The sequence below is a fragment of the Acipenser ruthenus genome, chromosome 34, assembly GCF_902713425.1.
Source record: "Acipenser ruthenus chromosome 34, fAciRut3.2 maternal haplotype, whole genome shotgun sequence".
In the NCBI taxonomy this organism is placed as follows: domain Eukaryota; kingdom Metazoa; phylum Chordata; class Actinopteri; order Acipenseriformes; family Acipenseridae; genus Acipenser; species Acipenser ruthenus.
The window spans coordinates 10,938,531-11,010,619 of NC_081222.1; the positions used below are offsets into that span (position 1 = coordinate 10,938,531).

General features: G+C 42.7%; 1 long non-coding RNA gene across 1 annotated transcript; it reads right to left on the reverse strand.

Annotated features, from left to right (window-relative positions):
- Positions 1–46,984: 46,984 nt before the first annotated feature.
- On the reverse strand, positions 46,985–52,031 carry LOC117970103 (uncharacterized). The gene is made up of 3 exons (XR_009310144.1): positions 51,889–52,031; positions 51,656–51,729; positions 46,985–48,866 (listed from the first exon to the last, which is right to left on the reverse strand). It is a non-coding gene; the product is annotated as an uncharacterized LOC117970103 (long non-coding RNA).
- Between the last annotated feature and the right edge of the window lie 20,058 nt (positions 52,032–72,089).

A 72,089-nucleotide genomic window follows, 5' to 3' on the forward strand; every position in this document is an offset into this window, starting at 1 on the left:
TGTCCCTTGGAGCACAGTCAAGTTGATTATTAAGAACTGGAAGGTATACGGCATCACCCAGAATCTGCTCAGAGCAGGCCGTCCTCCCAAACTGAGCAGCCGGGTAAGAAGGGCATTGGTCAGAGAAGCCATCAAGAGGCCAATAACAACTCTGAAAGACCTACATGCCTGAGATGGAAGAAACTATCCATGGGTCAACAATAGCTCAGGTACTCCACAAATCTGGCCTGTATGGAAGAGTAGCAAAAAGGAAGCCATTTCTGAAAAAAGCCCATTTAAAATCCTGCTTGGAATTTGAAAAAAGGCATGTTGGAGACTCTGAAAAGATTCTGTGGTCCGATGAAACACAAATTGAACTATTTGGTCTAAATGCAAAGAGTTGTGTCTGGCTCAAACCCAACACAGCACATCACCCAGGTAATACCATCCCTACTGTGAAGCATGGTGGTGGCAGCATCATGCTATGGGGCTGGTTTTCATCGGCAGGGACTGGGAAGCTTGTCAGGGTAGAGGGCAAAATGGAAGGCTCTAAATACAGGCAAATCCTTGAGGAAAATCTGCTTCAGTCTGCGAAAGACCTAAGACTGGGACAGAGAGTCACCTTTCAGCAGGACAATGACCCCAAGCCTATAGCCAAAGTAACACTGGAGTGGCTTAAAAAACAAGAAAGTGAATGTCCTAGAGTGGCCCAGTCAAAGCCTGGACTTGAACCCAACTGAGAATCTGTGGCAAGACTTGAAGATTGCTGTCAACCAACGATCCCCATCCAACTTGACAGAGATTGAACAATTTTGCCAAGAAGAATGGGCAGATATTGCACAATTCAGATGTGCAATCCTGGTAGAGACTTACCCCAAGACTCACAGCTGTAATTGCTGCCAAAGGTGGTTCTACCAAGTATTGACTCAGGGGGGTGAATACTTATCTAATGAAGACCTTTCAGGTTTTTTTATTTTTTATTTTTCATTAACTGTTGTTTCACAATAAAAATTCTCTTGCCTCTTCAAAGTGTTTAGTAGGTTGTGTAAATCAAAGGAAAAAAAATCACATTTAAATGCATCAAGATTTCAGGTTGTAACACAACAAACTGTGAAAACGTCAAAGGGGGGTGAATACTTCCTATAGGCACTGTGTGTGTGTTTGTGTATATATATATATATATATATATATATATATATATATATATATATATATATATATATACATACAGTCAACTCCAAAATTATTGTCACCCTTGATTATTATTATTATTATTATTATTATTATTATTATTATTATTTATTTCTTAGCAGACGCCCTTATCCAGGGCGACTTACAATCGTAAGCAAATACGATGAGCAAAAAAGATGAGCAAAAAAGACTGTATAAAACAAATACCAGTACTGAGCTATATTGTAATTTTCCAACATGTGGAATATATTTGACTTTATTAATGATTCAATGGAATCAACCAAAATTACACATTTCTCAAATTATACATTTATTTAAAAAAAAAGAAGTGTCACAATTATTGGCACCCTTGTTTTCAGTACTTTGTGCATCCTCCCCTCTCAAGGATAACAAGTCTTTTTCTATAATGTTTAATGAGATTGGAGAACACATTGGGAGGGATCTTAGACCATTCCTCCATACAGAATTTTTCCAGATCCTTGATATCCTTCGGTATGTGCTTTTGAACTGCCCTCTTCAATTGAAACCACAGGTTTTCAATGGGGTTCAAGTCCAGCGACTGAAATGGCCATTGCAAAATGTTGATTTTGTGGTCAATTAACCATTTCTTTGTGGATTTTGATGTGTGCTTGGGGTCATTGTCTTGCTGGAAGATCCACTTGTGGCCAAGTTTCAGTCTTCTGGCAGAGGCAACCAGGTTTTTGGCTAAAATGTCCTACTACTGGGTAAAGTTCATGATGCCGTTGACCTTAACAAGGGCCCCAGGACCAGTGGAAGCAAAACAGCCTCCTAACATCAAAGATCCACCACCATATTTTACAGTAGGTATGAGGTTCTTTTCTGCACACGCATCTTTCTTTTGACGCCAAACCCACCGCTGGTGTCCGTGGCCAAAGAGCTCTATTTTCGTCTCATCTGACCATAGCACTCAGTTCCAATCAAAGTGCCAATGCCGTTTAGCAAACTCCAGGCACTTACGTTTGTTGGTTGCTCTCAATAAAGGCTTTTTCTGGCAACCCTTCCAAATAGCCTACCGGCATGGAGGTGGTGTCTAATTGTAGATTTGGAGACTTGGTGACCCCAAGATGCAACCAAGTTCTGTAATTCTCCAACTGTAGCCCTTGGATTTCCCTTTGCCTCCGAACCATCTGCCTCACTGTGCGTGGGGGCAAGATACAATTGCGTCCTTTACCAGGCAAGTTTACCACTGTTCCAGTGGTTTTGAACTTCTTAATTATTTCCCTAATAGTGGTAAGTGGTATATTTAGTTTTTTAGCTATTGTTTTGTACCCATTGCCTGATTTATGAAGGTCAACAACCATTTGTCTCCTTTCATTTGTGAGTTCTTTGCCTTTCCCCATGGTGATGGATGAGAAATGGATTTCTCATCCATCACTTCAATGTTACAATTATATACAAATATATAATTCATTTAATTATCCGTCACAGTCCGCTGTTTTTTTTTTGTCTTTATTGTGCATTTTTGCACAGCGCTTCCTCCAGTTTCACCTGATAAAAATACAACCAAAACAAAGCGAACGAGACCAGTGACTGTAATGTAAAAGTTAATCATTAGTTTTAGATACTGTGATGCATTTTTTTTAATGATCTTTATTTGCTCATGTGCATTTTCATTTACAAGTGAACTGTGACATTAGGGCCTTATCGAGCACTATATTCTGTAATTTTGAATACTAACTTTGGATACTGTTTTAGTTCAGGAAACCGTTTTTCTTTTTTTTTAATCTTTTGCATTGCCTTTTATGTTTTACGTCGTTCTGTGCATGGGTAACATTTTAATTTAATTTTGCTGTTGGGTCGCTAATGGGGAATTTTATATACTGCTACAGTACGTACCGGATTTAAGAGTAGGTACTGTATTACACTCCACGTGTCATCTCTTTTTGGAAAGTTATATTTTTAGAATCATATATTTTTTAATTAAAATACTTCTGTTTAAAATATAGTACTGTACCAACAAAATCAACTACAGTACATCGAAATACTTACTGTATTTTAAAGCAGTCCTTTCAGTTGTGTATTTGACATTGTATCTTTTTTGTGTTCCCTGAAAAAACTGACACGTTTTTGTCTTTTACTGCTGTGTTATTCCCCCAACTCATGCGCTAACAAATTTCAATGACAGAATCAATGAAATACCCCTCCTGATGAAAAATAAAACTAACAGGGGGACAGTTGTCAAATAGTTAACATTCGAGACAGATTGCTGTAAATATCCTGCCTTGACCCTGCTGAATCAAATCTTCCATGAACGGTCTACCATCATCATGAACAATCTCTTGTTATATGTCAGTGTGGCAAAGTGATAATTAGTAGCAGGTGCAGTGCGGGTGCAGTAATTCCAAATAACAAACAGACAACAAAGTACGGCCCCTTTTATGCGTTTATGCATGACCCCTTGGTAAACGATTACAGCTGACTCTATTGCTTGCAGCTGCTACATCGTTTACCTTCCAGGTCAATACGTTCCCGCTTCGGAGTCTCGTCTTTTTCCAGACTGGCTGACCTCCCGACCCAGAAAATAAACAGAGCAACCTGTCCAAAGCCTTTCCCTTTCGTTACTTAGTACCCTCACATGTCGAGAGGGAGATTTACAACCAGAACTCATATTTAACGTCCCAGTCAGATATAAGAAAAAAAATCAGAAAAAGAAAACAGCAACAGTGCCAAAGAAAAGAAGAATACACACTTCAATATTCTGTTTTGTTTTGTTTTTAAGATTCCTATGATGCTGTGGTTGTATTTAGGAAATTAACCCCATATGACAAACCAGACTCCAGTGATCTCTACTCCAGACCCCGGCCCTTGGGGATCCCTAATGAGTTACCCATCGTTACATGCTACTGGTTTGAAAAGTACTGTAAGCAACAACTATGTGACTGTGAGGAAAACGAGAAGTCTGTGAAGAAGCTTGTTCACTTAATAAAAGGAGAGCTGCAAACAGTAAGAAGCTTCAAATATAATTGTCATTCTTTATTGTTTGATTGGTCTGTGTTTAGGAGCTGCTCTGCTGTTCTAGCGATGGGGTGCCATGGGGGGGGGGGGAACTTTTTTTCCCCAGATTTAACTTAAATCTTGTATTTTTTCCCCAGATTTATAAATGATGTGAAAATAAATATATATTTTTAAATGTGTACATTCAGATATCATTTATAAATCTAATTACAACATTTAACATTTAGCTAAATATTTAACTGGCCAGCTAAATCTGGAGTTTGTATGAAAATGAGCTCCATCTGCTTTGTGTTTTCACGCGATTTGATTGGCTCTTGTAATGCTTAAAATTGCATATTTCCTGATTAGCATTACATGAGCCAAGCACAAAGCAGGCAGAGCTCATTTTCATACAAACACCAGATTTAGCTGGCCAGTTAAATATTTAGCTAAATGTTAAATCTTAAGCGATTTAATATTTAGTTATATTTATCCAAATGTTAAATTTTGTTCAGATATAATATTTAGTTAAATATTTAGCTAAATGTTAAATCTTGTAACTAGATTCATAAATTATATCTGAATGTACACATTTAAAAAAAAAATCAATTTATTTTCACAAGATTTATAAATCTGGGGAAAATACAAGATTTAAATTAAATCTGGAAAAAAATTAATGCTTTTTTTTTTTTTTTTACACATGGCACCCCATATCTAGCTGCCTGCAACAGACACTACATTGTCTGATCTGCTTACTCTATCTTTGGTTAGGTGAGTTTAGATAAAAAAGGTAATTGGAAAGGGGCTCAGGAGGCTGAGAAATAAAGAATATATAATATATCCTGTTTAAACGCCAGACAGAAAGCAGAGTGACATTCTTTTATTGACTACTTTCATGTGATCTGGCTGGCTGTTGTACAAGGTAATTTGCACAGATTCGGGCTGCTTTTCTGTAACATGCTAATCAGACACTAGTGCTACAGTATGTAGATCTTCTCTGTAACTGAGCTGCAGTGACTCACTCAATCAAGGTGAGAAATACTGCACTGGAAATAGAACACATCTACTGTAGAATATCAAGTAATATAATTGTAATTCTCAAGATGAAATGTATAATATGTTTCTGTGAAAACTTCTGTAAGTTAGTGGGCGTTATCCTGTATAGTTAAGGATCAGCAGGCTAAAAGAAGGGTCCGGATGGTGTTGAAGACTGAAGAGAAGTTCTCACACAAGGAAAGTCCAAAAACAGTTTTTATTTATTTGAAAAAAATCTTCACAAAACAGAGGGAGCTCCTCAGGACCACAGCTGGTGTGGTTTAAAAACAAGGGACAGTCAAAACTATTTACAGGCAAAACAGAAGACGACAAACAAAACCAAAAAATAAAATTAATAAATGACTAAATAAATAAATGCATAGAGCATGCATTCAAACTGGCCTGTAAGAGAGAAAAAAAACTCTAGTAGTCACAGCACCCTTACAGCAGCAATAGCTCCCAGTCCTATTCCTGTTCATCAATGGGCACACACCCCTGCAAGTCTAAATACCAGGGCGGACACACGCGTGCACACGTTCTTTCTCATGATCGCACTCAGCCCTCAGCCATGCAGCCAACAATACGAGAAGCTGCCACTCAAAAGAAAATGAAACTTAACTTTTAAAACACTGCAGAAAACATTGGACAGTCTTTACCAAAATAGAGCTCTAGCATTTCATATCAATGCTACCCTTTTCCCATGCAATATCCCATGGTCTTCATTTTTGTTAAAACACTCAACTTTTTCCCTTTTTTGTTTCCTTTACAAGGACACGGCCAGCAGGTTCCCCGGCCTCTTCTCAGGGTAAGTACTATTAGGTTTCACTTGAGCTTTACTAATACTGCTCCAAGTAGAGTCACAGCACCCTACAGCAGCAATAGTGCCCAGTCCTTTACGGTAAGAATATTATACCCAACACACCAAATAATATAGTTTTATAATTTTGTAAGTGAATGTCAGCATTTACATTCCAATGGTAAGTTTTTGTAGGATATTTATAAGTCAGTATATTGCCAATTTGTTGCATGTGGTAAGTGCAGACCGGTTTGGGAAAGATGCTTTTCCGAGGATTCCTCAGGGAAGTATGAAGTAGAGGGGTGTGACGTACTGGAGTTTAATGGCACATTTGAGGGAGTATGTGCCAAGGTCTGGGTGCAATCCATCTGCTCCATGTCATACAGAAGCTGATGAATTCAGAACCTTGCCAGGGTTTCTTGCAAAAGATTCATCCTTGTTTTTTTCTTTTGATGTATCTATATATTTTTAGCCTGTCTAACAAAGCTTCTTCCACAGGATCTAAACTCTTTCTCTTCTTCCTAGCTGGTTGCCCAACCTGGGATTCAGAGACTTCTGGAACAGGTGAGTAATCTAGCTGACCTACAGATGCACTTTCTGTGTTGCTGCAAATACTTTCACTCTCTTCAGCATTGTCTGGTGGTGCTGGGTTCTGAAATAATAATCCTAACTTCACAGCATAGGCTACTTGTAATAAAATAATAATCATAAGAAAAAACATTGGAAACAAAGGTTTCAAACTTCATTGTTATGTCATAAACTACAGTGTATTATTACTTTTAACTCAAACTGAATAATACTGAATAAGACATTAACATGATTGTATCTATCAAAACACATATAACAATAAGTTACCTTCAAGTTCATCTGTGAATGCGTAATTATATATAGCCTATATATACAAACTTATAATATGGCAAACAGCATTATCAAAGATTCACGTGCCACAGCATCATATTCCAAGTTAAGTAATATTACTACGGAAATAAACATGTCTGTTTTTTTTTTTTATTTTGTGACAAAGAAATGAAAGCTAGATGGAGTAAAGATTCTATCAAACTAGAATTATTTTCTGTTCATGAATATTTAACGTACTTGTTTATTTCTTATTACTCCTACTCCTTAATTCCTTATGGCAAGCCTGCATATACTGTACTTGTTTGATTTATTTATTTCAATACATACCTCATCATCCTGCTCTGGCACATTTAAATCTGTGTCAGTGTGTTTGATAAATTCGGATAGCCAGCTCAAAAGTTCAATATATTTCGGTGTTCTCTTTCACCAGTGTCCCCACTCTTTCCCCTCATGTTTTTCTTATTTTTAACATATCTGTCGTGTATATACTTCCATTTCTCCCTACAGAAATGGAAGTAAAAAGTTAAAAAAATTCAACTTAATGATTTAATGCACGCGTCTATGCCGTGCACCTCACACATCAAGATGCGCACCAATTATTTTTCGATTGTTCTGCGAGTAGGTTGCACATCCTGGACTATGAATAGCCCTTAATGCTGCTGCTGCTCTGCTGACCTGGATGAAACACGAAACCTCTCTGGTTGTCTTTTTAGAGTTTTATTAAGAAGAAACGGCATACAAAAGTTTACGAACACAAAGTCTAGTTTCAGAGTTGTGATGCTCTGAACATAACAGTTCACGTGGATTACAGACAGCGTGTACGGGTTCAAGATGGATGGTAAAAAAAAACACACAACTGTATAAATGGGTAATAATGTGTAAAAAATAATGAGATATATTGTAACAATTGTAATTCGCCCTGGATAAGGGCGTCTACTAAGAAATAAATAATAATAATAATAAATAATAATAATAATGGTAGATTCTGAACAAACTACAGACAAAGAAACCCCCTTTTTATACAGATCCTATAGAAACCCCCCATGCACATGAGACTCTGGAGACTGACCAGTCATTCTAGAACATCTGGTTCACCTTAAGAGGTGTAGTAGGTAAATTCCTGTTTAATATGAAATGACTGATAACTGCACCCGGCAGCAGTTCAAGCAGCTTTATTACACTGCGCTCAAGGGAAGAGCAGCAGCTGTCACATGAATACGCTCGCTCTTGATTATTGACAAGACAGCACAATATTTATACAGGATTAGCATAGCAACAATAAGCAAATTAACATGTCAGCATGATTATAGAACTTTCTACAACTTTCTCAAAGATGAAGACTCCCTTATAAGGGGTTGTTTTCAATTAAGCAGTTTCGCCTAAAAGTAGACATAACAGTGTCCTAACTATATCCCTTTTATCAATTGAGAAACACATTTTCAAGCAGTTCTCACTAGAACGTACTGTGCTTAGAACACGACACAGTCATCCTTAACCCTTTAGATATCATATCACATATTTGCTGCCTCTTCAGTCCCTCCTTTGGACCTTTGAACAATCCAGACCGAGATGATCCAAGTGTCTAGACAGAGGTTGCTACCACATGTCTCTACACAGTCACATCATCCTGGGGAAGTGATTAGTAGCAGGTTGTCAGTCCCATTAAATGGGCAGGCAAACAAATGGATTCAGTCATTAGTCTGTGGAGGAGGCATCTTTGCTTCTTCATCACACATTTCAAATAACACAACAGCAGTACAGAAATCAATAATGCAAGCACAGATAATACTGAGGACGCATGTCCTGCCATATTCCACCAATCAGCCCAGTCTACACCAGCTGATTCCCCTGTTAAACCCACAGAATATCCCACCCGCAAGAGTGGGCATTAGCTAATATGAGTTAACCGGTGTTGCCAACCAAGGACACCTGTATCTTGGCCACAATCACTCAGGAGCTAGTATCTGCTGACAGAGCCTCAACTCGCCCCAATGCCAGAAGTACACCTGTATGGTTGATCGTCTTCATCCAGTCCTCTACCTCCTGTAGAGTTGCAGAGATTTATTGGAGGGGTTGGGTGCAGGCTCAGGTGGCCCACATTCACCATCCCACGTGGGTCAAAACACACGGTAGAGGGCATTGGGCATACCTGGCCGTCACCGCCCACTGTCATACTTGCCACTGAGGTTCTAACACACAATGTTCCATTCTGCATCTGTGCACCGTGCATCTGTCCGCCGTACGTACTGGGCTCAGAACACCACACAATCATCCTTAACTCTTTTGATACCACATCACATATTTCCTGCCTCTTCAGAGGGTACTTGTTTTTCTCCTGCTTTGTCCTGTCAATCCTCTCACCTTAGCTGCTCCCAGATAAGTATGTCCAATCCTATCTGTTAAACATATCTACCCTATCCGATACTGGTGTTCCAGGGGACCACAGTCATACAGATCCCTATTCTATATGTGCACCACTGGAGATTTGTGCTCCAGGGGACCATAAGCTTAGTGAGCTGAAAGGCCCTGGCCTTGTAGGAAAGCAGACTGTCCTGTATCTGCAGCCCCTACAATTTGCACCAGGAATACAGACAAAAGAAGAAGCTGCTTCCAACCTTAAACCCCTGTCTTCTCCTGACCCCTCCCTCTGGCTAGCCCATTTTTACAGGTATTCTTTTTCACGTAATTAAAAACAACACATAACATTGTTATTTATTTAAATATATATGTAGCCAAAAGCCACAGGTCAAAGTAGTTAAAAGGTTTAATGGTGAGACTTGGTGAAGTAGTAATAGCAATATAGTTATTTATAAAAAGCACACCAAGCAAAAAAGGTCTGGTCATGTAGAAAAGTTCAATTTGGCTACCAATACAAAAAGGATGAATTGCATTCACAAGGTGAAATAATAAAGATAAGTCTTGCACATAATTAAACCCATTCCATCAGAGTGAGAGAGAAAGAGAGCAAACAGTGAAAATAAAACAGTAAATCAAATAAACAAAATAGTATCAACAAAAATATAGTGTAAACAAAAATAGTGGTGTAACCACTGTATTATAGCAGTTAACCATTTTTCTTCTAGATTCAGAAATAGACTGGCGGAATACTATAGATTTAATTATTACTAATTCAACTGCAACACACAAGTGGGATTCCTTCTGGTAACTATTTTTATTACCGTAAATAAAATAAAATCTATATTCTCATGTGCAGTGTGATGGACTGCTCGGGTGGTGACGTCAGACCAGGAACTAGACAGACAACTGAATGGTGATTGAATGCGCCAATGCATGGATTTAATTATAAATGAACAAATAAAACCGTTGAACAAAACAATAACGCTAAAAATAAATGGCACAATGGCCAAACGCACAGACACACAACGTGGGCGGCAATGTTCCCCATACCAATGCTGTCAGCGGAAAGGCTGACAGCTTCCAGTCTGGCTCCACCAGCAGAGTTAATTCCTGCAGCGGAAATGCTGCCGGTGGCAGTGCTGTCACTGGAAAAGTCTACGGCTCCATGACTGGCTCCATTAGCTGGGACAATTCCGGCAGTGGAAATGCTGCCATTGGCAACGTTGGCTGCAGTAATGCTGACAACGGCACTCCTGTCAGCAGCCGTGCTGATGGAGGTGTGGCAGACTCCAGCAGAGGCCACAGCAAATCCCCGGGGGTCAGCTGCAAACGACCTCCAGGCGATGACGATCAGACCTTTCCGGGGGATGGTGAACAGGCCTCCCCGGCAGATGGCGATGGCGCTGGCAGAAGTAAGGCCGCCCTCAACGTGGGATACTCTGGCAGTGGCAGCGGTGCTGTGTACTCTGGCAGTGTAACTATCGTAGGTTGAGGTGGTCTCCTCACCTCTCCCCCTTCTCTGTATCCCAACTCAAGACTCAACCAGATTCCCAGCTTTGCTTGATATGTCCTAGGATATTTAGAATTCAATAGTCTTACCCGGGTTGAGTCTAGACCATAGCACACAGAAACAAAAATTGTAGATCTCCAGTTCAAATGTCCTTTCGGGTTCTCTGCTTGAAATTCTAAACCAACACAGCCAGATTCCTGGCTCACCATCTCAGAATTCAATTGTAAAAAATACAACTGGAGTTCCAAATAAGATGGGAAAAAAACTCAAATGTCTACAAAAAATATGCCTCTTCTTTTAAATGGAGTAGGTTTTCTTTTTCTTTATCAATTATCATCGTCTTTTTATATTTTGTTTTTATCTTCTCCTTTTTCTTATTTCTCCATATTTTGGCCAATCATAATTATTGCAAGCTGCATAATATATTTAACCCTTTACTGGTGTAAATTTCTATGGGGTTACAGTGGCAATTCTTCAAAAATAAGAGACAATTAATACACAGCATCAAATAAGTGGCATTCCTTAACAGTTAAAGCAAAACATTTTCATCCTATTTGCATTATAAACACTTACTCCAAGCCTGCACACAAACTTTACAGCATACATGTAATACCAAGTGCAAATACCCACGCATTAATAGCTAGAAGGTTTCTTTAACATTTTACATAGACACAGAGCAATCAGTTTATTGTGCATTAAAACATTGTGCAATAATTCTCTTTATAAAAGATTGTGACAGGCTGGCGTATGTGGTGACGTCAGGCCAGAAGCTGGAAAGAAAACACAGACAGTACTGCAGGACAAAAAGACGCTGCGCGCCGGTTAATAAAATACAAAAAAAATAAAATAAAAAGTTTAAATACTAAAAACACTGCTCACAAAGCAAAATAAATATTTTAAATAAAACAAATCTCGAACACAAAATGAACAGCCAATACAGGTCAGGCTTGGCCAATGCCTTCACTGATCATGTATATGTTTTGTTTTTTTTTAATTCTCACTCTCACTCTCGCTCCTCCTCTGAACATCCAACCCCCTCTGAGCCGAGAGTGGGTCTTTTATATTCGTGGCTGGAGCCTTAATTACCTATTAATAAATTACCTTATTAAGGTTCCAGCCACATTCCCACGAGAGTTCTAGGGAAGGGGTTTTAACCCCATGCCTACCTACTACACATTACAAGACCAACTCTCTCGCCAGTCTCAAACAGCAAATAATAAAAGACGGACGGTGCTCGACCGCCCGCACATAAACACAACACATACAAATACAATAATAATAATAATAATAACACAAAACATACAAATAATACAGGGACGGGGTGTACCCCTTCACATATCCCCCCATTTGTGTGCAAAAACTCCAAAAGTTCAAGTCCACATTCTGGGGTGAGAGCGGAGGTTTCCTGTTGCCTCCAAGTGGCAACTCGGCATACTGGCAACTCGGCATACTGGCAACCTTGGCGAGGAGCATGCAGGCAGCATCCCCCAGCGGAGGCATGCCAATGTTCCCAGGCGACGACGAGCAGGCAACGCGGAGCACCAGGCAGCCCCGGGTGACGCGGAGCACCAGGCAGCCCCGGGCGACGCGGAGCATCAGGCAGCCCCGGGCGACGCAGAGCACCAGGCAGCCCCGGGTGACGCGGAGGAGCACCAGGCATCCTTGGGTGACGCGGAGCACCAGGCATCCTTGGGTGACGCGGAGCACCAGGCATCCTTGGGCGAAGCGAGGCAGGCATCCTTGGGCGGTGACAAACACAGCTGCAGCTCCTCTGGTGGTGGAAGTGGGAGCGACAAGCAATCTTCCCACAGCGGTGAAGGCGGAACCATCAGGCATTCACCCTCTGCTGGTGGAGGAGGCGGAGGCAGAGGAAGCTTATGCTGCTCTGCTCCTATTGGTGGAAGCGGTGGAGGTGGGAGCAGCTCGTAGTCTCCTGGCGACGAAGGTGGGAGAAGCGTGTAGTCTCCCTCACTTGCAGGGGACTGGTGCGGCTCTCCTTCACTTGCAGGGGACTGGTGCGGCTCTCCCTCACTTGCAGGGGACTGGTGCGGCTCTCCCTCACTTGCAGGGGACTGGTGCGGTTCCCCCGTCTGGGCGCTTGACGCTCGCGGTTCCCCCGTCTGGGTGCTGGATGCTCGCGGTCCCCCCGTCTGGGCGCTGGACGCTCGCGGTCCCCCCGTCTGGCCGCTGGACGCTCGCGGTCCCCCCGTCTGGGAGCTGGACACTCGCGGTCCCCCTGTCTGGGCGCTTGACACTCGCGGTTCCCCCGTCTGGGCACTGGACGCTCACGGTCCCCCCGTCTGGGCGCTGGACGCTCGCGGTCCCCCCGTCTGGCCGCTGGACGCTCGCGGTCCCCCCGTCTGGGAGCTGGACACTCGCGGTCCCCCTGTCTGGGCGCTTGACACTCGCGGTTCCCCCGTCTGGGCGCTGGACGCTCGCGGTCCCCCCGTCTGGGCGCTGGACGCTCGCGGTCCCCCCGTCTGGCCGCTGGACGCTCGCGGTCCCCCCGTCTGGGAGCTGGACACTCGCGGTCCCCTTGTCTGGGCGCTTGACACTCGCGGTTCCCCTGTCTGGGCGCTGGACGCTCGCGGTCCCCCTGTCTGGGCGCTGGACACTCGCGGTCCCCCCGTCTGGCCGCTGGACGCTCGCGGTCCCCCCGTCTGGCCGCTGGACGCTCGCGGTCCCCCCGTCTGGGCGCTGGATGCTCGCGGTTCCCCTGTCTGGGCGCTGGACACTCGCGGTCCCCCCGTCTGGGCGCTGGATGCTCGCGGTTCCCCTGTCTGGGCGCTGGACACTCGCGGTCCCCCCGTCTGGGCGCTGGACGCTCGCGGTCCCCCCGTCTGGGCGCTGGACGCTCGCGGTCCCCCCGTCTGGGCGCTGGACGCTCGCGGTCCCCCCGTCTGGGCGCTGGACGCTCGCGGTCCCCCCGACTGGCCGCTGGACTCTCGCGGTTCCCCCGTCTGGCCGCTGGACTCTCGCGGTTCCCCCGTCTGGGTGCTGGTTCCTCCTCCTTCTCCTCCTCCTCGTCCTGGACAGCGGGGCAGCCAACCACCCAGTGGCCCCGTTTCCCGCAGGCAGGGCACAGGTCAATCATGCTGAGGCAAGCCTTCCAGTTTTCCTGGCCAGGAGCAATTGAGGAGCGAATGGCCTGTCTCCTCACAAAGCGGGCACCAACTCACCATCTCCACCAGGTGGCAGTACTCATCCCAGTGGCCCTCCCTGGGTGCTGGACGTTGGGGAGATTGTTGGTGCCTTCTGCCCATCTTCCTCTTTCCTCTCAGTCCTTCACCTCCTGGTCCTCCATTCAAAATTAATTAAAAAAAAAAAAATCCTGCAGTACCTTTTCTGTTGGAGGCTGTTGGAGTTGGAGGCTGTGGTGGATCCCATGAAGACACCACGTGTGACAGGCTGGTGTGTGTGGTGACGTCCGGCTAGAAGCAGGAAAGGAAACACAGGCAGTACTGCAGGGCAAAAAGACGCGGTGTGCTGTTTAATTAAATACAAAAAATAAAATAAAATGTTTAAACACAAAAATCACTGCTCACAGAGCAAAATAAATATTTTAAATAAAACAAATCACAAACACAAAATGAACAGCCAATACAGGTCAGGCTGGGCAAATGCCTTCACTGATCTTGTATATGTTTTGTTTTTTTAAAATTTATTTTATTATTTACTTTATTAAGGCTCCAGCCACATTCCCACGAGAGTTCTAGGGAAGGGGTTTTAACCCCATCCCCACCTACTACACATTACAAGACCGGCTCTCTCGCCGGTCTCAAACAGCAAATAATAAAAGACAGACTGTGCCTGACCACCCGCACATAAACACAGTAATGATTAGGACGGACGGCTTTGTCCGCCTGCATACAAATGCAATAATAATAATAATAATAATAATAATAATAATAATAATAATACAAAACATACAAAGGCAGGATGTGCCCCGTCACAAAGACATACTTTAAAAACAAACAATTGCAATCATTTGACCAAGTTTATGCTCGCATTGAAGTGCTTAATCATCAACATACCTGTATAATGTGCAGCTGTTTTAGTCAAAACTTTATCTTTAGGGGTCCCCGAGTGGCTCATCTGATAAAAACACTGCAGTGCACCTTGCAGGGTGAGTTGTACAGAGCAGCTTCGAGTCCTGCCTGTGCGCAGTTAGACAGTCTGCGTTGGGGACTCCAAGGGGGCGTTGCATTGGCTCTGACGCTCCCAGCGGGTTAGGTCTCTTCTCATCAAACCACAGTGAACTCTACAGGCCAGACAACAATACAAGAAACTGCCACTCAAAGAAAAAGAAAATAAAATGTAACTTTTAAAATACTATAGAAAACATCGGCTGAATTTAGCTGAGAAGGTAGCGCGTTCAACTTAATTAAGAGATGACCAGTGTGTAATCTAATCTGTTTGCTTTAACATGTTTAAACATTTTCTGTCCAACTATGTCCTAGAAATCTTATAACCTTATGCTATCAGATGACCCCAAAATAGTATCAAGCCTTTAGTTTTATTGTCTGAATTTATCAATGTTTTTTTATGCAATCTGTCAACTTTCAACCTACCCAAACCACCCAATAAGTATAAGAAGATAAAGTGTGCCCTACCTTCTCTTGCTCCTCTCTGCAACTGGAAATACTGGATTCTGGTGACAATATATTGTGTGTTCACAGCATCAGATCCTACATATGGCAAACAGTCTGTTCAGACACAGTCATTTACTAGAAGAATCTTACCATGCCCCTCCCATTTAACAAAATATAGACTGGATTTTAATTTTCTTTCATCGGGGGGGGGGGTGGTCACCTCATCTCCCATGCCTTAAGATCTCCTGAAATGGGAGGAGAGTCATCTGCTCCGGCAAGAAGTAAATCATATTAAAATCCTGATCTTTATCACAGACCCGAGCCGAGACCCGAACCGAAACCCGAGCCGAGCCGAGAATGGACGCCCGAGCCGAGCCGAGAATGGACGCCCGAGCCGAGCCGAGAATGGACGCCCGAGCCGAGCCGAGAATGGTTGTCCGAGACGAGCCGAGAATGGACGCCCGAGACGAGCCGAGAATGGACGCCCGAGCCGAGCCGAGAATGGACGCCCGAGCCGAGCCGAGAATGGACGCCCGATCCGAGCCGAGAATGGACGCCCGAGCCGAGCCGAGAATGGACGCCCGAGCCGAGCCGAGAATGGACGCCCGAGCCGAGCCGAGAATGGTTGCCCGAGCCGAGCCGAGAATGGACGCCCGAGCCGAGCCGAGAATGGACGCCCGAGCCGAGCCGAGAATGGACGCCCGAGCCGAGCCGAGAATGGACGCCCGAGCCGAGCCGAGAATGGACGCCCGAGCCGAGCCGAGAATGGACGCCCGAGCCGAGCCGAGAATGGACGCCCGAGCCGAGCCGAGAATGGACGCCCGATCCGAGCCGAGAATGGACGCCCGATCCGAGCCGAGAATGGACGCCCGATCCGAGCCGAGAATGGACGCCCGATCCGAGCCGAGAATGGACGCCCGATCCGAGCCGAGAATGGACGCCCGATCCGAGCCGAGAATGGTTGCCCGAGCCGAGCCGAGAATGGACGCCCGATCCGAGCCGAGAATGGACGCCCGAGCCGAGCCGAGAATGGACGCCCGATCCGAGACCAGAACCGAGACCCGAGCCAAGACCCGAACCGAGACCGGAGCCGAGACCCGAACCGAGACCGGAGCCAAGACCCGAACCAAGACCCCAGCCGAGACCCAGGCAGAGACCCCAGCCGAGACCCGAACCGAGACCGGAGCTGAGACCCGAGACAAGTCCAGAACCGAGACCAGAACTGAGACCCCAGCCGAGACCAGAATCGAAACCCCAGCCGAGACCAGAACCGAGACCCGAGCCGAGACCCCGGCCAAGACCGGTGCCGAGACCCCAGCCGACACCAGAACCGAGACCCGAGCTGAGACCCCAGCCGAGACCCGAACCAAGACCCCAGCCGAGACCCAGGCAGAGACCCCAGCCGAGACCGGAGCCGAGACCCCAGCCAAGTACAGAACCGAGACCAGAACCGAGACCCCAGCCGAGACCAGAACCGAAACCCCAGGCGAGACCAGAACCGAGACCCGAGCCGAGACCCCAGCCGAGACCCCAGCCGAGACCCGAGCCGAGACCAGAACTGAGACCCCAGCCGAGATGTGTGCTGAGACCCCAGCCGAGACCCACGGCAAGACCCAAACCGAGACCCGAGCTGGGACCAGAATCGAGACCCGAACTGAGACCAGCGCCGAGACCAGAGCCACTTCTCACATATCCATGGCGTGAAGTTGAATTTAGTGATGAGTAAGATCCGTTTTTTTATTTTTGTATTTTCTGAAATATTTGTAAGACTGAGCTTTAAAGTTTGATATTTTATTTTCATTTATTGTTTTACAGTGCTTACATGAAACTTCAAGAAGAAATAAAAAAACACCAACCACACCCTAAGGCTTCCACAACAAATATTCTTATTTTGGGCAATGTGGGTTCTGGAATGTCAAGCTTTCTAAATTCTGTGCTCTCAGAACTCAGGAGAGAAGAACTCAACGGCAGAGTGCAAAACATTCAACCCGTGAGACCAGGTGCACAAACAAGCATCACACAACATGTAAGTGTTTAAATTCCAACATCTCCTACACTTCTCATCTAGTGTGCTTAATCACTGTGCCCTGTCATCTCACTGGCAGTAACAGCAGAGAAAAAAACAGCAAGTGCACATGAGGTTCAGGTGCTTTAAGCCGAGGGGGCACTAGTCTACATGTTGCTAAAAACATGTAGAAAGGGAGATATTTTTTTGTAGAAAGTGACGTGGAAGCTACAATTTTGAGCAACTTCTCATGGTTTTTTTTTTCAGGGTGGTATATATTAGAGGTCGACACGGGTACCCAAAATCCCGGTATACATAGACTTAAAGAATAAGGATTGTTTTAAATACAAAAGCACAATAGAAACTATTAAAAATAAGAACGATCCAGTCAATCTTTTGTACAACAATAACCATTTCTCAGTTATTGTATTTAAAGACAATGAAACCGGAAGAAAATCTGAATACTGTGGCATAATTAAGATAATCAAAATAAATCTAAAACAGTAAAAATAAACCAGTTTTAAAGTAAATAATAAAATTCAAAATAGAGAATTAAACATGCCTAAGACAGAGAATTCAAAACAGAAAGATACGAGACCCAAAAATAGAAATGGTACCAAATACACTAAAGGGAGGACTGAAGACATAGTATTTAATTTATCAAGTAAAACTTTAACCACATCCCAAAAAGCAGTACTGGGTAAAGGACTTAAGTTTATACCGACTAAAAGATACATCGATAAAGATAAACTGGCCACTGAATTAAACGAGTGGGAGAGACGCATGAGATTAGCAATATATTTTTTCAATGAAAATATCTCAGATTCAGAGGGTAATTATGAGCATGGGATTAAGGTTAATAGTTCAAGCACATGGACTCCTCCGGATGGAAGAGACAAATGGTTAGACAATATGTATATTGAAGTAGTTAAACAAAAAATAATAGTAGGACAAAAAATGTAAACTTAATTTAACCAATATTGAAGAAGTTATGACTGAGTTGTTAAATGATGATGATGATGATATAAGTATAAGACCAGCAGATAAAGGTTTGGGAATAGTGATAATGAACACAGATGACTATATGAAATCTGTAGAATGAGATTTAAATAATACGGATACATTAAAAGCAATAAGATCAATAAATCCATAAAAGAGGTTAAGGAAATTGCGGAGAGACTATACAATAAAGGCATTATATCAAATGAATTTAAAAAATACACGCAGCCACATAATGCAAGAAAAGGCCTAGCAAGAGGAAATCCTAAAATGCACAAAGAAAATCACCCTATGCGAATGATAGTCAGTACAATTGATAATCCAACACACATAATAGCTGAAATAGCAGAAAAACAACCTAGGTCACACGTTGAGAAATTACCAAGCTATGTTCAGGATACAACACCATTTTTAAAAACACAACCTTCCAGAGAATACAATTTTATTTTGCATGGATGTAAAATTCTTGTACCCAAGTGTCCCTCATAAAGAAACTAGAAGCTTGTCAAAAAGCACTAGATAATAGACTAGATAGATCAATACCAACAGCAGAGGTGCTGAACATGATCAGTGTAGTTTTGGAAAACAGTTATTTTATATTTGTTAATAAGAATTACAAACAAAACGATGGTACAGCAATAGGATCTAAATTAGGAATGCATTTTGCCAGTACATACATGGGGAAATGGGAAGAACAATTACTTAGAAAATCGGAAAGAGAACCTTTAGAATACATTTGGTTTGTAGATGATATTTTGGGGGTTTGGACACATGGAGAAGAATCTCTTTTCCAGTTTTATAAAATGGCAAATGAAATACACAGTAATATTAAGGTGGACCTTCGATGGACAAGGAAAGAAATAGAATTTTTAGATACCATAGTAAAACTTGAAGAAGGTTCAATTGAGACTGACCTCTTCTGTAAACCTACTGATATGCACCAGTATTTACACATGTCCTCTGCACATCCGATACACACTAAAAGGGCAATCCCAAAGGGTCTAGGAATACGAATATGAAAAATATGCTCAAAAGAAAGTGACTATGTAAAACAAAGAAATGTATTAAAAACAAATTTTAAAAAAGATACAAAGAAAGAATTAGAGACAGAGTTAAGAAAAGTGGATAAACTAAAAAGAGATGATCTACTAGATTATTAAAAGATATAAAAAGGTCAAAAGAGTCCCATTAGTAATAATTTACTCTAAACTTTTGCCCAATATTTCTAAGATAGTTTGGAAACACTTGGATTCTACATAATTCAGAAAAAAAATGAAAAAAGTATGTCTTAAGGCCCCAGTTGTAGCAAAAGAGAAGCTAATTTAGGTGATATTTTAATTCACAGTAAACATAAAAGAATAATTGATAATAGGTTCTACAAATATGTGCACCAGTACATTAAACTGTATCTGTTGGTAATGTGGTTTCTTCTAATGTAACAGTTTTTAAACTGGGAAACGCGAGAAAAATTCTGAAATGGCAGACAACGCATTTTACTCAGTACCACTTTCCAATCTATTGCAAACTTTTATCATGTAATCAACGTTAAATCTCTAACTCCAGACTAATGTGCTGTGACAGAGCGTTCAGTGCACACATGGCTAATTTACATATTAAATATGTACGCTATAAATAGACCCTGTTGTTTAAATGTCATATAAACAGTTGGGCGGTTACTGCAGTCTTTCTTTTGGGATATATTTAAAATTATAAATAATTTTAAACTAAAAGCCTAATCTTTAACTCATCTTATTTCCTGTGTGCGTTCATGCCTGCAAGTCGATATATATATATATATATATATATATATATATATATATATATATATACATATCGACTTGCAGGCATGAACGCACACAGGAAATAAGATGAGTTAAAGATTAGGCTTTTAGTCTTTAGTCTATATTTCAATGACCCGATTAAAGTTTATTGGAATTTAAGTACTATTGGCTCATTTCAAAATACATAATGTATCAATACTAGTACATTACTAGCAAAGGGCGATCAAGACAAATTCCGTCAGAGATTAAAAACGCCAAATGTCTTGCGACTGAAGCTCTCTCCAATTTCCCTGCCATCGTCAGTGATTTGTGTGGTAACAAGCAGGGACATCCATAACACAGATACTAGGTAAGCGTTTTATTATTGTTTTTTTAATTGGCATCATTACTGTACGTTTTAATCACCAAGAATTAAAAAAAATGCCAAAATGTTTTGTAATGTAATGTAATGAGGTCAGCTGTAGAGAGCCGTGGATAATGAACTTTTCTTTGCCGCCTTTTCTGTAATTTTATTATTAATACAAATACATGATTGCCATTTCCTATCATGGAATAGTCCTATGTCATTTCTGAGTGACTGAGTTTAGCACGGAGGCTTCGTTGATTTTAATTAATTAGTAGTTAATAAAATTATGTTGATGTTTCCAACAACTAAAAACCTGTTTGAGGGACTATTTTTACCCCAAAGTAAATATAATATATATATATATTCCATTATAATACTGTAACTTTTATAATTGTATCCATCTGTGGCAAAGTGCCCCGCCCCTGTGTGCATTTGTGTGTTCTGTGTTGTGTATATGCGTGTGTGTGTTAATGTTGGTGTATAGATTGGTACACGGGATATAAACGGGTCTGTGTTTCACGTGTATTTAAAGTGTAGATTTGTATTTAGGCACGAGGAGAGCACAAATCACTTCACGTGCTGGTTAAATGTAATATGTGAGCACGGGGTTGCACAGAATTAATTCACGTGCTGGGATTCAAGTGAATGATTAATTAGTAATTGAATCCCAGCACAACAGTATATATAGATGCACATTTTCACTCAGTCGTGGTTGGTGTTCGGTGAGTGGAGAACGGGATTGGAGACGGAGGTAAAGAGAATAGTAATAATAATAATAATAATAATAGTTAGAGTATCTGCTCACCGTGTTTGTTTGTCTGTGTAGTCCGTTTTGTCTGTCTTTTTATTTTGGCTACAAGTGCCGTGTCCTGTGTTTTTGTTGTGTTCCAACCTTTTATTTTCTGTGCTGTTAATTATTAAATGCTGAGCGCGATCACGCGCCCAGCTTATACCAAACCACATCTCTCTGTGTATTCCTTTTCTGGTCTGACGCCACCCACTCTGGCCGTCTTTGTGACACGTGGTGTCATCGTGGGATAGCCGCGCCTCCAAGCGTCGGACCAGGAGGGGTTTTGTTTAAAAAAAAAAAAAAAAAAAAAAAAAAAGAGAAAAAAATATAATGGCAGAAGACGCCACAAAATGGCGGGACTGGTTCCTGGAGAATGCTGGGCTGGAGGCCCAGTCTCTGCCCATAGTCGTCCAGGCCCTGTGGATGATGGACAGTGAGAGATGGGAGGCCTATCAGCTGGAACACACCCCAAACACCTTGGAGGAAGGTGTGGAGTTTGTCCTCAGCTACCTGGAGGCAACCATAAATGGAACAGCAGCCCAGGTAGCAGGACCACCAGCAGAGGAGTACCTGCTGTCCCCATCTCCACCAGCAGAGGGTGAGTACCTGCTGTCCCCATCTCCACCAGCAGAGGGTGAGTACCTGCTGTCCCCATCTCCACCAGCAGAGGGTGAATGCCTGCTGGTTTTGCCTTCACAGCCCAAGCGGGAGGCAGAGACGGATAAAGAGGTGAAGGACAGGGAGGAGGAGTGCCGCCTAAGGGCCAGGCATCCACGGCGATGTAACAAGCCATCGCCGGGGTGCCTCCTCTGCGACCAGGATCACCTGTTCGCCCACTGTCCCTTCCGCAGCTATGGGGAGGAGCCTGAGCGTCCACAGCCCAAGCGGGAGGAGCCTGAGCGTCCACAGCCCAAATGGGAGGAGCCTGAACGTCCTACGCCTGAGTGGAAGGAGCCCGAACATCCTACGCCTGAGTGGGAGGAGCCCGAACGTCCTACGCCTGAGTGGGAGGAGCCCGAACGTCCTACGCCTGAGTGGGAGGAGCCCGAACGTCCTACGCCTGAGTGGGGGGAGCCCGAACGTCCACAGCCCAAGAGGGGGGAGTCGGTGCGTCCACAGCCCAAAAGGGAGGAGTCGGTGCGTCCACAGCCCAAAAGGGAGGAGTCGGTGCGTCCACAGCCCAAAAGGGAGGAGTCGGTGCATCCACAGCCCAAAGGGAGGCAAGTCGGGGCTTCCACAGCCCTGGGACCCAAGCCACCAGCAGAGGGAAAATGCCTGCTGGTTCAGCCCCAAGAGCCGGAAGGGGAGGGGTTACAGGCTCAACCCCCTGAAAATTTTTGGGGGGGAGAAGGGCAGGATGCTGGTGTCCCCCAGCAGCCTCTCGCTATGCTGCTGAAGGCAGCACGGCGCACACATGCCCAGCCGCCACAGCAGAGGGAGCCAGCACCGCCAGGAGCAGAGGAGCAGGAGCTGCCTCTGCCTCCGCCACCACCACCGCAAGGAGCAGAGGAGCTGGAGCTGCCTCTGCCTCCACCACCGCCAGGAGCAGAGGAGCTGGAGCTGCCTCTGCCTCCACCACCGCCAGGAGCAGAGGAGCTGGAGCTACCTCTGCCTCCACCACCGCCAGGAGCAGAGGAGCTGGAGCTACCTCTGCCTCCACCACCGCCAGGAGCAGAGGAGCTGGAGCTACCTCTGCCTCCACCACCGCCAGGAGCAGAGGAGCTGGAGCTGCCTCTGCCTCCGCCCGGAGCAGAGGAGCAGGAGCTGCCTCTGCTGCCCGTACCTCCGCAGGGAGTACGGTGGCCGGAGCCCCAGAAAGGGGAGCTGCCGGCCACGAAGAAGGGGGAGGAGGTCTGGAGACCACTTTCCCCAGCAGCAGTTTCGCTGCAGGAGTTCTTGTGGCCGGAGCCCCACAGGAGGGAGCTGCCGGCTACGAAGAAGGGGGAGGTCGGGGGACCACCTGCCCCCGCAGCTTTTTCGCTGCAGGACGGGACCAGCATGCTGTCAGCCGTGCCACTACCGGCAGGGGAGCTGACAGCATGTCCAGCCATGGGCCCACTAAAGCCTCCCTTCCCAGCCCGAGACTTTGGCCTGGACTGCTGGGTATTTAAGGGGGGAGGTGGCCGTTGAGGCCATGTGTGCTGCGCACAAGGGGGGGTATATGTGGCAAAGTGCCCCGCCCCTGTGTGCATTTGTGTGTTCTGTGTTGTGTATATGCGTGTGTGTGTTAATGTTGGTGTATAGATTGGTACACGGGATATAAACGGGTCTGTGTTTCACGTATATTTAAAGTGTAGATTTGTATTTAGGCACGAGGAGAGCACAAATCACTTCACGTGCTGGTTAAATGTAATATGTGAGCACGGGGTTGCACAGAATTAATTCACGTGCTGGGATTCAAGTGAATGATTAATTAGTAATTGAATCCCAGCACAACAGTATATATAGATGCACATTTTCACTCAGTCGTGGTTGGTGTTCGGTGAGTGGAGAACGGGATTGGAGACGGAGGTAAAGAGAATAGTAATAATAATAATAATAATAATAGTTAGAGTATCTGCTCACCGTGTTTGTTTGTCTGTGTAGTCCGTTTTGTCTGTCTTTTTATTTTGGCTACAAGTGCCGTGTCCTGTGTTTTTGTTGTGTTCCAACCTTTTATTTTCTGTGCTGTTAATTATTAAATGCTGAGCGCGATCACGCGCCCAGCTTATACCAAACCACATCTCTCTGTGTATTCCTTTTCTGGTCTGACGCCACCCACTCTGGCCGTCTTTGTGACACCATCACACACTCCAAGGCTTGTGCGTTTTGTTGTATCATGTTATTGTACAAAACTTTTTTTCTGTTTTAATTTTTTTATGACTGTATCTCAGATGGGGTGACTGTATCTCAGATGCGGTGGACTACTTTTTTTGGAAAACTGCCCACTTTCGTTAGAAATGTCAATATATTGTTTACTTTAACGGTATGTTTCGCATCAGGTATACCCCTTTCATGACAGTCTGGATCCGCCCCTGCTTTGGTGATAGGAGATCTGTGCCTGACATGTCTCTAACCCACTACTTTTATTTTTGTCTACGGTTCTGAAGCGAGCCTCATAACAGTTTTGCCTGTGTTCTGATTTTATTAAGTTTGTAACTCATAATCCATCATTTATGTGTTTTTTTTAAAAGAAAAATAAACTGTTTTGCTAAATGCATTATTTTGTTAGTTGTAAAAAAGTGCACTTTTGTAATTCATGTCTCACTAGTTTTCATTTAATTGAAAAGTGTTTGCAGTTGTGGGAATGTGGTTAAGTACTTCTTGTTAAAAGACCAGATTGAGTTCCTTCTACTCTATATTTAACCTGGGGGTGGCGCAGTCGAGCAAGTTTTGTAGCACTTTATGTTAATTGGGTTTTCTGGGTTTGAGTGTTAATGTACCTATACCTATAGCATGTTACACATAACATCAATGCATACACATAATAAATATGATCATTGTATAATTTCTTTGCAGCTAGGATGCCACACATTCAATGACAAGATCAAAATCTTTGATACAGCAGGATTTGAATTGGGGAAAACAGTAAATGCCACGCTAATATTAAAGAAGATCATAGATGGTGAAGTGGCTGAAGACACAAAGGTATGTAAGTAATGTTAATGCAATGATGTGTAAAAGACTTGTAGAAAGCATTTTGAAAGTGCATTGGCTCCTTTGAGTGGCTCAGCAGCTGTAACATCATTGAATACTATTTTTACACAGCATGATGAATACAAGTGAATACAGTTCTCTCTTCCATCATTTACAGTGGCATACAGAAAAACAAACACACCATGCATTTACAACTAATGCTTTCAACTCCTTTAAAATTCAAATTCATGTCAGAAGTAGATACAACTTTCAAACAGCCTTAGCTTTTTAATTTTTTAATGTCAGATTTAACATGTTGGACTTGATCTTTACACACACACACACACACACATCTATGATCTATGCATCATGCTTTTTTTTTTTGGGGGGGGGGGGGATTGTCCCCATTATTACTCTGAAAGAAAACACAGCTTATTTCAATTGTACTGAAACTGTGTGAGTTAAAACCACAGCAATTAACCAGACTTAATATGTCAGTTAAAACATTCCCTCTCAGTAAAATCATTAATCACAAACATGCAATTTGTTATTAATCATGATGATTATCAAGTTAATTTGATTTCCAGCAGGTCATTTTAATAGACCTCAGTCTCTGAATAGCTGCTCTGCTTCTCAGTGCATATAGATGACTAACTGGAAGCATTAAAAAAAAATTGCAATCATCTCAGAAAAAGGGACTTCTCTTGGTAATATTTTAAGTGTCTTTTGAGAAATGGTAACTCTTTTTTCTAAAACTTTTTTTTTGTGTTTATTTTTTAGTTTGCAGATAATCTGAATATAAAAAGCACAATGGAAGGAGACAAAATCCACTGTGTTGTGTTGGTTATATCAATTCATAGCGCTGAAAATATGCACCCAGCCTTGATTCGGTTTTATGAAGAATTAATTGGAATGCTCACAGAGACTGGTAATATATAATTGCAATAGCATTGTGTGTGCTAATTTCTGTGTGTATATATTTATAGACTTTTTATGCTCGATATACAATATTGTGTTGTATTTATTAGGCTTCCAAGCCGTAGGCTGGGGAAGCCTATTGTTTCTGTAAGGATTATTATTATTATTACTATTATTATTATTATTATTATTATTATTATTATTATTAGGATTCTAAGCCATAGGCTGGGGAAGCCTATTGTTTCTGTAAGGATTATTATTATTATTACTATTATTATTATTATTATTATTATTATTATTAGGCTTCCAAGCCATAAGCTAGGAAGCCTATTGTTTCTGTAAGGATTATTATTATTATTATTATTATTATTATTATTATTATTAGGCTTCCAAGCCATAGGCTGGGGAAGCCTATTGTTTCTGTAAGGATTATTATTATTATTATTATTATTATTATTATTATTATTATTATTCTTTCTGCCGAAACCTCATTGCAGAAACAAAAAATCGGGTTTGTAGGTAGGTGGCTATGTGTAGATAACAGGTTAGGCGTCCAATCTTGCGCAAGTCATATGGTTTGGCAGCCATATTGGATTTTGTGAAATTTTTTAAAACGCCTATGCTTCGGAAACCGCTTACTCTAGAGTTCTGAAAATTGTTATACATGTTGAGGGATAGTCCTTGATTAACTGTTGTTAATATGAAGCTGATTGGTTATGTGGTTTGGCAACTACATCGATTAATGTCATAAAAATGTCGAATTCTCAAAATTCAAACATCTTCTCCTCTGAAACCGCTTATCCGATTGAAACAAAAATTGGAATAAAACATCTCAGTATGGTCATCTGTTACGCTAGTTCAAAGGAAGTTGCTACTGTGAAAATCGTGGCGTCCACGCTGCATGACATCATCAACACACGCAACTGGCTATAAATCTGCCTATGCTGCACCAAAATGCACGACATTGCACACGGATGTAGAGGTCTATGGGATGTAGTGTCATGGTCAATATGGTGGCCTTAGGTCACATGGTGTGGCAGCCATCTTAGATGTAATGATATTTTTTGTGCAATTTTCAAATGTCTTGTTCTCATGAACGGTAAACATTACAGCTCTGACAAATTTTGTACATAGTGCGCTCATGCCCACGATTGATTCTACTTAAGGAAAAGTGGATCGGTCACATGGTGTGACAGCTATGTTGGATTTCGCGTAAAACACTTAAACAACAATTCCTAATGAGCCTTTTGGCTTATTGACTTGAATCATGAGTATACGTTATCTTTGTACTGTCCTCTAAACAAGTGACTAAGCAAAAGTTCCTACATCGACAAACATGACCGCCATGAGCAAATCAGTATGGGCACTGATGCCAATTTGCCCACTTTTTACCCTGAAATGACACATTCCACGACAGGGGACAGCTTACTATGGAAATTGAGCCAAAAACGAAACTTAAAAACCTTAAAAGCCGCCATATTGGATAAATACGGTAATTGAAAATAAAACATCTTGCAGCAGAACACAACTGAAACAATTACATGTTTAATACATTAGCTTTACAAGTCACACGAATGCAGTTTGCTTAAAAATCGTCATATCATAATTTACAACTGAACTGTGGTCAAATACAGTCACAAAACCTGAATCTGTTGAAACGAAACCGTGTCTGTAATCCATTTAAAAGAAGCTCATGAGAAAGGGGAATGCAACTTTGAAGCTTGATTCTGCTTAAGGAAAAATAGATCAGTCACATGGTGTGGCAGCTATGTTGGATTTTGCGTAAAACACTTAAACAACAACTCCTCATGAGCCTTCCTGCTTATTGACTTGAATCTTGGGTATACGTTATCTTTGTACTGTCCTCTAAACAAGTTATTCAGGAAAAGTTCCTATTTGAACAAACATGGCTGCCATGAACCAATCAAACTGCACGACATCATCAACATACGCAACTGGCTATAAAACCGCCAATGCTGCACCAAAATGCACGAAATTTCACACAGATGTAGAGGACTATGGGATGTTGTGCCATGGTCAATATGGCAGCCATTGGTCACATGGTGTGGCAGCCATCTTAGATTTAATGAAAATTTGGCCCAATTTGCAAAAATGCTGTTATCATGAACGGTAAATAGCACAGCCGTGAAAAAATGTCTACATAGTGCGATAACCAATGCACATAAAATTTACGATGACTGCTTGGAAGCCGTAAAGTTGCTCATAACTCTACTTATTATTATTATTATTATTATTATTATTCCCAAACATCATCGCAGAGTTATGAAAACGCATACGTGAGTAGATGCCTATGGCTGAGACAACCAGACTGGCGTCCCCGAATGAAAAAGTCACATGGTTCGACCATCATATTGGATCTCGTGGAAATTTTGGGAATTTTTCAGAACTCCTGCCGTTAAAATCAACTTAAGGTGGAACTGTGACAATGGCAGCAGATAGTGCAGCAATGGCCTATAAAAAACATATGTTCTGTCGAGGTCGATTGAACAATTACTTTCCCCGCTACGCTGGATTGGCGCCAAATATGCAACAATCTTTTTGTCTTAAACCGCAACGTCAATCGACACCTAAATTGGCACGCATGTTCATGACCAGGTCCTTTCTACCGTTTGTAAAATCCACACCTTTTCGTTAAAAAACATGGCCGCGGTGTGCAAATAACCGTTTCACGACGGCTCTATTTTCATACATTTTTGCATAAATCCAAGGTGCAATACACTACAGTCATGAAACTTTATATGAACATAGAGACTCACGTGAAGTACTGGTGATATGAAAATGATACATTTTGGTCACATGGTTTGGCAGCCATATTTATAATTCTAAAAAAAATTTTGCAACCCATAATAACAACACCATTGAACTTATGCTCTTCATTGTCAACACAATTGCACAGACCATTGGAAATAGCTGCTCAAACAGATTGCTCACACGGCGCAGCGACCATATTGGAATTTACGTTAAATTTTAACTCCTAGGGCATGCCGACAGGGTCACAGTTATAATGGAACACGTATGGGAAGTCATATGTGCTCTATGAAAAAATCTCATCGCCTGTTACCTCTGACCTCCACTAAAGGTCAAACGTGATGCATGACATCATCAACATACGCAACTGGCTATAAAACTGCCTATAACTTCTTATCGGCTGCACCAAAACGCACAAAATTTGACACAGATGTAGAGGACTATGGGATGTTGTGCCGTGGTCAATATGGCGGCCTTTGGTCACATGGTGTGGCAGCCATCTTGGATTTAATTAATTCTGAGCAATTTTCAAAAGTCTTCTCATGAACGGTAACGGTTAGTGCGCTAACCAATGCGCTTAAACTCTAGTTTACATTGTAGTTACCTAATAAACGTATGTGTTCTTACACAATTACAGTGTCCATAACTACAATGTACTTGATGTAAGTGCACAATTGTATCAGAAAAGGGTTAAAGTTAGGTTTGTTAGGGTAAGGTGTAGAGTTATGATTAGGGTTGATGATAGGATGATGTAGGATTTGGATTATATTATGCATATATGTAAGTACACATGCATTGCTACTAAGTAGTGTGGAGTAATGGTTAGGGCTCTGGACTCTTGACCGGAGGGTTGTGGGTTCAATCCCAGGTGAGGGACACTGCTACTGTACCCTTGAGCGAGAGCAGACGCGCGTGAGGAGAGCTCCTGCTCAAAGTTTATAAAACAGTGTTTTCAACTTTTTATTTTCACAATCTTTTTATTTAATCTTATTTCTAAAGTAGCAGTGCACCTTTTTTGTTAATTAAAACTTTTATTTAGTGTTTTAAAACACATTTTATTTCTTTTTTCTTTTGTTCTCCTACACTTGCTTGTTTGCAAGTGTAGGAGGGCAGCCATTTTGGCTTGTTTTTTCTTTTGTTTGGTTTGTTCTTTTAATTTTTACTTCCTTTAAACTAGTTTCTTTTCTTTGCTTTTTAATTTTTTATTAAAGAGCACTTTCTTTAGTTTATTTTAAAATCATTTTAATCACTACACTGTTTTAGTTTTTGTTTTAAAAATCATTTTGTTTTAATCCCCTGCTTCTGCCTTGTGCAGAGTGGGGGAAGGGCAGGCAAGGAGCACAGGCCATGTGCTCCTTTGTTTGCCCTTAGTTTGTTTGATTTTTGATTTCTTTTAAGTTATTTTTGAATTTTTCTTTTTCCCCTGCACTATTGGAGTGCAGGGGTGTGTGATTTTGTGTTTGTTTATTTATTTAAAAAATAAACAAATACGTTTGTTTGTTTAAAAAAAAAAAAAAAAAAAACCTTTGTCCTTTTGGTTGTTTTATTTTTCTTTTTGTGTGTGTGTGTGAATTTTTATTTTTGTTGTTTTAAAACTAAATAAATAATTTTTGTTTGTTTGTTTTATTTTTTTGTTTACTTAATTATTATTTAAAAAAAAAAAAAAAAAAAAAAAAAACTTTGTGTTCTGTGTACCCCTGCACTATTGGAGTGCAGGGGTGTGCAATTGGGTTTGTTTTATTTTGATTTATTGTTTGTTTTTTAATAAATAAATAAACAGATAAAATTTAAATAATGAGTGGGCAAGCTCCACAGGCCCCAAAAAAGTGGGCACAGGTGGCTGCAGGGGAGGCTGCAGCCCCCTTTAAAAACATAACGAGGAGGCACGGGGTCAGGTGCCTCATCAGAGATACCCTCTCGATAGAGGCCATGGTGAAAGCCATGGCCAAGGTGGTCGGGCCATCGACCACGCACACCGCTATCGAGAGGGGTCTCGCGGTTGGGGGGATATACGTCCCCATTGAACCCTTGGAGGGGTTGGGCAGCAGGGTCGTCCTTTCAAACGTCCCACCTTTTTTGAAGGACGACCTCCTGAAGCCCCATCTTCAGGCCCTAGGGGAGCTAAAAATGGGCATCCACCCCATCCCCCTAGGGTGCAAGGACCAACCCCTCCGCCACGTGCTGTCCTTCCGACGCCAGGTGACCATCCACCTGGCGGGGAGGGACGCCGTGGAGGGCAACTTTTATTCCTCTTTTATTCCTGGGAGGACTCGGAGGAGGTGCGGTGCTACCACTGCAAGGAGCTGGGGCACCAGAAAAAGAGGTGCCCCAAGCTCCAGCAGGGCGCAAAGCCACCCGCGCCCGCACCGCGCCCCACCGAGTCCACCTCGCCCCCGGGGCCCTCCAAGAGGCCCGCAGAGGGGGGCAAAAAAGTACCCGCCCCCCTCCCAGGAACATCTGAGGGGGGAAGGGAGAGAAGGCCCCCGAGGTGGCCGGACCCTCCGTGCCTCCTGAAAGCGTGCGGGGGGAGAAGGCCGCCGAGTGGACCGCGGTCGCCCGCCGCAAGAAGAAGGTGGCGGCCAGGTCCACCGGGGGGGCCAAGCGGGGGGAGACGAAGCCCGCCGCCGCACCATCTGGCAGTGGGTCAGGGGGAGTCCCAGAGAAAGGGACTCCCTCGATGGCACGCCCCGCGAGGCAGGGCGGCAAAGCCGCTCGTAAAACCAAACACCTCCTCCCCACAGAGGGCGAGGAGAGAAGCGCTGCTGGAGGTGGGCTCCCCGTCGCCGTGGCAGGGCAGGGGACAGCCTCAGACGGCCTCAGAGGGAAGAGGAAGGCGCAGGCGCGCCTCCCCACGTGTGCACGCAAGTGCACACGTACCGGCCTCATGGTGGGGGTCCCCGGGGGGGGCGAAAGAGGGCCCCCCAAAACCAAAGCGACCGCCTCGGCCGGCAACGAGGGCCCCGGCCCTCGTAATGCCTCAGAGGGGGAGAAGGAACCACCCCCCGAGGCGGTCCAGGGCTCCGCGGAAGCGGTGGAGCCCATGGAAGAGGCCCCCGCCGAGAGGCCAAAGGGGAGGGAGGAACCCGTGAGGGCAAAAGAAGCCCTTCGGGTAGATCCCCTCCCCGTCACACTAAAGACCTCGGAAGCCGGCCCCGATTCTACCATCGAGGGGCCGGCCGCAGAGGAGGTCGCCGAGGGGGTGCAGAAGGGGCCCCCGAAAGAGCAGCTGCCTTGGGCACCGCCTTCCTCCGACGGCGACACGGGTCCTGAAACCTGTGTTGCCGAGGAGGGGGTGGCAGAACCAGCTCCGCGGATAAAGCGGAGCCCATGCAGGCGACCCCCGCCGAGGGACCGGAGGGGCGGGATGAACCACCCCTCCCAGAACAAGAGCTGCCTCGGGCTCCCGAGGCAGGCGTGGGCTCCGCAGACAACGCGGAGCACATGCAAGCGACCCCCACCGAAGGGTCGGAGGGGGGGAAGAACAGCCCCCCCAAGAAGAGCTGCCTCAGGCTTCCCTCTCTAGCGGCGACGGGGGTTTCGGCCCTCGTGCTGCCGCGGAGGGGGAGAAGGAAACACCCCCTGAGGCAGCGGTGGGCTCTGTGGAGCCCACGCTTACATTGGTCTCCGGAGCGCAGAAGGGAGAGGAAGAACCAGAGAGGGCAGAAGGTGGTGCCCTCGAGGTAGATCCCCTCCCCGAAGTGCAACGGGGCCAAGAAACCGGTCCCCGACCCAGCACCGAGGGACCAGTTCCAGTCACCGAGGGGGCGCGGGAGGAGCCCCTGGAAGAACAACCGCTTCGGGCTTCCCTTTCCGGCGGCGACGAGGGCTCCGGCCCTCGCGCGTCCGTCGGGGGGGAAACATCGTCCGAGGCGGTCCCGGTGACTGATGCGGAGGAAGGGGAAGGACCCGAAAGGGTGTATCCCCTTTCTCTAGGGGAGGGAGGGGAAGGACCCGAGAGGGTGGATCCCCTTCCTTCGAGGGAAGAGGACGGGCCTGAGACCGTGCCTCGGACCTCAAAGGAGGGACCCAGAGCGGGGACGACGAGACCATCCTGGGGGTGGGGCGCAGGGAGGACCGGTGAAGCTCAAGATAAGGCGCAACGCTCTCACCCACCAACGTGAGTGCGTTGTGCTTTACCATCACGAGGGGGGCGATGGAGAGCTGAGGGAGAGGGAGGAAGATACCGAGTCCACGGGCAGCGTGGGCTCGGAGGTTCCGTCCGTCTCTCTCCCTGACATCCCTGCGGCGGATCTCCTGGAGTTCTTGGAGGCCACCGTCCACCGCAGAGACAAGGTACAGCTGGCCCTGGACAAATGGGGGGATTTCCAGAGGATCCTAACCTCTGTGAGGTCCTTCCTCAGGGCCAGCCACGCCAATAAAACTTCGGGCTCGAACGTGCACATTCGGGCCTGCAAGTTACACGACCAGTTGGTGAGCTTCGGGAGAACTCAGGATCTCCCGTGAGCGTCACCGACTACTCCTGACAGAGGATCATGTATCACATCGGTACCGTGAACGTCAACGGGTGTAGGGACCCTTTCCGCAGGGCCCAGGTAATCTCCTACCTGAAAAAAGGGGGTTACTCTGTGTGCTTCCTGCAGGAAACCCACACGACCCCAGAGGCGGAAGCCAGCTGGCTTCTGGAGTGGGGGGGGAGAGTGTCGTTCAGCCATCTCACCGGCACCTCCTGTGGGGTGGCGACGCTCTTCTCCGGGTCCTTTCTTCCCACGGTACTCGATGTGGTAGACATCGATCCGGGCCGTCTGTTACACCACCGGATCCGGGACGGCGACAGTATCGTTCACCTGGTGAACGGGACCCACTCGAGCAGAGCGCGTACGTAGAGAAGAAGAGCACCCTGCGGGACCTGCAGCTCCAGCGGTCCCGGGGGGCGTTTGTGCGCTCGCGGATCCAGTTCCTCCGGGAGATGGACCGCGGCTCACACTTCTTCTACGCGTTGGAGAAAAAGAAGGGAGACCGCAGGAACATCACCTGCCTTCTGGCAGACGACGGCTCCCTTCTGACGGATCCGGAGAGAGTGAACGAGAGGGCCAGAGCCTTTTACTCTGACCTCTTATCTCCGGATCCCGTCGACTCCGACGCGTGCAGGGTTCTGTGGGATGGGCTTCCCACGGTCGGCGAGGGCGTCAGGGATGAGTTCGAAGGCCAGCTGACCCTGGCCGAGCTCTCCGACGCCCTCAGTCAGATGCCCTATAACAAATCGCCGGGCATCGACGGGCTGACCGTGGAGTTCTACAAGAAGTTTTGGGACTTGCTGGGGCCCGCCTTTGCGCGGGTCCTGGCGGAAGCCTACGAGACCGGGGAGATGCCCCTTTCGATGAGGCGGGCGGTCATCACGCTCTTGCCCAAGAAGGGGGATCTCCACTGCCTGAAGAACTGGCGCCTGGTCTCGCTGCTATGCACGGACTACAAAATCGTGGCCAAGGCCGCCTCCCTGAGGCTCAAGTCCGTGCTGGCAGACGTGATCCACCCCGACCAGTCCTACACGGTCCCGAACCGGACGATCTTCGACAACATCTTCCTGGTTCGGGACCTGCTGCACTACTGCAGGAGGACCGGTCGGTTGGACGCCTTCCTGTCGCTGGATCAGGAGAAGGCGTTCGACCGGGTGGATCACGAGTATCTCTTCGGAACCCTGCGGGCATTCGGATTCGGGCTGAAGTTTGTCGGCCTCTTCCGAATGCTGTACGCCTCTGCCGAGTGCCTTTTGAAGGTGAACTGGTCCCTGACCGCACCCCTCGCCTTCAGGAGAGGAGTACGTCAAGGCTGCCCTCTGTCCGGACAACTGTACGCGCTGTGCATCGAGCCCTTCCTCTGCCTCCTTCGCAGGAGGCTCACGGGGACGGCGCTCGGCGCGTCGGACACGAGGGTGGTCCTGTCGGCCTACGCCGACGACGTGCTCCTGGTGGCCTCCGACCCGGTTGACCTGGAGAGGATGCGGAGCTGCCAGAGCGTCTACTCTGCCGCTTCCTCTGCCAGGATCAACTGGGACAAGTGCTCCGGGTTATTGGTGGGTCCCTGGCGGGTGGACTCCCTCCCTGTCGCGCTCCAGCAGTTCAAGTGGAGCGCGGACAGTATTAAATGTATTAAACTGATGTAACTTTCACTATTATCTGCTGTATTATTGAATTGTGGTTTGTCACACTTGAGAATTATTGTATTTCTTGTTCTTATTGTATGACTTATATTGTAACACTTGAATGTATTTGTATTTGCTTGCGATTGTAAGTCGCCCTGGATAAGGGCGTCTGCTAAGAAATAAATAATAATAATAATAATAATAATAAATATCTGGGAGTCCACCTGAGCCCCGCAGAGACTTCGGTCGCAGCCAACTGGGTGGAGTTGGAGGACAAGGTGGCTGCTAGGCTGAGGTCGTGGTCGGGTCTGCTTAAACTGCTTTCCTTCAGGGGACGGGCTTTAGTGATTAACCAGCTGGTGGCGTCGATGCTTTGGCATCGACTCACCGTCCTGAGCCCGCCCCCTGAGTTTGTGTCTAGGGTCCAGAGGAAGCTGACGGACTTCTTCTGGGCCGGAAAGCACTGGGTCTCTGCGGCGGTTCTGAGCCTCCCTCTGGCCGAGGGAGGGCAAGGGTTGGTGTGCATCAAGAGCCAGGTGCACACCTTCCGCCTCCAGACCCTGCAGAGATTCCTGTACGCAGACCCGGCCCCGCAGTGGTGCACGCTGGCGTCCCTTCTGTTGCGCCAGCTGCACGACCTGGGCTACGACCGGCAGCTCTTTTGGATCGACCTCCGGGGAATCCGTCTCCCCGAGCTGCCGGTCTTTTACCAGGACCTGCTCAAGACCCGGACCATGTTTGACATCGGCCGAGACGCGGTTCCGACCGAGGGGGAGGAATTCCTTCTGGAGCCCCTGCTGCACAACCCCCATCTAGGTGCGCAGGCGTTGGAATCCCCCGCGGTGCGGAGCCTGTTGATCTCGGCCAAGGTGACCAGAGTCTGGGATCTCCTGGATCACCAACGCTCAGCGTGGCTGACTCCCGAGTCGCTGGTCGCCAGGGCGACTCGGGGGACCCTCAGAACGGCCCGCCGAGCGATCCGGGAGTGCAAAGCAGCTTTGCACCCAGACTCTGTCGGGTATCTCGAGGGGGTCCTCAGGACCGGGGAGCCATCGTCCCTCCCTACCCCCGGCTCTCCGGTCCTGCTGATCAAACCAAAGGATCGGGCTCCCCCTCAGCCTCCCCTCGAGAATCACCTGAGCAGGATCTCGCAGTTCTCCTCAACCCCCCTTCGTTCCGTGTCGAGGAGGACCCTGTACACGATGGCGCTCCACACCCTCCACTTCCTCGCCCTCGTCTCCCGCCGAGACACCGCTTGGCGGGAGCCCCTCCAACCCCCGGAGGGCGAGAGTCCCCAGTGGGAGGCCTTGTACTCCCCGCTGGTCCCCAGAGGCGCTGGGGACCTGGGATGGAGGATGCTACACGGAGCGCTCGCGTCAGGAGAGGTCCTGCGTCACTTCACCGACTCGGACCCTGCATGCCCTTTCTGCGGCGAGTCCGAGTCGGTATTCCACATTTATTTACTTTGCGCCAGGCTGCAGCCGTTCTTTTTAATAAAAATAATATCTACTACATAAATACACAGTAATTAGAGACTTCATTTTAAGTGTTAACAGTCCAAAGTACAGTAAAACCCTTAAACCACACCTTAAAAGAACACCACAGTTTCTCATTTCCCCAAAAATTGTTTTAATATGTCTTCTGCAGTGGTCATTACCTGAAGATAAATTACCTTGTGTTTGGTTACGTGCTCCTTCCTTCAGCTCACTGTGGTAGATTATCTAGCTGGTAATAACTGCTGCGTTGAACATTACTGCTTAAAAATAGGTCTGGTGGCGAGTCCCTGAGTGGCTCATCTGGCAAAAGCAGTACCGCGCGGCGTGCAGGATGAGTCCTACAGAGCAGGTTCAAATCCTGCCTGTGCGCAGTTAGACGGTCTGCGCTGGGGACTCCAAGGGGGCGTTGCATTGGCTCTGACGCTCCCAGCGGGTTAGGGAGGGAAAAGCCGTCAGGGACTGTCTCTCCTTATTGAGCCATGGTGAACTCTACAGGCCAGACAGCTGGTAAGCCTGGGCAGAGATCTGCAGGGCTGACCTTTGTCCTCCAGAGGTCGGTACCTCGCTGATATCCGCTCTCCGTTTGCTGGGTATAAAAAGGAAGTTGGCTTGGTTGTGGGATAGGAGGATACTCACTGAACCTTCAGATCTTCTTAGTGTTAATCAAGTCTGTTAAATGAGATGATTGACCTGAAACATGATCTTGTTTTCTATCCACTATCACACTATACTCTATATAACACAACACTTCTAATGTATCACTTTTCAGGAGTACCATGCCAGCTGCTTGTTACACTCGATGAACTTGTCAGGAAGACTGAGGATTTGAAAAATCTGTACTGGAGAAGCGATATAAAACAAAAGGTGAGTCAAAAGAATATCAACATGGATTTGATAGAGTCCAAGTAGCACTAGTCCTGAACAGATAAATGGGTGATTTTTTTTTTTTTTTTCAAATAATCACTAGATACAGGAAAGAAGAAATGTATGAAGTTAATTATTTCTTATAAACATCAACTGATTTCGGTGAAATGTGGTAAAACCCAAACATCCAGAAAACGGTCATCCTTTTTGGATGGGTCAAAGTCAACCCAAATGTTCAACTGTTTACTTTGAATACAACAACGATTGTTTGTGTGGTAATAAAAACAAGGAAATATAGAGAAAGAAAAGCTGTAAAATAAAACTGAAAATCACTGTGGAGTATTTCTGGAGGACATCAAGTACAACATGTTTCACACGACACATGCAGCAGGCATTGAAATGTGCTGTTCTTTCTAAACTAATACTTTATTCATTCTCTTTCAGATTGAAAACGTAACAAAGAAGATGAGAATTTCAATGAGCAACGTCCTTGTGGTTTCAAACTACTTCGAGGAAATGAAAATTAACCAAATAAAAGGAATTCTGCTGTTGGAGGCGTTTGCTCAAATACTGATGGCAGCAAAACCCTTTCAAGAGAGAATGTAGAGTATCACCTGTCACACCTGAAGCACCCTGACGCCATTATTCAATTGGTTAATTGATTGCCAATCAGAGAATAGTCACTTGGTATATAGGGAAGTTGATTCCTTTGTTTGGAGAGAGACTGGGAGCAGCAGGAGGATGTGGTCCCAGATACAAGAAGTATCACCCAGTCAGCGCTCTCACAGAGTTGCTTTTTGTATTTCTGAAAATTCAAATCATACTCTTTGTACACTTTGTTATATCCATTTCTAAACTATCAGCTTTGCATAAACAGAAAAAAATGTCAATAAGCAGCTTTGAAATATTCAGCATTTAATCTACTGTTTAATCATTTTATGAAAAAATGATTAAAAATACTCTACTTGAGTACTCTCATTTAAATCTAGTTCTAACGTCAATTAATGATCTTTGAATTAATCAGCAATAACCTTTGCATTATATTTTGGAAGTTCCTTTAACCGGTTCCTTATTAATAACAGCTGAATCTTACAGCTTACAGATACTTTGCAATAATGTAAAAGACTGAGGAAAATGAAGAATGTGAATCACAGGTGAACATGAGTCTTAGTTTTCAAAAATGAAATGTGAATGATGTTTTTTGAAATCAAATAAAATCTGTCTTTGTTTCCTATTTACTCAGCACTTTCACTCATGTTTGCTGTTGCTATTGTATTGTCCAGTCTGTCTAATAAGGAGGTTTATTCAAACACCTTTCAAATGTATTAACTTCAGGATGTTCACATTACTAACCACTGTATTTGAAAATCCCATCTCATACATTTCCCATGTACTGTAATATAGCTTCCCTTAAAAAATGGCTTGGATAAATTAAGTGCTGTGATTGGCTGAACAAGATCAGATAACCATGTGCTAATAATTGTCTTACCGCACGGCTATGACATCATAGACCCACTTACTTACCTGATCTATTAATATTACTACACCTTAACAGTAACAATGATCTAAACAGTGTTTTTGTAGGTAAAAATGTCAACATACAACTGAAACAGCATTTAAATCACTCAATAATCTTTTTTTTCATCTCTGTCACTTAGAATTACAGAAAAATTGGCAAAGATACTGTGGTATTTATTTAGTCAGAGAACAGAACAAAGAAAACTCTGAGGCAAGCAGCAGCAGTAACACTATTCAAAAGACATCTGAGAAATCACCACGCAAGTCTCACTCAGCATGTAATATACTGTATATGCAGCAGCAGTATCTACTTATTAAACTAAATGTCACCTTATAAAACTGACCAGCTAGTAGGCAATACTTAAACTCGACACAATAGATACATCTCACCACTACCCTCCGATTTCAGAAACATTTAAAATAAAATTAAAATCTCTCCTGCTCTCTGCTGACACAACCATTGGGCTTTTAAACAAGGTCGGGTTCGGCATAGAATTCTATTGTTCTCGCCGCGGACGGGAAGCACTGCGGCACTGCGCAAACTGACACGGAACTCGTTTAGTCCACATGTCATCTAATGCTGGTTTACAATCTGGGGACATTATGCCGGTTACCAGCATCGGTGTGAAAACAGCCACAGAAAGTATTGGTCAGCTTCTCTTGAAGACCGCAAAGCCTGAATATAAGAGAACATACAAAGAGGCGGTTAAATGTCTAAGAGACACAAATGGCAAAATCATAGACGAAGAAAAAAAAACAACAAATATATTAAATGATTACTTTTCACAGGTTTTCACAAAGGAGGACATGGACAACATGCCCCACATGTCGACCTGTTCCTATCCAGTTTTAAATAACTTTAGCATAACAGAGGCAGAAGTGTTAAAGGGACTAGGAGCTCTTAAAATAAACAAATCCCCTGGGCAAGATGAGATCCTCCCAAAAGTACTCAAAGAAATGAAAGAATTTATTTACAAACCGCTAACCAAGATCATGCAACAGTCTCTTGAAACGGGTTGTACCGACAGACTGGAAAATGGCAAACGTATTACCGACCCACAAAAAGGGAGACAAAACCGAACCAGGTAACTACAGACCAATAAGCCTGACTTCTATTATATGTAAACTTATGGAAACTATATTAAGATCCAAAATGGAAAATTACCTATATGGTAACAATATCCTGGGAGACAGCCAGCATGGTTTTAGGAAAGGGAGATCTTGTCTAAGTAACCTACTTGACTTTTTTGAGGATGCAACATTGAAAATGGATAACTGCAAAGCATACGACATGGTCACGACAGTAACACTATTCAAAAGCCATCTGAGAAATCACCACGCAAGTCTGACTCGCCATATATTTGCAGAAGCGGCATCTACTTTTTAAACTAAATATCACCTTATAAAACTGACCAGCTAGTAGTTTTCTATACTGCTGTACCTGTCCAAGATTCAGGCCACCAAACTTGTGTATCAAAATGTTATACAAATTGCAGACTTGATTCTACTGCAACAGGGACAGGCAACCGTGTCACTTCCAATCCATTCTATTGCAGCACTCTGTTCTATCCAGACCTTTCATTATTGAATTGACCTTCCAATCCATTCTATTGCAGCACTCTGTTCTAACCAGACTTTTCATTATGTTATACTTTAAACAGAGTCCTGCAATAAAATGGACTGGAAGTGCCAAGATTGCCTAGCTCTGTCCTATAGTGCTGATTTCCTATTCTAAACTCAGTAGAGGCCAGGTGGAGATCACCACAGCAATGGAAGTTGGGCTGAAGTTAAATGAAGTCAGTCTCTACTTGCAGAGAGAGTACAGCAGCTGGATTTCCTGTGAGCAATCACCTCTTCCAAGCGTTACGTCTGGTGCAAGCCCAACACTGCACATCACCACGTCTACAGTTTATGTACATTGAGTACTGTTACATTTTCACAATACTGAACTACAGAAATCTGCAATTGGTTTGTCTGACCGGGTTCACAAGAATCATTAAGTTCATCACTAACTGTGTCCATGCAAGTCCTCCTCACGTCTATGATAGGGGTGCTGTGGTTTGCTTCCTGATGCTGGATTTCATTCGACTGACTTGACTGACTTCGTAAGAAGTACTGATCAATGCGAGGCCCTTGTCCCTTCTCCCTCAAGCATTTCATTCTCCCTTGATGAATCTTCAAACCCCTGACCATTGTTGCCTTGCTCCAACCGCAGACACAAACCTGGAATTCCATGTCTTTGTTAACTGCAGATCTTGAACTAGTCTTTTGTGAAGTACTCTCCATACTCATATCCGTTTCCGTTCCTAAGTCGTTAACCGTGTTGTTCAATGTTGAGTCATCTTCCGCCCCCGCTCTCGCAGACTCTAGGGGTATTTTTCTCTTTAATTTCTTAGACGCCTTGGGCGGGTGTCTCCAGCATCCTGTAAACACAGAGCTGGATACTGCTGATAAGGGTAGCTAACCCTTGCCTGCCCCAATGGGGTCTCTTTCCTCCTGTCAGCTCTCTCTCCAGGCTATCACAAGGTCTTTCCCTTGTTTGTGTATAAAAAAGCGCCTCAATAATTTCTAAAAAAAATGAATAGTAAATGAAAAACTGCTGATTTTTACACCTCTCAATATCTCGAAAAGTATTTAACCAAATGAGCCTGCCAATCTGACCACACATAAACATATTCATGCATATTCGTGGGGTTTTACTCCCCTTTTGAGCTAGTTGTAAAATCGACTTTAAACCTTCGTTCAAACCTTAACTACAACATAATTTAAAGGCTAAATCAACTGAAGTGTCTATCGTTTGCTTGCAATACACTTGCTGTGATGGGAGGATCTTTGTCTTCCCCAAGTGGATATAAGTAGTACTGCAGGCTAGTACAGTTTAGAAGTAACTGTACTGTAATGGGGACTATAATGGGGATCAGAGAGCCAGCTAATTCAATACAGTCTAGTATAGAGAACTCTGATTTGATTTCCATTACACAAGAGTAGATCTTAAAACTTCATGCTGATTTGAACTCGGCTCTCGCCAAGATAAGCACCAACTAAGACGTAGCTTTACAGTAAACTAATGTTATCAATAGGTGTCTCCATCCATTTGCGCTTCCTTCCATATGATGATGTAGATATCCTTCTGTCTGGTGTTGATGGCTGAAGTGTAATGCTGGCTCCAGGGATCAGCTTATTTTGCATCCCTAGCGCATCAGCACACACAACGGCTGCGATGCTGGCTCCGGGGATCAACCACAGTGTGGTCTCCCCAGCGCATCAGCATGACAACCGTTTGGATTGAGCTAAGTAGGGTACATCTCTGGGGTCTTCAAGTGGGCACCTTCCGTCCTCGGTGTTTCGTCGACTAGCCCACGACACTTCAAGAGGGCTCGACGGTGATTCTGGCGTCCCAGCATCACCCCCCTCTGTCCCCCACTCAACTCAGCCCAGCTTACTTACCTGTACATCAGCGTTTCTTTCTTTCTATTGTGCTTGAGGTCCCCAGCCAGAATCTTTCCGTTTCAACCACAGCCAGTTGCTGCTCCTCTCTGCTGCTTCAGATAAGTTCTTCACTGTGCGACGCAACTCTTGGCCACTGAATCCAACGTCTCTGAGAAACCGGGTTGTAGAGTGTGCCACAAATCCTCGACAACCCACCTCCATTGGGTAAACACCGACTCTCCATCCTCGCTGTTCCGCTTCAGTGGCTAGTTGAGGATACCGCAGTTTCTTCCTCTCATACGCCTCATCTACAGCATCCTCCTATGGCACTGTTAACTCTACCAGGTGAACAAGGCGTGCTGATCCATACCACAAGACATTATCTGGTCGAAGGTTAGTGGTGGCAATCTCAGGTGGAAAAATAAGCCGTTGACCAACATCTGCCAGCATTTTCCAGTCTCTAGCAGCTTCCAGTTGTCCTGGGCGAGGATTGGTTTTAACACCTTTTCTTGGTGGTTGCTCTCCTGGATGGAGGAATGTTGTCTTTTGTGTGTAATGTTTTGATGGAATAAGTGGCAATTTATTGGTCATGTTACGCTTGTCATACAATGCTAAGGCCAAACATCACAGCACCTGGTCATGGTGCCAAGTAAACCGTCCTTGGCTAAAAGCCACCTTACATCCTGTCAAAATGTGCCTTAATGTTGCATGTGATGAACACAAAGGACATGAGGGATACTCCCCTACCCAGAAGTTTAGGTTCTGTGGTGATGGGAGAACATCATATGTTGACCTGATGAGGAAACTGATCCTGCTCTGTTCCATTGACCATAGGTCTTGCCAGCCAATCTTGCATTGTTCCATACTCTCCCATGTCATCCATTCTCCCTGCTTGGCCTGGGAAATGGCATTTATACACCTCATCCTCTCCTCCTGCTTTTGCACCTCATTGACTACCATCTTCCTCCGTTGAGCTGGTGCTGCCTTGTACTATGTAGGAGGAGCTGAACTGAGACCAAGACCCCTTCTTCCATGCTGAACTTGCCCCATGATATCACCAATTCGAAGGGCAGCCTTTGCATCCTCCACAGCTTTCTTTGCCACCCACTTCCAGTTTTCAGCTCAGGTGCTGCCTCCCTTACGCATTTGTAGCGTGACTCTACTAATGTAATTTCCAGTCTGACCTTGGCGCACTTAAACTCCTCGGTTAGAGCGGGTGCTGGTAGCTGCAGTATTCCTTTATCATAAAGTCCCACTCTACTGAGGCAGCGTGGAACTCCCAACCATTTCCTGATGTATGAACTGATTAAGGCTTCCAGCTTCTCTACTGTTGTCAAAGAAACCTCAGACACAGTCAGTGGCCACAGCAACCTCGGCAGTAGACCAAACTGAAAGCACCAGTTTTAGTTTGCCCGGTAAAGCGCTGCTGTCTATGCTCTTCAACCCTTCCACTGCTTGTTGTCTAACTTCTCCCACACGAACTGTGTCCTTTAGATCCCTGTCGTACCATCTCCCAAGACTCTTCACTGGCTTCTCAGACAATGTTGGTACTGCCTCACCATTAATGAAGAACGTTTTATCTACTACTTTGCCTTAATTACAGAGATGCTCCTTGATTTAGTGGGCTTGAATTGCATTTGTGCCCGTTCAATGTTATTGGTTAATTTGCCCAATAACCGATTAGTGCAGGCTACTGTTGTAGTCATGGTTGTCATGTCATCCATGTATGCTCGAATTGGTGGTAGTCGCATTCTAGAAGCCAAGCGCTCTCCTCCCACTACCCAGTTTGATGCCCTAATGTTTACTTCCATTGCCATGGAAAAAGCCAGTGGAGAAATGGTGCATCCTGCCATTATTCCAACTTCTAGGCATTGCCATGTAGTGCTGAATTCTGAAGTTGAAAAACTAAATTGCAAATCTCCAAAGTAGGCTTTCACAAAATATGTTATTGTCATCAGTACACTGAAAAAAATCAAATACTTCCCAAAGAAGTTTGTGTGGCACTGAATCATATGCATTGGCCAAATCCAGGAATGTCACATGGAGCTCCTTCCTCTCCTTTTTAGTTGATTGAATTTGTTGCCATATCACATTGATGTGTTCTAAGCATCCTGGGGAACCTGGAATGCTCGCTTTTTGTACTGAAGTGTCAATGAAGCAGTTCTTTAATAGGTAAGTTGACAATCTCTGAGCAATAATGCTGAAGAAAGTCTTGCTTTCTACATTTAATAGGGAAATAGGGCAAAACTGACTGATGCTTGTAGAATCTTTTTCTTTAGGTATAAAGACTCCACCTGCTCTGCTCCATGTTCTTGGTACAACCTGTTTTTCCCATGCCACTTTCATCAATTTGCACAGGATTCGTAGAACTCTTGAAGCACTCTTGTACACTCTGTACGGAACTCCATTAGGCCCTGGAGATGATGAAGCCTTTGTGTTTTTCACAGCTTGCTCTACTTCTTTCCACTTAGGTGCACAGTCCTCCATTTGGTATTCTGGTGGATTGATAGGTGGGATGTCTGAAGGAATTGACATAGGCTCCTGCCTTTTTGAATCTGTATGTGTTTCCTCCAAATATCTCTCCAGCTCAAACTTAGATGCCTTTAGTGTGCCATTTTTCTCACTGGTGAATAACTACAAATCTTTGAATAACTTTACAAATTTGAATAGGTCTTTATAAAAGTTAGCTCTCGCACGCTCCTTTTTGTAGCGTTTCCTTAGGTGCTCAGCTCTGCGCAATGTTACAAGCTTATCTTTTATGACCCTTTGTAAGAGATTGAGTCCCTCCTGACTTTGTTATGCTCTTTTCCATTGCTTCCTCAGCTGTTTCCTTTCTCTAACTAAGCATTCAATCTCCTGCTGCCGTCTAGAATTTCCAGGAATAGTTTGTACTTTTTTCCTTCCTTTTTTCAACTGCAAACCTTTCGCTTCCATATGCGTAGATGATCTCCCCAAATTTATCCCGCTTCTTTTCAAATGTTCCACTTAACCTTTCCAACACAAAACAGTGATCCGTGTTTACTGTGTCCCACACAGTTTTCTCACAAACTCTTGGCCATTTAACTCTAGGCTTGTGCCCGTTGAGGTTCTTTTCTCTCTTACACTGCACGAAAATAAAGGTTTACAAATTTAGTACATTTGTAAACAATTTGTAAACCTTAAGTTTGCTGGGGTTTACAATGTCATAGTAAACCATTTTGTAAACTGTATGTTTACATTACGTTTACACACACCTATGTGAGTAAACATTGTTTACACAATGCTTGTAAACTACACACCAAAATACCTTAGGTTTACAAAAGGTTTGCATGTGTATAGGAAACCGCATGTAAAATTTAAGTTTGCATAATGTTTACAAGAAACATATGTTGAGTAAAACTGATTTGTACCTAGTATACACAACAACTGCATTAAACATAAGGTTCACTAAGTATCAAAATTGTAAACCATTTTAAACCTTATGTTAAAAAAAGGTATATTTACATGGTTTACTCACAATCTTTCTGGTATAAAATAGTATTGAAGGGATAATGCAGTGGCCATATAGTTTATATTGCTAGCTGATTCCCCCAGTCTTTTTAATTGTTTTGTAACTTCATGAGAAAGCTTCAGTGTAATATATATGTTTTTAATTGTCAGAGCTTTCCTAGGTTTTCATTGCCCCACATTCTCTGAAAACAAATATATAAAACTGATGACATAGTGAAATCCTACTATCAATACCATTTTTGTGGGGTGGCAGTTTGCAGTATTTCATTGTGATGATTTTTTTATTTTTTTATCACTATACCATAAAAAAGTGTTAAGCAACATTACATGTGTTTGCCCATGGTATGCTCAGCAAAATCACCTGCTCATGGAAGGCATGACCAGTCCATCATGCTGAACGCTCTGGGCAAACACATGCAATGTTCTATGGCCCGGGCTCACTCCTTCTCATCTCTTGTCCCTCATTTATGGTATCAGCTGTTCATAAGCATCAGGACAATGCCGTCTTTCACCACCTTCTGGTGTCTCCTCATCACCTACCCTGGACTGCTTATCCCCTGCTGTGTTGGCACTGAACTCTGCTGGGGAAAAAAAAAACCATGAAGGACTGCTGTGCTGTAAGTAGTTCATCTTGGGTTGTCTGTCGGGACTGTACCATAAAATAACATTTGCTTACTAAGGCGTGTGTACATTAGTTTGTGTTACATGGTGGATTGAGGCTGCAGTCTCTTTGGGAGACTTAATTTAGTTTTTGAGCAGGGGTAGAAAAAAGCTGACATCTGAGTGAGGCGTTAATTTGAGGGCACCATTAATAATATATATATATATATATATATATATATATATATATATATATATATATATATATATATATATATATATATATGCCTATGGTACAGAGAGGTTAGAAAACTATTTGCTTTAAGTCTGCAAAAAGAACAATATTATTTATATGTTAAAGTAATGTTTATGTAGAATATAAACATCAAATCAGGGTAACAAACAACATCAACTTAATTCTGATAAGCTCTTTAACTCAAGGTACAGATAATAAAAAAAAAACATGTATTTTGTTATGATTAATAATTTCAAGAACCTTGGCCAAGATGGCAGCAATACAAAATTACAATCACAGAGTTAAATAATAAATCGAACCAACAGTAATAATACATGGACCTTTGAATATTTAAAAGAGCATGTCGGAAATAAAAATCAATAATATGTTTAAATTAGAATCAAGTGTAACTTCCATGATTTACAATAAATATACAAACTATTACAGAAAACCACACTTACACCTCTTGGGCTTACAGTGGTTGTAATAAACTATAGAAATGAAAAAAATGGAAGAATGACCTTTACTGGTATGACCAAAAGCATCGTTTTCAGTGTTGCTCTACAATACTGAACCACACTATGAAATAAGTTCATGAGTATTACCAAATAAGATCACCATTTTAGGATAGTCGATTAAAATGTAGAAACATGTTGACAGCAAAAATAACTTATCGAATACTGAGGTACTAATGTACTTTTTCATGAATGTCCACAAAAAGTACAATGTAAGAAATATCAAGATTATTTCTCATATTAATAAAAATAACAAACATAACCTCAGAGACAGGAGATGGCAGGTGCAAGCACCAGTGTGTGTATTTATTAATAAGCCAAATAAACAAACAAACAAACAATTTAAACAAAACAACTTGAACACTCACAAAAAAAAAACATAACACACCACACACACTGAAGACAGCAGAATGAACAAACCAGTGCAACAGACACTTTGATTGGCATTAAAGAGAAAATGAACGAACCACGGACATAATGCGACAGACCGCTCAGAGACGTGCGTCAACACATGCCTATGATTCAGAGAATAAGAGGAAATGAACGAACCACAGACATAGTGCGACAGACCGGTCAGAGACGTGCGTCAACACATGCCTATGATTCAGAGAATAAGAGGAAATGAATGAACCACGGACATAATGCGACAGACCGCTCAGAGACATGCGTCAACACATGCCTATGATTCAGAGAATAAGAGGAAATGAATGAACCACGGACATAATGCGACAGACCACTCAGAGACGTGCGTCAACACATGCCTGTGATTCAGAGAATAAGAGGAAATGAACGAACCACGGACATAGTGCGACAGACCGGTCAGAGACGTGCGTCAACGCGAGAATAAGAGGAAATGAATGAACCACGGACATAATGCGACAGACCGCTCAGAGACGTGCGTCAACACATGCCTATGATTCAGAGAATAAGAGGAAATGAATGAACCACGGACATAATGCGACAGACCGCTCAGAGACATGCGTCAACACATGCCTATGATTCAGAGAATAAGAGGAAATGAATGAACCACGGACATAATGCGACAGACCACTCAGAGACGTGCGTCAACACATGCCTATGATTCAGAGAATAAGAGGAAATGAATGAACCACGGACATAATGCGACAGACCGGTCAGAGACGTGCGTCAACACATGCCTATGATTCAGAGAATAAGGAGGAAATGAACGAACCACAGACATAGTGCGACAGACCACTCAGAGACGTGCGTCAACACATGCCTATGATTCAGAGAATAAGAGGAAATGAATGAACCACGGACATAATGCGACAGACCGGTCAGAGACGTGCGTCAACACATGCCTATGCTTCAGAGAATAAGAGGAAATGAACGAACCACAGACATAGTGCGACAGACTGCTCAGAGACGTGCGTCAACGCGAGAATAAGAGGAAATGAAAGGCAAGACAGTAAGTGTCAATCCAAGGATACCTCCTGGTTCAGCAAACACAGTCAGCAAATCTTTAAAAAATTGTAACCATGTATCGATTGCCACATCAGAAATAAAAAAAATGTGTCTGCCACACCATCAAAAAAAGACATAACCATCTAACAAACCTCAGCACTTTGTCATGAACTGTTGCTGGGCTTGCGTATAGCTGTTCTGCTACATAATCTAAATCCTGAGAAATTCCTTCTTCAATATTTACAGCCATCTCTTTTTCCGCAGTTGCTTCCCACTGTTCTTCATTTTCACTGTCAGAGTGGTTCTCAATATTAAATTCAGATACAGGAAAGAATGACAAAACATCTTCATCAGATACATTTTTGGGCACATCTTGGTTACCGTCCACTTTTCAGGTTTCTTTCATTTGGCTATATATTCTTCTCCTGTTGCTCTCTATGTCTTCTGCTTCAGGACATGGAACTGTATGAATTGTAGATGATCCACCATGGACAGAACTCTCTTCAGACTGTGCTCTCATTTCACCTACTTTAAGGCTTTCTGTTACTTCCAAGCTTTCATTTGGTACTTCTACATGATCATTTCCTTTTGTACAACGATGCTCGTGGTATTGCTCAATGTACAGAATTATAGCTGACTTTACAAATTTCACACATCACTCTCTTCTCATCTGGCTCGCTTTTCTTTCTTTAGGAAATCTATAAAATAAAAAAAGAGCGAAACTTTGATGAATCATTTCCCATTTAAGAAAAAATCTTAACAAGAAATGTTCTGAAAATATTTCATAAAAACTTCTGGTCAAGTTTCTGAGTACATGTAGTGTGTGTGCTGCGTGTTGTGAAGGATTTTAAAAAGGGTATTGTGCAGGACCCGCTTTAGACCGTTACCATTATTTTAAAATGTGCACCGATTAATCTACAGATTAATTAGCTAATGCCCATAAATTAACCGATCAAATATTTTAGTCGGGTGACAGCCCTAATTTAAAACTCTTACGGCCCTAATTATTACATTTTCTATAGTAGATCGAGGTTCACTGTATTGCAGAAATGAATAATTTGAAATGAAGCAGATGACATCACAAATAAGATGAAGTAGAATAAAGCAGCGAAAAGTGTGTACATGCAGCAGCCTACAAAAATAAGAAAGAAAATACATCTAAAAATGCAACAGCTTCATCATCACTGACAGAGACACTCCTCCACAGAAGCAGGAAAGAGTATGTTTGGATGTAAAGAAATAATACGCATTACTTTATTAAAAAACTTAACTCGAACTGTGGCAAAAACACATTTGCAAAGAAAAGTGTGCAACAGAAACCACATATCATAGTAATAATTCATATAATAATATTTTTCTACTGTAAATTAATGTTTTGTGTGCGCTTGTTTGATAGATGGGGTCAGTGGAGCGCTTTGAGGCATTGACCGGCTTTTTTTGTTGTTGCAAATATCAAAATGGTGTTTTTTTTTTTTACTTTGCTTAAAAAGCGATAGCTTTAAAACAACTTACAAGCTGTCTATAAAACTGGTTCATGTGAAAGGCTTGCGATGCTAGTTATCGCTGGAAAGCTATTTGGTTGGGTGATATCAAACCACTTTTTTGTAGTGACCAAGCGATAGTTGCTCTTTGTTTTGTTTCTGGTGTAGGACGCTCAGAGCACTCCACCGTATAAAACACACAAACAAATAAATCAATCATACAGGTCAAATAGCTCATTTCCACATGAAGTTCAGTTTGAATTTCAAAACAAGGCAGAACTTATGACACTGCACTTAGCAAGAATAAAGCAGCATCATAAACATTTCTAATTATGAAACTATTTCATCATGTGCACTATGATCAACTACAAACTCAGTCATAAGTAATACAAGGCATTCCCACTATAGGACGATGGGATGCAGTAATTAATTGACAACGGTCCTCATATATTTTAAGAATAATAGGGGCTGTAAAAGGAGTCAAGTAATTAAGCCAAAATATGATTTTTTTTGTAAATATTTAATTTAAATTAATGACTTCCAAATATCGATGTAAGCACAGTGATCAAAAAACGTTTTTTTTGGGTTTTTTTACATTAATTTATGTGTCTGTACCACATAGGCCTACAGTATGCCTGCTTGTGTTGATCCTTGTGTCATGAACGTATATTTATTTTGGCCAAAAGCATATACTCACGACAAACTGAATAATAACACAGACTTCTGAGTCTACCGGATTGATAGAAATTCAAAATAAACTTTAAAATTTCCTAATTCACAGTACAACACAGCATCTAACGCAAGAGGTACTGTATTGTACATTACCATGCACCTCTTAAATAAAATAAATAAGTAGCTACGTCCCATCTAGGGATTTTATTTAGTTAGCCACTGTGGCTAAAGCAACTCATCATTTTTTAGCCACACTGGAAAAACTTAAGCCACGCCAAAGAAGGTTAAAAGTAACTGTACACCTATTTTATTGTAGGCCTACACAATACAAAACGTATAACCATTTCAAATGTGTATAACCTACTAATACAACTAAACAACCGCTCTTTCCATTGCTTTCCTTCCCTTTGCAGTTTCCAATGCAACCCTAATGACACACACAACAAAACAACAAAGTACCTGTCGCCCTTTACAAGTTCAGTGGGCTAAAAACACAACTGTACTACAGGAATTGTAAAGACATTTGTTTCTACAGTATAAAATGTTCATACATAAATATGAATAGGTTTTAATATGTTTCAGCATGACAAAATGTCTTATTTTAAACATATAGCTAGATATTTTAATGGCAGACCCCACTCTACCAACACATTTGCAGTAGGCTGCATCTGCATGCTATTATTACTTTGATTTCTTTAATAAATGCAAAATTATCTACCGTCAATTTAGTAAATTTAGATTACATTACATTATTTATGTATAACTGGCATGCAGCGTGTGCTATCAAAACAAAAGTTTTCTTTTTTCATATTCATTGCGTCATATGAAGAATAAAAACAGGGCTCGTCGTAATATTATTAACACATTTAGCTAATGTCTTTATCCAAAGCGACTTCATCGCTTACTCCAGCATATTGTTTGTTTTGATTGATCTTTCGCTTGAATCGCATTTCTCTTGTATCGAGGGTGTTCTGTGCACCGGCAGTTCAACGTTATATGGTTAAATAAAGTCTTCATTGCTTGATCTGGCAGCACGCGTAATTAATAGAAATCATACGGGCTGGTCTGACTTACACCAGGTTTTAATGGTTTTGCCACTGTGGCGAATCGAGTACTTAGAGTAGAGATGAAAAGTTTGTTAAAAATGTAGTTCAAAAAAATAATAATAACACGCAGACAGATAGAATAACCCCCTCGTGCAAATATTTAAAGCTTCGAAAAGCTGAATCAGAATATCCATATCCCAATTAATACACCCACACCACTTAAAATATGAAATTAAAACCCCAGACACTGTGCAACTACAGGCATAGAATTGTGAACGATCTGCTTACCTTAACGCCGGTCCCCGAGATCACTGTTTCGTGTTCCTGAAAACGTTACCACACAGCTTTCTGTCGACTCCAACCTAACACAAATTAAAATATTAATACATTATAGCTCATCTGTAAAATACAATAATAATATATCTGAATAACTGATAATATGAAATCAGTCGATGTTAATTAAAAACGTATTTGTTAAATGAGTATATTATCAAGCTTAAATAGTAGAAAGGCAAGCTTACCTGAATATTTTGACCGATCTCTCCGACTGTCTTAAGGGATTCTACTTCCTGTTGTCTTCTGTGACTTCCTTTGACCGCCAATTTTTCCCTGATAGGTATGTTCCGCGCGCCAGAATACAGTGTGGGAGTTCTATCATTCAGAGAGATCGCATTGAAATGCTGGGAGGTGTCACACAAGCCCGGTTTTTGGGATGGAACCGCATAACAGTCTTGCGTTTTGATTGGTCCATGTCGTCACACGAGTGGAAAAACTTGCAGGCATTTTTAACATTGTAATCAGAGAGAGAGAGAGAGAGTGATCTGCTTTCCACAACGTTACCATTAAAATATAATGTGGTATTACGCTGTACTGATATAACAAGCTATGGGTGATTACTTTATATGAATTATCATGTTATGCACAAATGTAATTATTGGCTTTCTGTAATGGCATACTTTTTAACATATATCTATAATCGTTTACGCGATATAGTTTAATATCAAATATATGTCTTCCACACTATTACTGTTTTGTTAGAGGATGTATTAGTTTTGATCTAATGTAATCACAGTTGTACATATAGACTGCCCCTGTTTTCATTTACGTCGCAAATTCTGGGCCGATTTGGTTTGCAGATAACGTCCCAAATTCTGGGCCGCTTTAGTTTTTAGATAACGTCCCAAATTCTGGGCCGTTCTGATAACATCCCAATTTCTGGACTGCTCTGGTTTTTAGATAACGTCCCAAATTCTGCATTTTCGAATTCAGGCCAGTTTTTGAGATATTCTGCTTAGCTGACAGCCGAGTTTCTAAGTCATGCATGCACAGTTTACCATAAACTGGACCGTTAATTCATTTAAGAGTAACCCTTAGTACATGAATCAAAGTTAATGTATTTTTTACTCTCCCAGAAAACATTTAGGAACATGGTATACCAAAAAAAAAAAGAACATCTCATTTGCTTATGTAATGTCCATCAATATATAGTGAGGCGTAGGGGTTTATCAGAGCTTCTGGGTTTAAGAGACCAGTGCCCTTCAACAACTTCAAATAAATCCTATTGTATTGTATTAGTCAGCATTTCCCTTATCTATTCCTGATAGTTTATACTGTAGGTCAGGGGTTTTCAACCTTTTTTTGAAACTGTACCCCTTCTATCTGGAGGTTTCAGCTCGAGTACCCCTTTACAATTTTTGATCAACTGAACAGTACCTCAGTTACAATAAAATGGAGAATTTAGGGGGCTGTGTGGTCCAATGGTTAAAGAAAAGGGCTTGTAACCAGGAGGTCCCCAGTTTAAACCCCACCTCAGCCACTGACTCACTGTGCGACCCTGAGCAAGTCACTTGACCTCCTTGTGCTCCGTCTTTCGGGTGAGATGTAATTGTAAGTGACTCTGCAGCTGTTGCACTGTTCACACACCCTAGTCTGTAAGTCGCCTTGGATAAAGGCGTCTGCTAAATAAACAAATGATACTAAAGTGTTATAAAATATATCCTTTTAATACTAAAGAATAATTTGATGACCCCCCCCCCCACCCCCCCCGTTTATTTAATAAATTTGGGTGACAAACTGCTGGTTTAGGACAGAACAACAAACAGTAGGCTTAATTCTTAAAACTTTTAACTACAAGTATTTGGATGCACAGAATTAAAAAGACAAGTATTGGGTTAGGAGCACACCTATTTTTTTAAATTGACAGCCTTTTGTAAAAGTGAAGGCCTTTTGATACCCAGCATACACTGCAATACCCAGCAAAGTTATATACACTGATATTCTGATAGCACAGCAATTCAAATGGAGTTTGTAATTGGTTGTGTTCCTCAAATACACAATAAAAAGTGATATTTATAGGGTACACAATTATACAGCGATATTGTGGTTTCGGAAATCTAAGAACAGGTACTGCGAGCATCTGAATTCATACCCAGAGGTACTCTGTAGCCTCCTGGGACATTCACAGCTTGTTTGACACCCTCTTGTAGTTGCCCGTTTCTGCATACAATCTCTCTTTTTTCTTATAAATCAGTCTTTGCAGGAATCATTCCAAAAACACTTGAATCAGTTAGGCACTACCAGTCTGACACTACAGGCCTTTAAATTGCAGTACCAATTTGCAAGTTGCTAAGTGGTTGCGTTCCTCAAATTTGCACTGCAAAGTGATATCTTAAAGAATAGGGTATATAGTGCTTTTTTTCGCCTCCCCTCGCTTTTGGTGCAAAACTGTGCTCCGATACACTCAAGCTGATACTGTGATCACAAAACACTTGGAATGGACTTAAATTGGTGCTTCTGTTGCATATATACACTACAAAATGTGCACATTTCAGGTCTTATATATAATGGACATTTTTTGTATGTATTTTGCTATAGGAAATCACGGTCGGGGTGGGGGGCCTCCTGTCGTACCCCATGAGTCCACAAATCCTGGGCCAACAAACTCGCTAGTACTCTCTTTAGATGCACAACAGTCTTAGCTAAAGAAAATCGGCTCCTTCGAGTTCATACGACCCACGACTGCCATTGGCCGAGCCTTACCCCGATGGTGTTTTTATAATGGGATTTGCCATAGGGAAGGGGTGGTCTCTTATCGTACCCGTATCTCCACGACCCCTGGGCCAACGAACTCAGAAGGGCACTCTTTGCGTGCACAAGAGTCTTAGCTAAAGAAAGACATCGGCCACGGGTTCAAACGCCACCCCACCGCCAGATGGTGGGCGTTGCCCCAAAGGGGTTTTATAACGGGATTTCCCATAGACATTTTTCAGGGTGCTGTATCTCGGGTTCCGGGGGTCCCCGAGACTTGAAAATCAGTACGGAGGTCCACCTCGGGGCCCCTGTCGATCCCTCCAAGCGACGTGTCCCCAGCTAGAAAGGACACCAGTTTTGCCAACCTGGAGCTCAAAAGCTATTGGAAATGCAACCTTGACATGCCATCATGCTGAAAATGTGTAAATTTGTTGAAAATGTAGCATTTGAAAACGGGTGGCTCCCTGTGAAAGAGGGCCCCCAGACATGACCCTAGGAAGTTAAACCCGGTTTCTAGGCTCCGAGGTCATGCAGATATGACCCCGAAAATGTTAGTTTTTGGACTTTTTTGACAGGGTGTATCTCGGGTTCTGTGGGGGTTAGGAACTTGATTTTTTTTTTGCGGTGGAGTCACCATTTTCATGGTTCAAATGCCAGGACGGCTTGGCAAAGTTAATTTTTTCGTCATGACATGAGTTTTTGGGTGAACCACCACACCATTTTAGGGGGTGGTTTGGGGTGCTCCCCTGAGTCTATATCTACGTGCTTGGGTTCAAGAGATATGCCTGAAAATGTGTTTTATAACACTGCCATAGACATGAATGGGGCTGAATACCCGAAAATATATTTTGCAAAAAATTGCTACGGTGGGTGTATGCGTGCAGGGGTTGCATGGTGGTGCGTGTAGGGGTTGCATGGTGGTGTGTGCGTGCAGGGATTGCATGGTGGTGTGTTCATGTAGGGGTTGCATGGTGGTGTGTGCATGTAGGGGTTGCATGGTGGTGTGTGCGTGCAGGGGTCTTATGGTGGTGTGTGCATGTAGGGGTCTTATGGTGGTGTGTGCGTGCAGGGGTTGCATGGTGGTGTGTGTGTGCCCAGGGTTGCATGGTGGGTGTATGCTTGCAGGGGTTGCATGGTGGTGTGTGCGTGCCCAGGGTTGCATGGTGGTACACGTGTGTGGAGGGGACTTGGAGTTCAGGTTTTGCGCAAAAGAGGGGCGGGGAAAAGACTGGGAAGGGTAGGGTAAAAGAAAAATTACTACAATCATTTATTTGCACTTTCGACTCCCAGTCTCCTTTCCCTCACTTTATGATTTTATTTTGTGATTATTTAATTATTGTCAAAATAAACGGCCTTCATCTACTCACAGTTGCAGTCTCATTTCTGTCCAAAAAGAACCTGAAACACTACAATATATTGATGGACGTTGCATAAGAAAATGAGATGTCCTTTTTTCGGAATACCATGTTCCTTCCCAAAAAATGTGTTTTAATATTATCCTTTAATAAAGGAAAACGACTGCTTTAATTAATTTTCACGTATCTATTTCAGTGCAATGTAGTTTCTTCATGTAATAAGAAAAACATTTTTTAACATTTACATTTTATTTCTGTTTTTTCATAAAAAGAAAAAAAAAAGATTTCTGGGGAGAGTAAAAAATACATTAACTTTGATTCATGTACTAAGGGTCACTCTCAAATGAATTCACGATCCAGTTTATGGTAAACTGTGCATGGATGACTTAGAAACTCGGCTGTCAGCTGAGTCCCCAAAACTGGGCTGAATTCGAAAATGCAAAGCGGTCCAGAATTTGGGACGTTATCTAAAATCCAAAGCGGCCCAGAATTTGGGACGTTATCTAAAAACCAAAGCGGTCCAGAATTTGGGACGTAATCTAAAATCCAAAGCGGCCCAGAATTTGAGACGTTATCTAAAAACCAAAGCGGTCCAGAATTTGGGACATTATCTGAAAAGCAAAGCGGCCCAGAATTTGCCACGTAAATGAAAACAGGGGCAGTCTATATGTAAAACTGTGATTACTGTGATTACTAATGTATCCTGTATCAAAACTGTAACAGTGTATACATTTAATATTAAAATATATCGCAAAAACGATTACAGATATATGCTACTTAAAAGAAAAATTACACCACCACAGAAAGCCAATCCTTACATTCGTGCATAACATGATCATTCACATAAAGTAATTACCCATAGTTTGTTATATCAGTACAGCGTAATACCACATTATATTTTAATGGTAAGGTTGTGGAATGCAGATCTCTCTCTCTCTCTCTCTCTCTCTCTCTCTCTCTCTCTCTCTCTCTCTCTCTGTGATTACAATGTTAAAAATGCCTGCAAGCTTTTGACGACATATTCATGTGACAGACATGGACCAATCAAAATGCGAGATTGTTATGCGGTTCCATCCCAAAAACCGGGACTGTGTCATACCTCACAAATCCTGTTAATGGTGTAGCATTTAGTTAAATATTTTTTGAGATACAGTGGCGTAAAAAACAGCTGTTTTTCTTTCTTTTTTTATATATACACCTTTATCTCAAAAAGTATAGCAAATTAAGAAACCACGCTCAGCATACACATAGTCCCTGGGTTGTGGATGTGCAACGGGGTATTAATATATTTTGGGGGGTCCTAGTTTTACAGAAATTGAACCCCAAAGATAACGGTCTGACGTCACTGCTGACTTGCGACCGTTCCATTCCACTGAATAGGGAGACATGGAATATATAGTTCAGCACACACGGGTCACATCTGTGTTTCTGTCTGGATTAAAACTGCTCATCAGTGATAATATGTTTTGTGTTTGTGCCTTCAACACTGGGGGAACTAATAATCATGTTTAAAAATTACTTATTTGGAATGTTACTTGTGCTGAGTTAGAAAATAAACATACTGCACAAGATTTATATATCGCCATTTTAAAATTCAAATACAGAATTAATTATCCCTCATATAATGATATGACATTGCACTTCAAACATCGTGTGCATGTGTTATTCGTGTATATTATTTATTATATTTGTATATTACTATCTATTATATTTGTTGTATTATAGCATATTCTACATATCACCAGATTTATATCACCATTTTAAAATTCAAATACAGAATTAATTATCCCTCATATAATGATATGACATTGCACTTCAAACATCGTGTGCATGTGTTATTCGTGTATATTATTTATTATATTTGTATATTACTATCTATTATATTTGTTGTATTATAGCATATTCTACATATCACCAGATTTATATCACCATTTTAAAATTCAAATACAGAATTAATTATCCCTCATATAATGATATGACATTGCACTTCAAACATCGTGTGCATGTGTTATTCGTGTATATTATTTATTATATTTGTATATTACTATCTATTATATTTGTTGTATTATAGCATATTCTACATATCACCAGATTTATATCACCATTTTAAAATTCAAATACAGAATTAATTATCCCCCATATTGTTTATTAGTTTATTAAAATGATATTATATTGCAATTGATATAGCACTTGCCAATTTCAAGCATGACAGAGTTGTAATTGACAGGAAAATATTTTAAACTCTGGCAATTGTGTTCCACAAAAGGAAAACCATCAGCCATGGTCACAATGTTGCCTGGGTGTGAAAAATGAGCAATGGTTTCAGTGTAATGCTATGCAATGCACACAACGCATCAGACTGCCTAAAAACCTGCAGGATTCTTACATGATCTTTCTAGAGTGGACAGAGCCATAAAACATGAAGAATAACTGCCCTCGACACTACTGTTCAAAATGGTCTCCACCTCTCCAACCTCAGGTACAGTCGTTGCTGTCCCCACCTCTCCAGCCTCAGGTACCGTCGTTGCTGTCCCCACCTCTCCAGTCTCAGGTACAATCGTTGCTGTCCCCTCCTCTCCAGCCTCAGGTACAGTCGTTGCTGTCTCTACCTCTCCAGTCTCAGGTACAGTCGTTGCTGTCCCCACCTCTCCAGCCTCAGGTACAGTCGTTTGCTGTCCCCTCCTCTCCAGCCTCAGGTACAGTCGTTGCTATCTCTACCTCTCCAGCCTCAGGTACAGTCGTTGCTGTCCCCTCCTCTCCAGTCTCAGGTACCGTCGTTGCTGTCCCATCCTCTCCAGCCTCAGGTACAGTCGTTGCTGTCCCCTCCTCTCCAGCCTCAGGTACAGTCGTTGCTGTCCCCTCCTCTCCAGTCTCAGGTACAGTCGTTGCTGTCCCCTCCTCTCCAGCCTCAGGTACAGTCGTTGCTGTCCCCTCCTCTCCAGCCTCAGGTACAGTCGTTGCTGTCCCCTCCTCTCCAGCCTCAGGTACAGTCGTTGCTGTCCCCTCCTCTCCAGTCTCAGGTACAGTCGTTGCTGTCCCATCCTCTCCAGCCTCAGGTACAGTCGTTGCTGTCCCCTCCTCTCCAGCCTCAGGTACAGTCGTTGCTGTCCCATCCTCTCCAGCCTCAGGTACAGTCGTTGCTGTCCCCTCCTCTCCAGTCTCAGGTACAGTCGTTGCTGTCCCCTCCTCTCCAGTCTCAGGTACAGTCGTTGCTGTATCTACCTCTCCAGTCTCAGGTACAGTCGTTGCTGTCCCCTCTTCTCCAGCCTCAGGTACAGTCGTTGCTGTCCCCTCCTCTCCAGTCTCAGGTACAGTCGTTGCTGTCCCCTCCTCTCCAGTCTCAGGTACAATCGTTGCTGTCTCTACCTCTCCAGTCTCAGGTACAGTCGTTGCTGTCCCCACCTCTCCAGTCTCAGGTACAGTCGTTGCTGTCCCCACCTCTCCAGTCTCAGGTACAGTCGTTGCTGTCTCTACCTCTCCAGCCTCAGGTACAGTCGTTGCTGTCTCCACCTCTCCAGTCTCAGGTACAGTCGTTGCTATCTCCACCTCTCCAGTCTCAACACACAACAATTTGGGTGGTGAAAATAAGCTGCTGCACTTGAACATACATTTCTATGTTTATTTGAACAAACAGAAATAAACAGGCAAATAAAACACCAACTAAACAACAGATTTCAAATATTCAAACAATACCTCTGAGTTATTTCTCTCCAAACCCTCTCCTATCCCAACCAATCCATCAACACCCAGCCACCTGAATATTATTGCCAAGCCAGGAAGGGAAAGTAAACATCAAGAACAATACAATGTAATGTACTTGCCTCATTTTCATCAAATATTGACATCCTCAGTTTCAGTGTCTGTTTTAACTTTGGAATATATCCAGGATTCAAGAACAGAAACATCTGGTTTGATTTTATTAGGATTCAAGAACAGAAACATCCGGTTTGATTTTATTAGGATTCAAGAACAGAGACATCCTGTTTGATTTTATTAGGATTTAAGAACAGAAACATCCGGTTTGATTTTATTAGGATTTAAGAACAGAAACATCCTGTTTGATTTTATTAGGATTCAAGAACAGAAACATCTGGTTTGATTTTATTAGGATTTAAGAACAGAAACATCCTGTTTGATTTTATTAGGATTCAAGAACAGAAACATCTGGTTTGATTTTATTAGGATTTAAGAACAGAAACATCCTGTTTGATTTTATTAGGATTCAAGAACAGAAACATCTGGTTTGATTTTATTTTTCCATCAGTTATGTCATTTCCCAATTCCTGAAAGCAACTTTACAGCTTCCAAGCAGTTATCGTAAAATTTAATTGGTTATTATAGATGAAGCGTTATCATCACAACTGTGTTAATTTTGGCACAAATATTGGAATTATTGGTTAGTAGGCTATTTAAATTGTATTTGGATGCACACACAATTCTAAATAGTATGCAGTCATATACTTTGAAAATAATGCATATAAGAGGCTAACATTGTTTTATATTCGAAATCGCTCTGTTTGAGTTTGTGTGCGTCGGTGCGTGTGGTGACCTATTCTTAATTTTGCAATATAAAATACAGTCTACAGCATGGATTGGTTCTGTTATATTTTAATGCCACTATCATTTAATGTGCATTCGTAAAGCAATAGAAAGTGATAATAGTGTAGCGATTGGCTATCTGGGGTGCCTGGCTTCATTGCCATATATTCAGAATTTGCGACTGTTGTTTTATCAGTTTAGTCTTAAGTATAACTATCACTGTAGTTATGAAATAAAAAACATAAACACCATATCAGTAAAAAGAAGTGCAGTTGTTTTTTCAAATTCGGGGGGATTCTCCATGAATAGCTATGCAATCTTTACAGTTACAACACTATTTCATAGAGTGATTGTGAAGCGTTCTGTCTATACATTTCATTACCAAAAATAACTATTTCAATGAAAGATACGGCCTCAAAGTCGCCCCCCACCTCCCTTCTCACATGCCTATTTTAAATGGATTACACACGCGGTTTCGTTTCAACAGATTCAGGATTTATGACTGTGTTTGACCACAATTCAATCGTATAAATAATTATATAAAGATTTTTAAGCAAACTATACTCGTGTGACTTGTAAAGCTGATGTATTATGCATTTGTTTCAATTGTCTTGTGGTTTAAAAAGCATGGTGCAGTATTTTTTTCCGCGTGGATGCAGCTGCAACAGTAGTTTACAGAATGTGTCTTTATATACTGTATACTGTGTGTACGTGTGAATTAATATCATCCTTTCCACTCTAATTAAGTTATATGAGTTAGTAAAACTGTTCTTCTTAAACACCAGAAATATTTTCTCTATAGCTTGTTGACTTTACCATGTTAACAGCTGCCCCCAGTGGTGGGAATGTGTCATTTCAGGGTAAAATTTGGTCAAACTGGCATGTCATCCATATTGATTGGCTCATGGTGGTCATTTTGTTGATGTAGGAACTTTTTCCTGACTAATTTTTTTAGACAACAGTACAAAGATAACGTAGAACCAAGATTCACATCAATCGGACAAAGGGCTCATGAGGAGTTGTTGTTTAAGCATTTCACGCAAAATCCAACATAGCTGCCACACCATGTGACCGATCCATTTTTCCTTTTTAGAATCAATCATAGACATGAGCACACTATGTACAAAATTTTTCACAGCTGTACTATTTACTTTAGTTGAGCTGTGTATTTCTGCTCCACAGTTTATTTAAATATGTTTTATTTGAACTGTGCAGCACAAAGTGTCAATCATTCCTCTCAGCCTCGCCCACTTCCATCGAGGAAATCGGGACTTGCTCTTGCTGTCTGCCAACACGTTCAGCCAATCACAGCTAACTTTAGTTGGAACCCAAAACTGACACTCAATAAATGAGTTCTGGATGGGGGCACTGAGCTTTACAGAGGGAACGGGCTGAAGATAGTTACTTATTCCCGATTCGAGGGCTGAAGTTAGTTACTTATTCCCGATTCGAGGGCTGAAGTTAGTTACTTATTCCCGATTCGAGGGCTGAAGTTAGTTACTTATTCCCGATTCGAGGCTGAAGTTAGTTACTTATTCCCGATTCGAGGGCTGAAGTTAGTTACTTATTCCCGATTCGAGGGCTGAAGTTAGTTACTTATTCCCGATTCGAGGGCTGAAGTTAGTTACTTGTGTGTATATTTACCTGCATAGTCTGTGAATGCCTACTTGTGCCACTCTGCAATCTACTTTATGTTGAAGAGAAATGCTCAAGCTTTAAAATGATACCCGGGGCCCCCAAGTGGCACATCCGGTAAAGGTGCTCCGCGTGGAGTGCAGGATGAAACCTTTTGCCTGGAGGTTGCCGGTTCGAGTCCAGGGTATTCCACTGCCGACCGTGGACGAGAGTTCCCAGGGGGCGGCACACAATTGCGGCTGCGGGCTTGCCTGTAAACTGCCCAGAACTGCGTTGTCCTCCGACGCTGTAGCTCTGGGTTGGCTGCATGGCAGGCCTCCAAGTCAGAGCAGGGGTGGTAGTGGTGAGCTGAGCCTAAAATACAATTAGACATGTCAAATTGGGAGAAAAACTGGATAAAATCAATTGGCGACGACTAAACTGAAAATAAATAAATAAATTCAATAATAAAATAAAATGATACCCTACTTGAGGTGGCACATTCAGACTATCTATGTGATTTCCCCCTTAGAATGTGAGATAATATTCAATACGTAACTGTGGAAATAAGTAACTAACTTCAGCCCTCGAATCAGGAATAAGTAACTAACTTCAGCCCTCGAATCAGGAATAAGTAACTAACTTCAGCCTGGTCCTTCTGTAAAGCTTGGAGCCCCCATTACACAGTTCAAATAAAATGTATTTAAATAAACTGGGGGGAGGGGGGTGATGGACATGTGGAAAGTTTCTTATTTGAGTAAAGTCATTAAACCCATTTCAGTTGCTTTGAAACTAGTGCTTAAGTTAACCTGGATTTGTTCACCAGTGTAAAATACATAAATATTTTGTTCGGTAAATTATCTATAATGCACAGTACACTTTCAAAGATTAGCTGTTCTAAAAAAATGCATCATCTTTGATATGAGCTACTTGTGCTAGATTGGCATTTTTACATTTCATAAACTGCGTTCTCCATTTTAACTGGTTAACCGTTCTTAATTATTGCAAGACAAGTAGAGTTAATTTGAGTGTCAAGAAAGCCAAAACCCACTAATAATACTCTGACTAACATTGAAAAGAAGATATATGTTACCACATATAAATATGTAAAGTAATATGACTGACTTTTTCAACTTAGTTGAAAAATTATGAAGTCAAATGACAGGTCAAAATTTAAAAAAAAAAATTTCAACTTCACAATAAAAATAATGAAAATGTTTTTTTAATGATTTTATTGCACCAGAAACATAAGTTCCTGTGAGGTCTATATTTAGATACTATGTAGGTCTACCTTTCATTGTGGGTTAATGGGGGCAGTGCTAACGAACTTTTCTTCTGGAACTTGACATGAGCTGTAGAGCCCTACACCTCCCAGCTGGCTGCAACTTAAAAACAATAAAAGCATTTATTTTCCTAAAAGGCACCTAGTACACAACTCTATTACCTTAAAACATTTTTTAACAGAATAACATACACTCATAGTACAACTCACAATATGCACTCCACACAAAGCTTTCTCTAATTTAAACATGTGTTGTCCTTTTAATATAAAACCATTATTTTGTGAACAACCTACAAGAAAGGCAATTATTTGCGTTTCTTTGCACAAAGAAAAGACTGAAACCCAATCTAAGAATATTTTAAGTGGTTATTTTTTTACCACCTACCGTGTAGTAAATATGTGAAGATTCTGTAAACTCTTTTTCTAATTTATTCATTTAGATAAAAGTGAGTTGCAGTCCATCATTGCTTTTAAATTTGGAAATTCGTGTGAAAGGGGGGTTATTTTAGTAAAATAAACCATTAGTAATTTGAATCATACACTTTTCGAAACATAAAGACGTGCCCAAATTTGTTGGTACCCCTCCACAAAAAACGAAGAATGCACAATTTTCTCTGAAATAACTTGAAACTGACAAAAGTAATTGGCATCCACCATTGTTTATTCCATATTTAATAGAAATCAGACTTTGCTTTTGATTTTTTATTCAACATAATATTGTAAATAAGAAAACAAATGAAAATGGCATGGACAAAAATGATGGGACCGCTAACCTAATATTTTGTTGCACAACCTTCAGAGGCAATCACTGCAATCAAACGTTTTCTGTAGCTCTCAATGAGACTTCTGCACCTGTTAACAGGTAGTTTGGCCCACTCTTCCTGAGCAAACTGCTCCAGCTGTCTCAGGTTTGATGGGTGCCTTCTCCAGACTGCAAGTTTCAGCTCTTTCCATAGATGTTCGATAGGATTCAGATCAGGACTCATAGAAGGCCACTTCAGAATAGTCCAATGTTTTGTTCTTATCCATTCTTGGGTGCTTTTAGCTGTGTGTTTTGGGTCATTATCCTGTTGGAGGACCCATGACTTGTCACTGAGACAGAGCTTTCTGACACTGGGCAGTACGTTTCCCTCCAGAATGCCTTGATAGTCTTGAGATTTCATTGTGCCCTGCAAAGATTCAAGGCACCCTGTGCCAGGTGCAGCAAAGCAGCCCCAAAACATAACTGAGCCTCCTCCATGTTTCACTGTAGGTATGGTGTTCTTTTCTTTGAAAGCTTCATTTTTTCATCTGTGAACATAGAGCTGATGTGACTTGCCAAAAGCTCCAGTTTTGACTCATCTGTCCAAAGGACATTCTCCCAGAAGGATTGTGGCTTGTCAATATGCATTTTAGCAAATTCCAGTCTGGCTTTTTTATGTTTTTCTGTCAAAAGTGGAGTCCTCCTGGGTCTTCTTCCATGGAGCCCACTTTCGCTCAAAAAGCGACGGATGGTGCGATCAGAAACTGACGTACCTTCACCTTGGAGTTCAGCTTGTATCTCTTTGGCAGTTATCCTTGGTTCTTTTTCTACCATTCGCACTATCCTTCTCTTCAATCTGGGGTCGATTTTCCTCTTGCGGTCGCACCCAGGGAGGTTGGCTACAGTTCCATGGACCTTAAACTTCTTAATAATATTTGCAACTGTTGTCACAGGAACATCAAGCTTCTTGGAGATGGTCTTGTAGCCTTTACCTTTACCATGCTTGTCTATTATTTTCTTTCTGATCTCCTTTGCTTTCTCTGGTCCATGTTCAGTGTGGTGCACACAATGATACCAAACAGCACAGTGACTACTTTTCTCCATTTAAATAGGCTGAATGACTGATTACAAGATTGGAGACATGTGTGATACTAATTAAATAAACTAATTAGTTTAAAATATCACTATAATCCAATTATTTATTATCTTTTCTAAGGGGTACCAACAAATGTGTCCAGGCCATTTTAGAATATCTTTGTAGAATAAGCAATAATTCATCTCTTTTCACAGCTTCTTTGCTTTATTCTATGACATACCAAAGGCATGCAAGTATACATGATAAAATAGCTTTTAATTTCATCACTTTTCAGGAGGAATGAAGCATTATTTCAATGAGCTGTAAGGGTACCAACAAATTTGAGCACGTCTGTATGTAAAACCAACGAGGCAGCGGCTTGGAAATTAAAGACGCCTATCAGTGTTTCATAAAACATATTTTAAGAGAATTATTAAAATTACAGAAACATTAACAATAACATTTAGAAATATAGCCAAGTGCAACATATGAGTGAACATTTTTTGACAGAGCATATATAGGTTCCTATATGTGTTCCATAGTAACCATGGCCATATCTGCACTCTTTAAGGAGTTGCAAGCTAATTTTTCATTTGACCTTTAGGAGAGGTCAGCGGTCACAGGCAAGGACATTTTTTAATACTGTTCCATAGTAACCATGACTATCTGCAGTCTCTAAGGAGTTATAAAACCAGTTTTGCATTTTACAGACATTCGAAAATTTGGCTCGAAAAATCCAATTTTGCTACCAAACCATGTGACTAATCAACTTCATCCTTCCGTTGACATTAATTCCCATAGGCCTCAACTACTCTAGGAAGTTTCATTGCAGCGGCCATGTTTTTTTACACAGTAACTTGCCTTGAACAAACTTGAAACACAACGTTAACTACGTCATACATGCTTAGTTTTGCTTTAATTGGTGTAACGGTTTCAGAAAGAGACGTTTGAGTAATTTAGAAAAATTCAATATGGACGCCAAACCACGTGACCTATCGACTTCTCCAGAAGAAATCGAAATCTAGGCCATAAGGGTAGTCTGTGCACCAAGTTTCACATCTGTACCATATAAGCGGTTTTGGAGAAGAATATTTTTAAAATTTTCCAATATTTGCGAAAAATCCAACATGGCTGCTAAACCATGTGACCTATGACCTTCGTTTTCGCTGTGACACAATTTCCCTTAGGCCTCTACCACTGTACCAAGTTTCGTGCAATGGAAGACTAGCTGTACTTCCTCTAAGCTCCCCTGCCTCCAGAGCCCGCTCCTTCTCCTCCCTCGCCCTGCAGTGGTGGAATGACCTTCCTACAGATGTCAGGACTGTCCAGTCCCTGACCACCTTCCGGCTCCTCCTCAAGACTCACCTCTTCAGACAGCACCTGTAGAACTCCTCTTTTCCCTCTGGACACTATCACTCTTCCTTAAATGCATTTTATTTGCTCTTATCTGCTCCCTATTTTACTGCATTTAATCCTGTACTTTAGAGTTCTGTAATCTGTCACAAGTGTAATTTAATCTTTAGTATTTTGTATTTAATGATATCCTGATGTAACCTGCTCCATTATTGAATCGTATTTTGTCATACTTGTACTTGCTAGAACTAAAGACATTGTATTTTTATCTTGCTCTTAATTGTATTAATACTTGTACTGTGATTCTTGAAATATGTTTTTGTTTACAAGTGTAAGTCGCCCTGGATAAGGGAGTCTGCTAAGAAATAAATAATAATAATGTGAAATTTGTATCTTGTGTTTGGTTAAGTGCTCCTTCCTTCAGCTCACTGTAGTAGATTATCTAGCTGGTAATGACTGCTGCGTTGAACATTACTGCTTAAAAATAGGTCTGGTGGAGAGTCCCCGAGTGGCTCATCTGGCAAAAGCAGTACCGCGTGGCGTGCAGGATGAGTCCTACAGAGCAGGTTCAAATCCTGCCTGTGCGCAGTTAGCCGGTCTGCGCTGGGGGCTCCAAGGGGGAGTTGCATTGGCTCTGACGCTCCCAGCGGGTTAGGGAGGGAAAAGCCAGCAGAGACTGTCTCTCCTCATTGAGCCATGGTGAACTCTACAGGCCAGACAGCTGGTAAGCCTGGGCAGAGATCTGCAGGGCTGGCCTTTGTCCTCCAGAGGTCGGTACCTCGCTGATATCCGTTCTCCGTTTGCTGGGTATAAAAAGGAAGTTGGCTTGGTTGTGGGATAGGAGGATACTCACTGAACCTTCAGATCTTCTTAGTGTTAATCAAGTCTGTTAAATGAGATGATTGACCTGAAACATGATCTTTTTTTCTGTCCACCATCACATTATACTCTATATAACACAACACTTCTAATGTATCACTTTTCAGAAGTACCATACCAGCTGCTTGTTACACTCGATGAACTTGTCAGGAAGACTGAGGATTTGAAAAATCTGTGTGAAAAGGAAGTTGGCTTGGTTGTGGGATAGGAGGATACTCACTGAACCTTCAGATCTGCTGTGCTGTGTGGAGATCGCTGTTCAGTGAGGAGAAAAGATGATAGTTGGAGATTCCAAATTTGGGGTAAAATAATTGTGCACTCTAAATTTTTTAAAAAATAGGTCTGTTTCAATTATCCTGATTAGCATTTTTCTTCAGTAACCCCTCCTACAGGGGTTAACCCTTTGTGGTCCATTACAATTTTCCCTTTCCGGTCAAATGTCGGACCCTGTCAAAAAGACGCAAAAAACAGGTCTCTAGTCGTTTTATCACTTTTCAGGAGTACCATGCCAGCTGCTTGTTACATTCGTTGATAAACTTGTCGAGAAGACTGAGGATTTGAAAAATCTGTACAGGAGAAGAGATATAAAACAAAAGGTTAGTTAAAACAATATCAACATGGATTGTAACATACGCTAATAAAATCCAGGGCTCTTCAGGAAGATTTAGTTTCCCAGAGTCCAAGTAGCACTAGACCTGAACTGATAAATGGGTGATTCTTTTTCTCAAGTAAACACTAGATACAGGAAAGAAGAACTGTATGAAGTTATGTGACAAAGTGGTTAACAGTGTGCAGGTGCAGGTGATCAATAATAAATATCAATAACAAACAAAACACTCATAGGGGCTTCCCTTGTTCATATTCTGTGCCCTGCACATACGCTAGAAAATTGCTCAAAATCAGCTGATCATTCAGTTCCTTATTGCGAGATATTCAGTACACTGAAATTAGGCATCTTCATTCAAGTCACTGTCTAGCTCCACCTCCTCCTCTGTCAGTTCGAACAATTGAGATGAAGCACTGCTTAATGGCAGTGTAAGAGACAACAACAATAGCTGATGAATGTTTAAGAAGGAATCTGGATTGCTGGTTATCACAATATTTATGTTGCTATTTTTTTTTTGCCTGGCCTTTTTGCAAATAGAAGCTCAGCACCCTAACAACACAGCGATTCAATATCTGTGCGCTATTTTTATTATTATTTGTATTATTATTGTTTGCGGAGCGGACGAAAGCCACCACCATTATTTGTTATTGTATTGTGTTTTAATTATTAAACCTCGTGAGGATGCGTGACTGATCAGCTACTGATTATTTAACTAGCTGACAGTCACGCATCCTTATGAGTCTCGGCCAAGGGGTAATTAATTAATTAATTTAATTAATTAATGTGGGACACTCCGCCACATACGGGAATGACATTACAGTGACGGGAATGACAGCTTGTTACGGTAATAACACTTAAAGATTAAACAGAGATTTAAAATAAATATGTAAAGAAACAAACCATTTATAACAACACTACACAGATAAATAAAATAGGTTTTATTGGAAATCGTAAAACTTTAAAACACACTGGGGCTGATGTAAGGATCGCTGTAGTGCAAACAACTGCGGCTGCAAAATCCAAATTGCCTCGCGGCCAGGCAATTATTTTGCACTGTGGTCTATGTAAACTTAAGAGCAATGCAAATTACTCAACAAGCACAAATAATGAGCTGCAGTCATGATAATGAGGGTCTCAATGAGCGCCGCCTGTGCATCGGGGTATTTAGACATTTGAGGTGAGGTGAGTTAGGAGTACAGAGAGCAGCAGGCGCTGAATGAGCTTTGTGGAGCACGAAAATCAAACCAAACAAAAACATATACATAAGTGTGGCAAAGTGGGTTGCAGTGCGCAGGTGTCGAGGTGATGCAGTGCTCCAAACAAAGACAAACAACACAGTTCTGATGAAGTGATGATTGTTTATTTATAATCCAGGGGTCGAAACTGACCAACAGAAATAATAATGAGATACAGGCATTACACAACGATGTGTACTGCTCTGTATATTTAATTCACTGGGCATTCCCAAACAATGTACAACTGACACATCGGGAACCATTTTGGGGCAATGGCTATGTATTGTGGCTCTGCCCCCTTTCTAAGATGGCCGACTTCCAACTCTGGAATGAATTGTCTGGCCATCTGAGTCCAGGGCACTCTGTTCCCTTTACACAGCGCTCTCACAGGTCGGGAGGGAGATTTACAACCAAGAATCATTGTATTTCTGTCAGAATAAGAACATAAGAAAGTTTCCAAACGAGAGGAGGCCATTCAGCCTATCTTGCTCGTTTGGTTGTTAGTAGCTTATTTATCCCAGAATCTCATCAAGCAGCTTCTTGAAGGATCCAAGGGTGTCAGCTTCAACAACATTACTGGGCAGTTGGTTCCAGACTCCCACAATTCTCTTTGTAAAAAATGTCTCCTATTTTCTGTTCTGAATGCCCCTTTTTCTAATCTCCATTTGTGACCCCTGGTCCTTGTTTCTTTTTTCAGTTGGAAAAAGTCCCTTGGGTTGACATTGTCAATTCCTTTTAGAATTTTGAATCAGATTGCCGTGTAGTCTTCTTTGTTCAATACTGAATAGATTCAGTTATTTTAGCCTGTCTGCATACGACATGCCTTTTAAACCCGGGATAATTCTGGTTGCTCTTCTTTGCACTCTTTCCAGAGCAGTAATATCCTTTTTGTAGCGAGATGACCAGAACTGAACACAATATTCTAGGTGAGGTCTTACTAATGCATTGTATAGTGTTAACATTACTTCCCTCGATTTAAATTGAACATTTTTCACTATGTATCCAAGCATTCTGTTGGCCTTTTTAATTCACATTGTCTAGATGAAGATATTATTGTGTCGACATAAACTCCTTGATCTTTTTTATAGGTCCCTTTATTGAGTATGGTGTCTCCCATATGATATTTATACTGTACATTTGTACTGCCTGCGTGCAATACTTTACATTTCTCTCTATTAAATGTCAAGTGTCTGCCCAGTTCTGAATGCATTCTAGATCATTTTTGATGACCTTTGCTGCTGCAACAATGTTTGCCACCCCTGCTGTCTAGATGAGGTCTTACTAATGCATTGTAAAGTTTTAGCATTACTCCCCTTGATTTAAATTCAACAATTTTCTCTATATATCCAAGCATTTTCTTAGCCTTTTTTATAGCTTCCCCACATTGTCTAGATGAAGACATTTCTGAGTCAACATAAACTAGATCTTTTTCATAGTTTTCTTCTTTGATTTCTCCAATATGATATTTATAATGCACATTTTTATTGCCTGTGTGCAGTACCTTACACATTTACACCATAGTAAATGTAATTTGCCATGTGTCTGCACAGTTCTGATTGCTTTCTAGATCATTTTGAATTACCTTTGCTGCTGCAACTGTGTTTGCCACTCCTCCTATTTTTGTGTCGTCTGCAAATTTAACAAGTTTACTTACTATACCAGAATCTAAGTCATTAATGTAGATTAGGAAGAGCAGAGGACCTAATACTGATCCCTGTGGTACTCCACTGGTTACCATATGCCAGAGGAAGGGCAGCAAAGACCTCTTGGCACACAGAAAATACAAGTGTTTTTTTGTTGTCGTGATGCGACACATTCGCTTGTCGCATCGCGTCCGATGTGTAGAGGCCTTCACTCTAAATAAAGTGTAAGTGCAGTAAAGCATTAGGATATTCACTGCCTGGCCACTGCCTGGCCACAAAGCGCACTGCAGGGCTATTTTTATTTTTAAACAAAAATAAATAAAATATTTAAACACAAAAAAAACACTGCTCACGGAGCGAAATAAAAAGGTTGTACAAAACAAAATCATGAACACCAAAAACTTAACAAAACAAATACGGTGCTGGGACTTCCAGCACTCGTAGCAGTTGTTTTTAGTTTTTCTTTTAGTTTCACTCTCTCTCTCTCTCTCATGTTCCTCCTCTCGAACACCCACACGGAACAACAGAAGCTGCAGGCTTTTATATTGGTGACCATCTCCCAATTAGCACCAAATGAATCAATTAATTAAAATCGGGAGATGGCCACCTGCTGCACGAGGTTTTGTCTGGATGGGGCTTCCCCATCCACGCTGCCAAACAATAACAAAACTAGTTTTTTTCGCCGTCACATTTATAATTAACTCATAATAACAAAATAATACAAACTATACAGAGGGGGGGGGGGTGTGTTAAAATCATACTAATCCAACAATAAACTATTATTTTTAAATCTCCTGACCTCCCCCCCAAGCGTCTCTCTAGCCAACAGCGGAAAGGCTGTCAACTTCCCAGCTGGCAGCAGAGTCAGTAATGGCTTCCGGGCTGGCTCCCCCAGCCCCATCACATCCCTGGAAGTCAGCAACAAATGATGAAGAACCAGTAACCCCAGGCGACAGCGAGCAGGCTAACCCAGGCGACGGTGAGCAGGCGACCCCAGGCAAAGCAGGACAGGCGGCAACCCCAGGCAAAGCAGGACAGGCAGCATCCCCAGGAAAAGCAGGACAGGCAGCAACCCCAGGCAAAGCAGGACACCCGGCAACCCCAGGTGAAGCATAGCAAATGCCCCTGAGCAGAGCGGGTGTGGCTTCCTTGGGCGATGACGTACAGGCATCCCCGGGCGGGGACGTGCAGGCATCCCCGGGCGGAGACGTGCAGGCATCCCTGGACATTGATGACCAAGCATCCCCGGGCGGTGGCGTGCAGGCATCCCTGGACATTGATGACCAAGCATCCCCGGGCGGTGGCGTGCAGGCATCCCTGGACATTGATGACCAAGCATCCCCGGGCGGTGGCGTGCAGGCATCCCTG